This window comes from Citrus clementina, unplaced genomic scaffold, assembly GCF_000493195.1.
Source record: "Citrus clementina cultivar Clemenules unplaced genomic scaffold, Citrus_clementina_v1.0 scaffold_8, whole genome shotgun sequence".
Classification (NCBI taxonomy): domain Eukaryota; kingdom Viridiplantae; phylum Streptophyta; class Magnoliopsida; order Sapindales; family Rutaceae; genus Citrus; species Citrus x clementina.
This window is the reverse complement of record NW_006262022.1, coordinates 24,565,961-24,635,757: the sequence shown is the minus strand read 5'-3', so window position 1 is coordinate 24,635,757 and position 69,797 is coordinate 24,565,961. Positions and strand designations below refer to the sequence as shown.

General features: G+C 35.2%; 8 protein-coding genes, 3 non-coding genes and 1 pseudogene across 15 annotated transcripts; 2 read left to right on the top strand and 10 right to left on the bottom strand.

Moving 5' to 3' along the window:
* Positions 1 to 2,072: 2,072 nt before the first annotated feature.
* LOC18034275 (zinc transporter 6, chloroplastic) lies at positions 2,073 to 4,202 on the top strand. The gene is made up of 2 exons (XM_006425045.2): positions 2,073 to 2,946; positions 3,750 to 4,202. The coding sequence occupies exons 1-2, from the start codon at positions 2,209 to 2,211 to the stop codon at positions 4,062 to 4,064; spliced, it is 1,053 nt and encodes a 350-aa protein (XP_006425108.1). The 5' UTR covers positions 2,073 to 2,208; the 3' UTR covers positions 4,065 to 4,202.
* A 246-nt stretch (positions 4,203 to 4,448) lies between these two features.
* TRNAI-UAU lies at positions 4,449 to 4,522 on the top strand. The gene has a single exon. It is a non-coding gene; the product is annotated as a tRNA-Ile (tRNA).
* A 6,520-nt stretch (positions 4,523 to 11,042) lies between these two features.
* On the bottom strand, positions 11,043 to 11,903 carry LOC18034641 (RING-H2 finger protein ATL63). Its single transcript, XM_006425044.2, has one exon. It carries the CDS (start codon positions 11,832 to 11,834, stop codon positions 11,043 to 11,045), a length of 792 nt encoding a protein of 263 aa, XP_006425107.1. The 5' UTR covers positions 11,835 to 11,903.
* Positions 11,904 to 13,406: 1,503 nt separating this feature from the next.
* On the bottom strand, positions 13,407 to 23,130 carry LOC18034405 (6-phosphofructo-2-kinase/fructose-2,6-bisphosphatase). Of its 3 annotated transcripts, XM_006425043.2 has the most exons (23): positions 22,690 to 23,130; positions 22,539 to 22,602; positions 21,617 to 21,912; positions 21,030 to 21,236; positions 20,468 to 20,677; positions 20,275 to 20,370; positions 19,904 to 20,002; positions 19,777 to 19,806; positions 19,469 to 19,522; positions 18,628 to 18,681; positions 18,456 to 18,533; positions 17,806 to 17,897; positions 17,634 to 17,691; positions 17,445 to 17,519; positions 16,671 to 16,718; positions 15,885 to 15,982; positions 15,068 to 15,143; positions 14,623 to 14,685; positions 14,416 to 14,507; positions 14,208 to 14,276; positions 14,042 to 14,105; positions 13,888 to 13,953; positions 13,407 to 13,803 (listed from the first exon to the last, which is right to left on the bottom strand). In XM_006425043.2, the coding sequence occupies exons 1-23, from the start codon at positions 22,882 to 22,884 to the stop codon at positions 13,726 to 13,728; spliced, it is 2,262 nt and encodes a 753-aa protein (XP_006425106.1). In that variant the 5' UTR covers positions 22,885 to 23,130; the 3' UTR covers positions 13,407 to 13,725. The 3 variants fall into 3 exon arrangements, 2 of the variants coding, with proteins under 2 accessions (XP_006425106.1, XP_024034509.1); XR_002904217.1 differs by lacking the exon at positions 14,042 to 14,105 and having other exon boundaries at positions 13,770 to 13,803; XM_024178741.1 differs by lacking the exons at positions 13,407 to 13,803; positions 13,888 to 13,953; positions 14,042 to 14,105; positions 14,208 to 14,276; positions 14,416 to 14,507 and having other exon boundaries at positions 14,620 to 14,685; positions 15,068 to 15,181.
* Positions 23,131 to 23,918: 788 nt separating this feature from the next.
* LOC18034175 (protein CHUP1, chloroplastic) lies at positions 23,919 to 26,210 on the bottom strand. 3 transcript variants are annotated; one of them, XM_024179572.1, is made up of 6 exons: positions 26,002 to 26,210; positions 25,311 to 25,923; positions 24,903 to 25,219; positions 24,703 to 24,814; positions 24,414 to 24,545; positions 23,919 to 24,337 (listed from the first exon to the last, which is right to left on the bottom strand). In XM_024179572.1, the coding sequence occupies exons 1-6, from the start codon at positions 26,085 to 26,087 to the stop codon at positions 24,296 to 24,298; spliced, it is 1,302 nt and encodes a 433-aa protein (XP_024035340.1). In that variant the 5' UTR covers positions 26,088 to 26,210; the 3' UTR covers positions 23,919 to 24,295. The 3 variants fall into 3 exon arrangements, with proteins under 3 accessions (XP_024035340.1, XP_024035341.1, XP_006425104.2); XM_024179573.1 differs by having other exon boundaries at positions 23,923 to 24,344; positions 26,071 to 26,208; XM_006425041.2 differs by having other exon boundaries at positions 23,924 to 24,344; positions 26,002 to 26,208.
* Positions 26,211 to 27,892: 1,682 nt separating this feature from the next.
* Positions 27,893 to 31,233, bottom strand: LOC18033784 (annotated as a pseudogene).
* Positions 31,234 to 31,772: 539 nt separating this feature from the next.
* On the bottom strand, positions 31,773 to 36,612 carry LOC18034383 (potassium transporter 1). Its single transcript, XM_006425039.2, has 9 exons — positions 36,360 to 36,612; positions 35,490 to 35,733; positions 34,797 to 35,042; positions 34,400 to 34,450; positions 34,013 to 34,273; positions 33,877 to 33,929; positions 33,645 to 33,759; positions 33,309 to 33,563; positions 31,773 to 33,209 (listed from the first exon to the last, which is right to left on the bottom strand). Exons 1-9 carry the CDS (start codon positions 36,402 to 36,404, stop codon positions 32,218 to 32,220), a joined length of 2,262 nt encoding a protein of 753 aa, XP_006425102.1. The 5' UTR covers positions 36,405 to 36,612; the 3' UTR covers positions 31,773 to 32,217.
* A 6,014-nt stretch (positions 36,613 to 42,626) lies between these two features.
* Positions 42,627 to 45,353, bottom strand: LOC18033755 (ran-binding protein 1 homolog b). Its single transcript, XM_006425038.2, has 4 exons — positions 44,971 to 45,353; positions 44,722 to 44,873; positions 44,504 to 44,629; positions 42,627 to 43,344 (listed from the first exon to the last, which is right to left on the bottom strand). Exons 1-4 carry the CDS (start codon positions 45,117 to 45,119, stop codon positions 43,088 to 43,090), a joined length of 684 nt encoding a protein of 227 aa, XP_006425101.1. The 5' UTR covers positions 45,120 to 45,353; the 3' UTR covers positions 42,627 to 43,087.
* Positions 45,354 to 51,899: 6,546 nt separating this feature from the next.
* On the bottom strand, positions 51,900 to 53,784 carry LOC18033869 (mitogen-activated protein kinase kinase kinase 18). Its single transcript, XM_024179534.1, has one exon. The coding sequence runs from the start codon at positions 53,383 to 53,385 to the stop codon at positions 52,003 to 52,005; it is 1,383 nt and encodes a 460-aa protein (XP_024035302.1). The 5' UTR covers positions 53,386 to 53,784; the 3' UTR covers positions 51,900 to 52,002.
* Positions 53,785 to 58,298: 4,514 nt separating this feature from the next.
* LOC18034889 (probable protein phosphatase 2C 25) lies at positions 58,299 to 60,596 on the bottom strand. Its single transcript, XM_006425034.2, has 4 exons — positions 59,892 to 60,596; positions 59,182 to 59,523; positions 58,906 to 59,085; positions 58,299 to 58,792 (listed from the first exon to the last, which is right to left on the bottom strand). The coding sequence occupies exons 1-4, from the start codon at positions 60,405 to 60,407 to the stop codon at positions 58,631 to 58,633; spliced, it is 1,200 nt and encodes a 399-aa protein (XP_006425097.1). The 5' UTR covers positions 60,408 to 60,596; the 3' UTR covers positions 58,299 to 58,630.
* A 3,383-nt stretch (positions 60,597 to 63,979) lies between these two features.
* LOC112096597 lies at positions 63,980 to 64,132 on the bottom strand. The gene has a single exon (XR_002904498.1). It is a non-coding gene; the product is annotated as a small nucleolar RNA snoR136 (small nucleolar RNA).
* A 101-nt stretch (positions 64,133 to 64,233) lies between these two features.
* LOC112096610 lies at positions 64,234 to 64,317 on the bottom strand. Its single transcript, XR_002904508.1, has one exon. It is a non-coding gene; the product is annotated as a small nucleolar RNA SNORD25 (small nucleolar RNA).
* Positions 64,318 to 69,797: the final 5,480 nt, after the last annotated feature.

The window sequence follows — 69,797 nt, the reverse complement described above, 5'->3', positions numbered from 1 at the left end:
GACGAGTTTCAACATTTAGATTTAGCTAGTGGGTTCCGTTTACATGTTTGATAGAAGCTTTATTAAGATAAAGATCGGAGCTTTTAACACCCTTCTAAAATTCTTCTAACATTTTTTTCGAATTTTATGTTCTAAAATACCTTCAATCTAATTTATAATACAAACCCATCAAGTAAAAGCAACCATCTTGTTATAAAATTCGCTCTATAAAAAATGACTATTTCTTTCAAGTCTATATTTATAAAATGCATAAAATCTTTAAAATCTTAAATTATTTTCTTCGTTCCATAATTTCTATCTCCGTAACTCTAAAATTTTAAGTTTCTCAAACAAAAATAATCCCAATTAAAAGTTAAAATATGAATATAAATCGTGAAATAGAGGGCTTAAAGAATAATTTATTTAAATATTACACCGAATTTCCTTTCTAAAATCACAAATAAATTAATTTACTTTATCAATTTAAGTAATTTCAATTAAAAGGAAAGTTTGTGAGGAATTTAAATGGGTGTAAAAGGGCCAAATTACATTATGGCCCAAAACCCTCTAGCTACGTAATTGGGTGATTGGGTCCATTCACGAATCAATAGATTTGACCCAGTTAAGGTTTTCGGCTGAGCAATGAACAAGAATATTAAGACGAATAAAGAGGTTATTATTATCTGTTAAACGCTATAGAGACTTGCTGGTGGCATGAAGCATGCCTCGATTTTATATATCCACTGGGAATCTTTTTGCTAATTATAAACATTTAATCCCCTTGTTGTCATCTATTCACGAGAGGGATTTTGATTCTCCTAGTTCTGTAATTTATGTCCATATGATCGATCACAAAACAAAGAGTAGCTTGATTGTTACGATTTATACAACAATATAAATGTTTTTTTTTTTAATCTAAAAGCACATGGTTCTCATTAAAATTTATTCTTATTAATTTTGGATGAGAAACTACGTATATAGTAAATAATTCAACAATATTCTTTTAAATTAAGCTTCATGAGAGGCTCTGTCTTACATCACCTATTTTTAGACTTTCTGTATTGCAAATTCGAAATTTAAGCCAGCACATCATTGGAGGCACTTGAAAGGCATGAAACAGCACCAAATTATTTGAATGAAAGATTTTTTCATTGTTGGCGGCGATGGGGAAATGTAAAGATTGATTAAATATATATAAACAAAGCTTTTGAATGACTAAAATATTATTGATAGGTCTGAATTAATAAAATTAAGGTTTTAAATTTTTTTTACACTAATCGTAAATATTGTAAATTTATCAAAACAGACATACCCAAAATATTATTTATAATAAATTTTTTCTAGTCAAAATAAGGAAAATAAAACAAACAACACTCAAATATGATAATTTAAAAAAAAAGACAAAAATCTTGAAACTAATAAAAAAATAACAAAATATCTTGAAATTGTAAGATGGACACAAAAGAAATATAATTTCTAACTCAATCACGGAAAAAAATGGTGATAACGAAATTTGAAGTTAGTTCGTCTCGTTACAAGTTTTGAGACGATATATTATATGTTTCAATTAGAGTTACAATTTATTTAATAACCTTCTCAGTCGATGAAATCAGAGAATTATATTATATAACCATCTTACATTACTTTGTTCATACTATCATACACAAAATCTAATAGAAGTTACGATAAGAAGTGTAACAAAACTTTCCATATCAACTCTGTTATTCGAATCCAAAATGAAATTTAAACTCTACTATTATAAACGGGCTAAAGAAAGTGATCAATTATCGTGCTATTTGAGAGTTATAGAAAGTTTTTGAGTTACTAGTGAGCACGACTGATGGACCAATAGGGGTAAGGAGTCCACAAAACATGCAAAAGGCCGCCTATAGATTAACTTTCTCACGTCAAAATAAAAATGAAGTCACAAATGGAAATCCCACTCATAAAACCACTCTTTCTTTTTCTTTTTTCTTTTTTGATAAATAAAACCACTCCTTTTAACTAAAAAAGTTTCCAACAAATTGCAAAAAAAAATAAAAATGTCGACATCGTTAATGCAAATAGACCCCACTGGCCCAATCTCTAATAAATCATAGTGGCCACGACGTACACACAACGCATAAATTCAAAGACTCCTCCCTATCTAGCTCCTGCAACAAAAAGTCCAAATCCCAAATTCAGTTTCATCAATTTTCTTTTAAGGTTAATTATATATCCCTCGTCCCTATGGCTGCTGGTGCTGGGTGTGTCGTGGATACAAGGCGTGCCCTGGAGTGCAGAAACGGTGAAGCAGCTGCTCACTTGAAGTTTGTTTCAGTCTTTATAATCTTCTTTACAAGCGTAATAGGAGTATCTTTGCCTGTCGTGTTGGCTCGGTACTTACAAGGCAAGCCCAGTTATGATAAAGCAACCTTGATAATCAAGTGCTTCGCAGCTGGTGTGATTCTCTCAACTTCTCTTGTCCACGTGCTCCCTGATGCTTTTGATGCTCTCTCTGACTGCCAAGTGGCGTCCAAGCATCCTTGGAGAGACTTCCCCTTCGCAGGTTTGGTTACTTTGATTGGTGCTTTGCTGGCTTTGTTAGTTGACATAACTGCAAGTGCACACGTGGAGCATGGCCATGGCCATGGCCATAACAACAACGACAATAAAGAAAGTAAAAATTACGTGCTTGTTGGGACGCAAGAGGAAATTGAAGGAATCAAAAAGGGAAATTATGAATTGGGAAAATTGGAAACTGGCCACGGTGAAAGGACAAACAGAGAAACGGATCAAGAGGAATTGATAAAGCTAAAGCAGAAGCTGGTGTCACAAGTTTTGGAGATTGGGATAATTTTCCATTCTGTGATAATTGGTGTGACTATGGGCATGTCACAAAATCAGTGCACCATTAGGCCTCTTGTTGCTGCGCTTGCCTTTCATCAGATCTTTGAGGGCATGGGGCTTGGAGGCTGTATAGCTCAGGTAATTCTTTAAGTTTTGTATTTTTGATCATATGGCTTAACTTAATTTTGGCCTTAAAATGTTTGATGTTTTCGTCTGAAAGTTACACAAGACTACATGTAGCTGATTCTTAGGGGTGGCAGTGATTTAGAGTTAGTTGTCAATTCTTTGATATGTTCAATTGCGAAAATTGTACTGGCTAAGGTCCAAGAATTTGTTTAGGCAGCATCTTCCTTTGAAATTCTAGTGCAAAATGAAACAACTGAAACTTGGACGCCTGGCTATCACCAGTTTAATAACAAGAGAGATTTTTTTTTTCCCCTCCCCATGCCAAAATGTATTTTGCAGCATATTTACATGTCAATGGATATGCTAAAATGGGCATTGGTGCTCTGATTAAGATTAATTACAGACTAAATCTAAACTAGATTCTCCTCCCTTTCACAGCTGCTTGCAAGCAATTAAAATTTTAGTCCAAAACTTGAACCCGCATAGCAAATCATATAAAGTTAGTTTCCCATTACTTGTGGTACCAATGCTTCATCCAATTAAAAGTCCAAACAAAAGTATTTTAATATATTCCCCTTTGATATTTTCCCGATATGCAATGTTTGTTTCGGCTTGTCACGTGAACACAATAAAAGCAACTTACTAAAAGCGGCTTACTCTGTCTTTGTGAATTATAATTTAATTATTTTCGGGAGAATTTGAACACAAGATCTTAAGATCAAACTTACCGTGATACCATATATGTCGATTTATTGCTTGATTTAAAATTTGTTAAGGGTAAGCACTCAATATTGATTTTATTTTGAAAATTGCAGGCAGGATTCAACTTTGGTACAGTGGCATACATGTGCTTCATGTTTTCAGTGACAACACCGATGGGGATAGTTTTAGGGATGATAGTGTTTTCAGTGACGGGCTATGATGACAGTAACCCTAACGCTTTGATAATGGAAGGGCTACTGGGTGCTTTGTCTTCAGGGATTCTTATATACATGGGGCTTGTGGATCTCATAGCTGTTGATTTTTTCCACAACAAGCTGATGAGTTCTCGGAGTTGGTTGAAGAAAGCTTCATTCATTGCTCTAGCTCTTGGCTCTACATCAATGTCCATTCTTGCTCTTTGGGCTTGACATTAATTTAGTCTTGTGTTTGATTAGATTAATAAGCAGTAAAAAGAAGAAAAGAGATAAAAGGGAAAAATAATGTTATGTGTTTTGCATTTTGCACATATGATATGATGATATAGAAATAGAATGTGTATGATTGAGGTGGCAATAAATATTTGATAGAAAAGTTTAATTAATTATTGTCTTGTGTGTCTGGCATGCTAGTCAATAACTAAACCCATTATCAAACGGGCATGTACACTCGTGAAATATAATAATCAAAATATATGAAAATGATGGATTCTTAGTCAGCATGCAAGATGGTAGCCGGGGGCGGAGCTGGCTGCAACTTTTTTATTCATAGTCGACCAATGGTCAGATAATAGATAAAGGAATTACAAGCAATAAGGTCCCGTAGCTCAGTTGGTTAGAGCGTTGGTCTTATGAGCCGAAGGTCGCGGGTTCGAGCCCCGCCGGGACCAAGTTAAGTTATCATCTTATATGATATACGGTATTACTTCAGGTTAGGTGTTGTTCAAGTGTTTTGGGAATGGTCGGAGAAAGCAAAGGAACATATGAGATGGGGTGCGTTTGGGACCGAAAAGAGTGCGAATTTGGGCCAGCACCGATGAAGATGGATCCCCATGCAGTGTGGGGAGCAAAAGGAGAAGAATCAAGGTGTGAAGAATGATGTTCATGATAAAAAATATTATAATACTTTGAGGGTGTATCAATCGTCCACCCTAAATTGATAAAATGTATCAGCTGATCACTAAATTGTTAGTTGTCGTTTAAGTATGATGACGTCAGAAGGATAATTTGGTCTTTTCATATGATACAAGTGATAATTTAAGGGTATACAAGTGATAATTTTTAAGGGTAAAATCGTCAATTTACTGTAATTCCGTTAACTTTCAAACGGCAACTAACGGTTTAGTGGTCCGCTGATATATTTTGTCAACTAAGGGTGGACGATTGATACACCTTCAAAGCGTTGTAGTATTTTTTATAATATAATAAATATAGGGTATACGAATGATAATTTCCTTTAAAAAAAAAAAACTAGATGACAAAGATGAAAGAGGTCCAAGTCGCCAATCTTCAAGCACAAAAGGATGAAGAAAACGTCTTGCCATTTTATCAATTTAGGAGTACAATGCCTCATTAAACGACCGCGGGAAATGAATAAAGAGATGGAAGAAGAAACTAATGAGGATGATGATTTGAGAGCTAAAAGTTTGGTATTTTACTTAGGGTAATTTTTACTTTCCTCCCCTGAGCTTTGGGTTTTTTGCACTTAAATGGCCAAGATCCATTTATTAGTAAAGACCCCCTTACCGTCAGTTAATTTTGTAGTTGACTGTTAATTGAATTCAAAAAGACTGAAATACCCCAAATTGTATATTATGGTAAAATGAGTTTGACTTTGGTACCGACCAAAGAAATAATTGAAGATGCAAATTGGTTAGTTTGACATGCATGGCTATTCGCAAAGTGAAATGTTTAACCCGTGTTTTTGGCCACGACTTTTTTTTTTTTTTTCCGCAGCTCACTCACGTGATCACCATAATTTTGATGACTACTCAAATGCGTTTCCGCAATAACTAATGAATAAGCAAAAGATACTGATGACCATAATCATGTAATTGAATACAAGGCTTTACAATAGATTATACCACCAATCTGTGCCTTTTGAATACATCTGCTTTAACAATACATGAGTGAATTGAGACATATCTTTCTTTCACAATGTAAACTTGCCAAAATACATGTAGTTTGCTGGTGAAATAATTTTATAAAACAAAGGCTTCACTTGATGTGTATATATATTATAGATATTAGAAATTTTTATTTTCTACATATCATTATATATGTAAATATACACGAAACAACTAATGATTCAAACATATCATTATATATCCAAATCATCATTCGGGTCCTCATCTGAATCTGGCATCTCATCATCTGAATCACGAAAATATATTATCTGACCTTTGCCACTGTCCTCATCAGGTTGCAATTTGCCAGTTGAGACAAGTGCTTCCTCTTTGTTCTCACCGAGAGATCTTCGACCATAATAAATTTTTATAGGTTTACCATTTCCTGAAGCATTAATATTGTAGAAAATAAAAATTTCTAATATACTATTTGATAGGTTGAAGTACGTTGAGCAAGAACTGGCCAAGAAAAGGGGAAAGAATATTGATGTGAATGATCAAGTTGAGAATGATTTAAAGCACGCTGAAGATGAATTATACAAGATCCCAGAGCATCTTAAGGTGACTGGGATTTTTTTGTGCACACATCTATCTATGATTTCAAAGCGCTTTAGTGATGCCTACTAGTGTGTTTTATTTAGTCATTTAAAAAAAAAGGTGTCCTCGTAAAATTCTAATTTTCTTGTTCTTTGCATTCTTTATGAGTGGTTGTGTTGGTAGTTCTACACTATTCTGTTTCAGTTCTACATGCAAGAATATTATTCTTGTGCCTTAAATTTCATACTTCTTGTTTTTATCAGGTAAAGAAAAGAAACTCAGAAGAAAGCTCTACGCAGTGGACTACATGGATAGCTGAGGTTCAGCTCTCGACTGAGTATGTTGCGCTCGCTCTCTCTCTCTCTCTCTCTCTCTCTCTCTCTCTCTCTCTCTCTCTCTCTCTCTCTCTCTCTCTCTCTCTCTCTCTCTTAGAGAATTTGTATTTTGCAACTGTATTTGAAAGTTGTAAATTTCCTTCAACTGAGGAACATTTGGCCTCAAGGCTGTGTTTTGACTGGCTAACTTTGAGTCACTCCCATGGTGATAGGACATTATGCTTTGAATCTCATTGCCGGATAAAATGACGTAGGGACCTGAGACTTCATTAAATAAATGTCTGGACTTACAGTCAATGGTTTAGAAAAGAGAAAAAGTTTTAAGCTTTGATTTTTTTTACAATTTTTTATTTATATGAATGATCACAAAGCACGATTTTTTCACAATGATTTGACAATTCATTGGGCTCATGTAAACCAAAATGTGTAAAAGTTATGCTTGTCAAATTAAATTATTAAATTGCCCATAACTAACCATATGCGATCTTCCGTAAGGGGATTTTTACTAATAAATGAATCTTAACCATCTAAGTGCAAAAAACCCAAAGCTCAAGGGAGGAAAGTAAAAATTACCCATTTTACTTATGCGGACTCATCCCCGGTGAAAGAAGGAGCTGTTTAGCACTTTGATGGCAGTGACTCGTCGTGAAATGCAATTCTCAAACCTCAAAGACAGCGAGGTTTTGAGCGCATGACAATTCGCTTGGGGAATACCAAAATAGCAGAGCATGTGATAAGACACTGCTTCAAACAATCTAACAGTTAGTTTAATTATCCTAAATGCATGTACCATGCTGATGTTTTGATTTTTACTCTGTTAACTTGCTTAGGGTCTTTAGGCACTCAAACAATTAAGTTTTGCCGCTGATGATCGTGAAATGATAGTAACTGCAATCGTTTTGGGGTTGGATTTTTAGTTTTTCATTTATTTTATTTTTAATCATAGTTAAATTTTAATAAGAAATAAAAAGGAAAAATGATCTTTTGTTGAGAATCATGATGATTCTAGGATCTCGAGATGACTTTAGGCTGTTGTTCTTTTGAAAAACAACAGTGGAGACGCACTTTAAATAATTGAAATGAAAATTTTCTTCTCGAAAAAAAAGAAAAGACAATAATTACGATGATCAATCAATAAAAACAAATAACAAGTATATTGGATATACTTGGAAATACATCAAACTTTTAAAGACTTTTAAGTCATTTTACATATGACTAGTTGTCATGGACAATAATTTATTATAATTAAGAATATTTTTATACTTTAATAAGTCAATAACAGTCGACCATTAAAATTAAATTCATTTAAGCGGTAAATTTAGGTTATTCTCTTCTTTAGTTTGGGTTGCTATTTTGGTTTGCATCACCAATTCAGTTTGGGTTGTCAAAATTAACCTCCACAAAAAGCATCATGGTTAGAAATGAAGAAACAAATTAAACCAATGTGCGAAATAGAAATAATTGAGTTTGTTAGGAGATGATACCAGCGTAATTTAAAAATAAATTTTTATTATTATCTAACAAAGCTCACCACTCAAGAGGGTTACAAAGGGATACAGAGTTTCACCACCCAATGATATCCTACAATAGATACAGGACTTCTCAACTCACCACTCGAAGAAGAAACTCTAAAAAGAGAACTCCTCTAGGCTATATTCTCAAATCACTCACTACTCTTTAAAAGTTACAACCTAATATATTTATATAGATAACTTGGAACACCCCTCCAAACTTAGGATAAAATTTCTATTATCTATAATTCAAATCAAACCTGAGTTAAAAGTCTTAGCCGTCATGAGGTGGAAGAGAATAAAGCAAATCTCAATTTGACTATTAGGTCGATTTGATCAGCAAATGTGAGCAGTCAGTACTCATTTAATCATATCTTGATGTAGAAAACTCCAAATCTAAAATTTATTAAACTCCTGACTTAAAGAGCTTTCTAGAGATATGAAGCTTGTTGGATAGAACTTGATGCATTGAAGTCAATAAATTCAGAACTCGCGATGTTGTGCAGAATTCTGACAGCTGTGACATTTGCTGACTAAATCTTGAATTTCTTTAAGAAGAGAAAACCAAATTTGATTCCGTAAAATTCCTTAGAAACTAGACAAAATTATGTTTTCAACCATGTATTACACATAATTTATCTATTTCTAGAACGGCACAGTTAATTCGAACAAGTGGGCTGTTAATTTTGACCATTGCTTCCCACTTTGACTATCCTTTCCAAATGTCCACATTCATCTTCCTTGTGAACCTCCAAACATGATAGGTCCCTGAACACTCCTGTGTCAGGAGATACACAACCAAACAGCATAAATATGAATAATCAAAATGGGCTATAGACATTTGATTTTATTATTATTATTAAAACATAAGAGAAGAAGATGCATGAATTATATGTATTTATAATGTGGAGAAATTGACATTTAAAGCATGCTAGTTCAAGATTTTGTTATTCAAAGTCATTCATCATTATCATTTGTTCAATTGTTGGTATCGTTCATGATTGTCAAAATTGAAAACGAAAGTTAAAATATAGAAGGCTTATTAACCATCTCCAGCATCTTCTTGTCTTCAATTTCAAAAATCATCATCGCCTTCCAAACCCTCAGTCAACTTTCCCAAATCCTCTTATAATTACTCTACACTCGTATGTACTTCGATTCACACCATTTGAAGAAAGTGGAGCGTTTATAGTATAACTTCTTAGAATTTGTAGTATACTCTGACATGTATATAATTGCATGTTTACCATAGTAGCAACATGATCGGTTTTTGAACTTGATCACCTTCATATTTCTTCTCATCTTCATCTTCATCTTCATCTTCGAAATCAAACTAGCTACCTCTTAAAGTATTGATGTTTTGTTATGGGATTATGATTTTACTAATTATAAAGCTTGTTGGGACCTATATTTTATGAACAAATTTAATGGTGAGTTTAAATTTTGAATTGATTTGTTATAGTCATGGAGAAAGAATGTTGATTTTTGAAATTTCAAATTAAGTCGTTGAAATTACAATACAAATGAGTAAAAAAATTTTATTTGGTGGCATGCCTTGTAATTTTTTTCAAATCTAAATCCTAAATAAAGAATTAATTTAATATTTTTTGACCAAACAAGTAAATACATATTTTGAATATTAAAATCCTAACACTTTTAATTTAATTTTTAATATTTTATTGTAGTTACTCTTTTGTTTTCCACATGTTTTGGCAGATTTGTCAAAAAGACACACACAACGTTAGATAAAATATTCTATTACTGACAAAGATAATTCATACTTCATTAATTGAACGTCAATCAACTACTAAATTTTACGACATTTAGAAGATAAATTGATGTTTACATGTTGATAAGTTATATCCCTTTGAAGAAAATCACTTTAAGAGGGGATAATTTGAACATTACCCTAAAATTTATGCCGAATGAGATTGCCTATCCGGCAGATCCAAGCGCTGTGGGGAGGTTCTCACTTCTCAATTAATGTTAAAGCGCTGAATACCCACCAGAGAGGGCAGGGGTGCCACTACTGTAGTACCTCTTTGACCGACTATTCAGTCATTTTGTCTAATTTGTTCTTCAAATAATTGACACACCATATTCATGTTGCTTAGCTAATGCCCATAAACATTGACCATAAAACATGGAAGTCTGTACCACCAACCTTTGTCTTTTGTTTCCTCTTATAAGTCATCTTACCGTTTAGGTTTTACCACTTAGACTTTTCGGACCTACTTTCTTCTGGGGTTAACGTCAATCCAAATTGTAATGTTTTAGAATTACTGATGCAATTTAATTTTTTAATGCATGTCGTACAAATATTAATGGGTCTGGTGCAATAAAATTACTCTAAAATCTCTCATTTTCTCATCATCACATCTTTATTATCTTCTCATATGGGGGGAAAAAAGAAAATAAATCCTTTGAATATCAGGAGCACCTTGGCGCTCTCATTGAAGAACTGACTTTTGGCTATCCCCGCATCAATTTTCTCTCTCGAACTTGGACTTGTTGCTCATGGGAAGCTCTTATTCAAAAGATATTTATTTTAGTCACGAGATTTAATTAAAGTGACATCATAGACAATTAACGTTTTATGTTCAAACTCCACATCTTGTTCATTTTGTCTCAGTCAATTTACATCACAGTCACTGGATTCACACGAGATAGGGAAAATCGGATCATCAAAAAATAATTAAGGATTTAGATTACTGTTTACTTATCTCAAAGAAGTGCAGCATAAATTTTAATCTCACCCACATGCCTTAAAAACAGTCAAGATAAGATCAAGAATGCATGCAAACGAATTAACTATCATCAGAGACTTAAAGAAAGATGATACAATACACACAATTTTACTACAAATCTGTACAAAGTTTCCCTTTAATTAACTTTCACTGTTCAGTCTTCGGTTTCGTTGACATTAATGGTAGTCGATGATGGAAAAATCTTGCACTCAGATCTGTTCCTACTCAACATTCTTTTCAAAGAACACCCCAATGAAGAAGAAGCAGAAGCTGATATAGAGTCGGTTATTCCCACTACTTCATGATCACAATTTGATGCATCACTCACTCTCTCCAGTCTTGGCTCCCCTTCAACAACAACCTGCAACAATTCTGAATTTGCTACGGCTTCAATGGAATTGCCCTCATTATTCTCCGTCGAATCAAGATTTTCAACTTTCTTTTCACCCGCAACAGGGGCTCTGCAAACGGGGCAATTCAAGTGGGAATGCAACCACATATCAATACACTCAACATGAAAGCCATGTCCACATTTTGGTAAGCTCCTGCCGACATCACTCTCTTCAAAAGCACTCAAACAAATGACACATTCCAAGCCTTGCTTGTACTCACTTGAAGTGTAAACAAACAATGGAATTGAAGCAATCAACGAAGCGTCAAGACCCTTTGAAGAAGAGCTCGATATAGTGGTATTATTAATGTTGTTATTGGCATTGTTGTCGACGTCGAATGTGAATGAATGGAAATGGTGAAAGCGAGCAGGGAGCAGGACATGGGACACAGACATGGAGCTTCTTGATCTTCTTTGCCGGGCTTGTGCTAAGAACCATTTTGCATAGATGTGGAGAAGCAAAACGAAGAGGATTACTAGGAGTAGTGATACAATTGCTGCAAGCAGAACGTTGCCGTCGTATGAGGAAACGTTTTCTAAGAAGTGATTCAGCATTGTTGTTGCGTTGATGAAAAAGTTTGTTTTTGTTTCGTAGAGAGGCTGGAGAGAGTGTTGTGATGCGAATGTGAGGTGGGTTTTTATTGCATTGAAGGCAATAAACATAGGAGAGAAAAGGTGCCCAATAATTAACTAATGGGGGAAAGAACCGAAGAAGAGAAAGTTCTTGGGAAATTGACAGAAATGACCTGAAATTAAGGTCAATTCATAACAAAATAATATTTTCTTACTTTGTACACAAAAGTGAGCATTGTCAAGAATAAATACTCTTAAAAGTAAGATGACAAGCTAATAGCACCTTCTATCACGGTAGGAAGGATTTTAATTATAGTAGATAAATTTTCAGCTATGGATATTATCTAATTTAGGTGCATTTTGTTTGAAAGCTCTTTTTAACAATTAAAGTTAGAAAAATTATTGAATGAGTAATTTTTTTTTTTATCCATATAATGACCCTAATTTTGGACTATTTCTATAGATTTACCGAGGGTTATTCTTGCGTGAAGAGAAAGTTATTGATTGAAGGATTAATTAAGATTTGGAGTGTGGCAGCAGCAATAGAATGCATTGTTCTTAGATACACAATACGATGTGCTTGGTGAGGTCAAAGGGGAATCCCACAAACCAAGGAAGGGATAAGTAATAATAGTTGGTGCATAGGAATGTAAAGGTTGAAATGAAGGTCTCGTGAAGGCGACGGCAGCTAGGGATGGAGGTAATGGATTCGTGTGAGTTGTGGCATTGTTTTGGGAGAAAGGGTAGCTAGGGATCCCAAGACCAAATGCATGTGTAGATCTCTCTTTTTAGCCCTCAGCTCTTCTCACTTAAAGTTTCACTTCTTTTTGTGTCATTTTGATGTTTCTCTTTACTGAAAAAAAAAAAGTTCACTTAACTGTTCCAAAAGTGAATGATTTTGATGTGTAGTAAACGAGAAAATACGAAGAATATCAAATGAATTGAAAAAATAAATATTGCTAATTAGTTTAAGATAAAATGTCAGAAGTTCGAATCCTAGCTCTCACTGATAGAAGCAGATTACGCGGTTCAAGCGAGTGGTTGAAGACATCCTTCTATGTATCTCTGGTGGCACCTTCTTCTTCATATGTATTTTTTGAGCTTTATGAATTTTCCCATATATTATCATCACTGTACTTAGAAAATAATGACCGAGACTAAACTTACTTGTTTCTTCGCATTTTGAGTAAAACATATCTTTCTTCAATGTTAAAGTGAGGATAGATCTGATTATAAATATAAGTAGAATTCTGATGATAATGTATAGTATAATTAAAAAAAAAAAAAAGCCGTATTATATTTTTCCCCATGATAATAATAAAAAAGAAAAGAAAATCCTTAGCCGGTAGCGTAGATAATTGGTAGGCTGAACCGACGGGTCGCCTTCTTTTCTTTAGGTCAGATCAGGGGGCCCATGTGAATCCAACCAGACTATCTTTTTTGACTCGACAATCATCGGTCTTCTGACAAGATTCAGGACCACTCCTTAACATTTATTACTTGCAAGCAAGTAATTAATCAAACTTAACAGTCCCTCCTCTCGTGACCCTACACTACACAAACACAGATTCCTATTTCTTTATTCATTTCTTCCATATTTTAATACATACACATATTAAATTTGGGACCCTCTAGATTCAATACTGTCCCAGACGTGCCCAACAGTAGCGGAAAAAAAGGACCGCGAAATGTGATTAATTAGTCAGAGGAGCACTTGGCTTTTGCCCCACAACTTCATAAAATTTTGGTTATTAGCATTAACATTGGAAACAATGAATGACACAGTTGAGTAATGAATTGCGATTCAATCCATCCAAATGTTGAGTCGCATCGAGTTATAAAGCGACGAACTTCAGAATCCGTTGAAGCATTTTTAGTCCATGAGTTTGTATCTTTTCTCTTGGACACCTGTGACGCCCATCTGTATTTCGATTATTGTATGGAGTGGCGTCTGAAAATCACAACAACATTTGGTGTCAAAAGATTAATTATCGAAGAAATTGTCAATTTATGATTAAAGCTATTCAGCGATCACCTCAATGTGGGGAATTTCTTTGAGAGGCCTATCAGCAAAATAAGCATATAAAGCTCTCAACACCGCCTGCAACATTGGAGTGAAGCAAATTTCAGACTCGCAACTAATATCTCAGAAATTAAAGAGAGGATGAGCTTGATACACTGAGTGTAACCTGGTGAGATATCACTACAACTGGTGCTCGTTGTCTTTCAAGTTCAATTATTACAGGTTCTAGCCTGCATTAATGTGGGAAGAAAATGCATTGAACTTGAACACAGCAAACAAAATATTCTCAGCTTTGGCGAAGGCACCATATGCTACAAGGACAAGCTGCAAACCTTTGGATAACATCAAGATAAGATTCTCCACGTGGATACCGATACCTCAGTTTGTCCTTTTTACGAGCCCTGAAATTCATCATTACAATTTCAGTTTAACACTATCTCACACAGAACACCACGCATTGAATTAGAGGACTTTGGAGATAGAGAACAAGACTAATTCAATGGTCTCAAGCACAGAAGAAGCAGAATAACCAAAACTTACTCATACTCCTCAGGCATATTTTTCTTAATCTCTTCATACGTCATTCCATCACACACTCCAGCATTTATCTCATCAAGTGCACGCCATTGAATCTGCCCAAAGATAATAAGATTAGTTACGTAAATTTGAAAATAAATCTATCACCCACCAAAACTGAATGACAAACTTAAGACTGAATAAGCTAGTGACATCTGGATTCACACTAACCTTTGGAAATCCGGCAATTGGACTCGCTGTCAAAATTGTTCTCTGCAGGGTGCTAGTCCATATCTAGACCACAGCAACATATAAAATAATTAATTCATTTGGAACAACAATGTTTAAATATTATCCCATAAGCCAAATTCGTAGGAGAGACTTTGCTCTTGAAGTACTTATCAATCAAGAAAGATAAGCAATTGTCACTTTCCAAAAGTCCTTAGTTTAGAGAAGCAACCAACAGACACATGCCCACTGCTGAAGAGTCCATTAAAATGGGACATATGTAGAATGCAGGCAGTTTCATTTACCAGTAAATGAACATAAGATTCTAGACATGCCTTTTAACTCTTTTAAGAAAAGTCAAGTTACAATAACTCCGCGCATTAAAAAGGATATTAAATAAAAATGTACATTCAAAATTTAGTCTAGAATATTTATGAATGAAACTTACAGAGGCAGCTCTTTCAGACTTCAATCGCTTCTCGACAAAGTTAGCAAGTTTCTTAGCATAAATTTCTCCAGCATCACTGTCATAACATGTTGAAGCAACCTTTCGTAAGTATTGCTAAGATAAAACAGTGTACAAGAAACACATCAGTGTTAAAAAGAGAATTTCAGTAAAACATGTGACATCTTAGTGGAGCTCAGAAATTATGTAAAAAGGAAAGTTGAATTAAGCCTAAGGGAATTCGAATTCAATCACAGTACAGTTGCATACACAATGCAATTTCCAAGTTCTGCAGAAACTACTGAAGTCTGAAGAGCATTAGTTTCCTCCAAAGAATGTTTTCAATAATGGATACATCTTGGCATAACTGTTTCTATGATCTACACAGACCACTTGGATGCATCCACCCTAGAACCAGCAAGACAGTGCCCTTCACTTTGCAGTTTCAGTTTCATATACACTTCCCGTAAATGATAAATAAGAATAAATTTTACTAACTCCACAGTAGTGCGGAGATCTATTTCCTTAGGGTTTGGATTCAGGTCCACCAGGCAATCCCATGGGAAACACTAGAAGCAGACTGGAACAAGGAAAATAGGGGCTTGGAATGAACACAGTAAAACATAATATTTTGGTAATTACATTATCCCTCAACTAACTAATCTTGACTCATCTGTATCACAGCAGATAGATAGAAAATTACCAAGGCAAACAATTAATTTCCAAGATAAGAAATGAGAGAATTCAGTCACAAAAGTCCAAATTCACTGAAAATGAACCAAGCAGGTAGTACAACATCAATTAATCAAAAAGGATATACCTCAATATGGTGTCACCACCTATTCTACCTCTAACATTGTCCCGACTCTCTCCATGCCTAGTAAGTAATATTGGGCGGGGTGTGAGATGTGTATTTACCTGCAACGTATACGGAATAACATAAATATTAATATTGAGGTCAAATGTGAGACAAGACGTCAGTGTGAGTGATATGTGAGACAGGACCTCAGTGTGAGTAATATGTAGAATGGTCCCTAAGATTCAATGTCTGCTAAGAGCCATGCATCTATCATCCACATGTTTTCAGGGATTCTTTCCACATTTTACAACTTTGCCTAATGCTAATCAACAAAGATGAATGTTATAGTTTCACTTGCTATTTTTTCAATCCCTCTATTAAATAAAATAATAAATAAACTATATAAAGTAAGCTAAAGTAATAGCCAAGACTAAAGTTGATGAGGAAATTCTTTCAAGCTTTATTATTTTAATTTTTTTCTTTTCCTTTTTTTAGAGGATTATTGGATTTCACCCCCATTCCCCCCTAATGAGACTCCAACCTAGGACCTTGGCCCTAGGGACGCCATGCTTTTATCACTTGAGCTAGGCCCTCGCCTCTCTAGCTTTATTATTTTAATTTAAAACAAAACATTTATATACTGTGCCAGGCCATCCTACGTATAGATTTGTGTTCTACAGACTACAACAGGAACCAAAACTCGTAGTTTTCCACACTTCTCAAACATCAATATAAATGACATCAATTAACTTTAGTTTTCCAAACTAAAGGTACAACTGTTAACAACTTCAATTTGGAACAACTTACCAAGAAAAAGACAATTCGTCCAGGCAGATAGCCACTGATATTGTTAACCTGAATCAAAAGGTTATTCTTCTACATTAATACCATTTCAAACATTTAAGACAGACCGATTAGTCAGTTAGATAATACGTGCATTCAGAAGTTAAAAAGACCCATAGCCATCTACCAATGGTTTTAGGAGGGCGAGCATTATATGGAAAATCACATTTACGAGTAACCCACCAACAAAAAGGTTATCATGCATTCCTCCCCCCCCACCCCACCCCAAAAAAAAAAATTGCATGCAGCTGCTATATCTACTGCCCAGTTGCATAAGTAAGAACAGATAATTGTACTGCATAATTAATAGTAACCGTATCTGCATATAAATTCATACAAACATGTAGTGGGAACAGAAAAGTTGAACAAATTAGATCAGGGTAAAAGAGGCCCTACAATTTCCTGTTAGCTGAGCCTTTCTAAACAATTTTCACTGACCATGAATGAGAACATATATCCTGCCAAACATTTCTCCAAGAAATGATTGTCATCAGATGTAAGTTTCTGAAACGTACACTACTAATTATAGCCCAGAGCAAGAACTTCAGGAAATGTTCATTTTGACACATTAGAACAAATACCATGCATATCAAGTCTATGATCGACTCAAATCAGATGATCCAAACATGCCGTTTTGTAGACAAGCAAACAGTTCTTCAAATCCTGACCGCATATAGACTTAATTTACTAAGACATGGGAAAAACAACCAGATAGGTAAAATAAGAAAAGAAACATACTTGTATTTGTCCTCCATGTCCACTGACCATATCAATCATTTTGATGTAAGACCCTTCATCTACTGGCTCATATACCTAAGAAAAAAAGGCATAGCAAAAATCCTAATATGTTATTTATCATTCATGAAGAGAAGATACTACCAAGACCTTTTATCAGAAGTGAATGTCATTTGGGGGGGGGGAGGAGACCTTTTCATAATTGGCTAGTCGATTTTTAAAGTCTTGTAATCCAGCTTCAAAATCAGGCCTGCAGGACAACAGTTTCTTTAGCTGTACATAAGCAACTGCTGCGCCATATTAAGTGATAAATAAATATAATTATAATAAGTGAGACATTGGCAGCTCTAGAAAGTAGCCATACTCTTCAGCATAGTCGGGGCTTTGCTGAATTTTAAGACGTATATTTCTTTCAATTATGTCTCTGTCATTGCAAATTGTTTCCAGAAATATAATCTGCCACAATAATTGAAGATATATGAGAAGTGTTTTCCAGAACATCCTTTGAAGACAATTCAAAAGTACATCTAAGTTGGCTAAAGATTGCATATGGTAAAAGGCACATGCAGGACTGGATTGTGCAATGTTGTGAGCTCCACCAATGTCACGACCACTATGATTCATAAGCTCACCCAAAGATCATAACTTACAAATATATAACTTGAAAACTGTTCTTAAACCGATAGAAAAAGATATTATTACTACAACACATCACATCAACACTTCAAGCAGAAGATTCCATTAGAAAATCTCAACATGGTTCTACAATGTAGCATGTATACTTCCCTAACAAGCATACTCTTGTCTCTTTGGGAAATTCTTAGCTCTCTGCTCATGATCATGTAAACTGATAGAAAAAGATATTATTACTACGACACATCGCATCAACACTTCAAGCAGAAGATTCCATTAGAAAATCTCAACAAGGTTTTACAATGTAGCATGTATACTTCCCTAACAAGCATACTCTTGTCTCTTTGGGAAATTCTTAGCTCTCTGCACTTGAACATGTACCTTGCAATTTCCTTCAGCCATTTTCATCAGCATATTCCTTCGTTTCCTAGAACTGTTAGTAGCATCAAATATTCCAACCTGCAATGGAATTAGAATTAGAGAGGAAAAACTGAGTGAGAAGGGTGGAGAAAACAATCTAACACTGGGGGAAAAAAATATAAAATAAACTTACCTGGCCACCTTCATGCATCCAGGATATCATATCCTCCATTGCCAGGGCTGCTACCTAGTAGCATGTGATATATTAAAACTATGTACAAAGAAAAAGGTTAATAAGGTGTTAACATTTATCCATTACCCAGGAAAAATAAATTAAGTTGCAATAGCATTTATCAGGGACAAGTGAGACCCAGAGGGATTATATACCCAACTTTGAAAAGCTATACATAATTAACAGAAAACTTGTTATGATTTATCACATAATTAATCCATATCAAAAAACTGCTTGGAATGCATTGGACAAAATATTGAACTGCTTTTGTTATTGCTCTTCTATCTGCTCTTCAATCTTCGGCTGTAGTGGTTGATTGTTTGTTTTAAAAAGAATTATACAATGGATCCTTTTAATATTGGTCTAATGGCGACCTAACTCCTTCCCCACCCATGTGAGTGGGATTCGAACCCCAAACCTCTAGTACCACCTAAGAGGCTTTAACAATTAAGCTACCTACCACACACAATTATAAAATGGGCTTTAAAACCATAAATATAAAGATTTAAGGGAAAAAAAAAAACACAGCAAGGACTCTCCACACAAGCAATTAGTACCGAAAAATATTCTGTGGTTCGCACATTCAAGAACCATGCATCATAGCATCTACAATTCAATTTAAGAAACAGAAATCAATAAATGCAACCAAAGAAACTGATTCACTCAATCAGAGAGATTTCGAAAATAATTAAATTATTTGAAAAGTAACGATGACAAAAGACCATATTACGCACCAGTAGCAAAACAAACATAGTGTAATATCATCTACTTCAGAAATGGTCAAATGCCCACAGAAACTCACCTCATTTCGTGCCTCCATTCCTTCAGGATTGTCAGCCCGGAAAAAATCAGCAGACTGCATCAAAGAATATCTCATCTTCCAAGATCATCCATGATAACACCACAAAATTAATGCAATACTATAGATTCAACCTTTTTAAAAAAAAAAAAATATCACCAACATTTTTCATTTTAATATCATTCAGGATTGCCAATTCATTTAACCGGTAGAGTACCGGCTTCAGCACAAAATCACTGTAGAGTATAGTCCATTGCCTAGCATTTACAGATGAATTGATAAAACTCCATCCACAAACAATTTAAGTGTACCTGATTAACTCCATGCTTAAGGCGCCGATACTGCTAGAATAAAAAGAAGGAAAGCACAAGTTAGTTGTCATCACTATTAGTTCCCTCATTGATTGACATTCTAAGTAGTGGTTATAATAGAATTGACCTTCCCAACATTGAAGTGTTTGGTATCATGACCCAACCAGCGAAGATATCTTGTAAGTTTAGCTGCAGTAAACGTCTTGCCTCGAGCTGGCAAACCCACCTAATATCCATGAACGTGTTAGGAAAACCTGTTTTCAGTAAAAATCATAGTTTGTGTTTATGAAACAATTAATAGAATGCAGAGATATATATGATGCTTCCAAAATATGACTTTCAGCTAGATAAAAAAGGGAAAGTCAGCAACTGAACTGCACTAAGGTCAGCATCTGAACTTCATTATAATGTGCTAATGCTTAAACTGAGAAAACGCAGGAGACGAAACTCTCACTAATTATTTATTAAAGAACTCTCTCTAATTATGTAAGAAAATACCAGGACAATTGCCAAATGCCGATGTTCCTTTGGCCCAAGCATCTGGTCAGCTACAGCTGCAGCAGCAACAGCTCCAGCAGCTGCTGGCATCGAATTCTAACAACCAACAGATAAAAGGCACAAAATTCAAAATAACCACTGCTAACAGCATATATTATAATTCGTATAACATCAACTAACTGGTGATACAAACCTTAGTTTCTGTATCCAGTTTGAGATCAATATTGAAAGTACTTGCACTAGCTGATTTGACTAGCCTAGGGGATCCAACACCCCTATCCACAAAGAGTCCCCTATGACTATCCTGCTTTTGCAAAGGAGAAAATGTCCCCACTGACTTTGATTCAACCATCCCCGAACTTGAATATACCTTTGATGGGTCTGGGACACTGACCTCCATGTCCTGTGCAAAAATCATTAGATATGGAATATTATAGTATTAGGGCAATTTTGAAAGCATTTGCACAAACACAAACCCACTTATCCAGGGTATAAAAGTCCTATTCAAGATTTAGGAAATGAATTTATAGCCCAATCAAATAGCAAATTTGAAATGAATGGCAGATATAGGATTAAAGTTCATATCCAATGAAAGATCTGACAGACTGCAAATAGAGTATGTTTTGAAGGTGTGGTATTGAAATCAGAAGGAAGGACCCATGTTAATATTTTTGCAGTGTCATGGCATAAATGCTTTTCAAGGTCTCCTAAAGAAACTAGTTTCCAAATTCACAAGATCAGTTATCAAGATGAACCTTTATAAGTGCAGGTCGATCAACAGAAATACCACTATGTGAAACACTGCCTGAGCTATCAGCATTAGAAAGAACACCGGCCCGGGATAATGACCTTGGAGTCTCTGTCATGTTAGCTGCATAAACCAGACCAGAGTTTGCAGAAGTTGATGGTGCAGGGACAACATAATGTTCTATATCAAGCTCCAAACTAGCCGAAGAGCCATTCTGCAGAGGGAAAAAACAAAAATTTTTCAGTTAATTTATAGAAACTAACAACTCAACAGTATCCTTGGGTTGTTATTCTAGATAAAACAAAGGTTTATCAGCCTGCCCATCTTCCTCATTTTCTTTTTAATGCCATTCCCTCATTATTTAGCCACATATAAGAAAATAAGCAAATTACATAATGAGTCAGGCTAGTTAGAAATATATAATGTCAGGATACTTTCAAGGACCAAGACTAGTCGAATGCATCAATTGAAACCCTTTTAAAAATATTTTGTTTACACGAGAGTTTGCTGTTTAAGAAATTATCAATTGCTTCGTTATGCTTCTACCTATCCAATAAGTAAACCAATGAACAGCATTTTAATATTAAGTTATACCTCAGCACCCGTCTGCTGCACTGAATTAATGCTAACATCAGGAATTCCACGAACTGTGGAAGGCTCGAGGTTCTCCTGATAAGCTCTCCAACTAGCTGCCAGATCAAAGGGTGAAACCCTATCTGCTTTGATAAACACTCGATACTCAAGAACCTCATCACTATCTAACCAAAACAGTGCTGACCTTGAATCTCCTTGTAAGGCGCCCCCCGTAAGAAGCCGGTTTGGACCCTCCTCCACGATACAAGGCCCATTGCCGTACTTTGGCTTCAAAAGGAACTTGAAATCCAAAGTTTCTGCATCCAACACAAAATGTTTTAAATACAGAAAAAGAAAAGAAAAGAAATGATCCCAAAAGCCAATATAATGCACATGTTTTACCTGGTGCCAAATTCTACTGAATTTATATATGTTACATCTTTTTTTTTCCTTTTTTCCTCCTACTAAAGACTGTAGAGACAGAAACCTTTGCTTAACAGAAGATCATTGCGACTAGTTTTAGAGGAGTGAGTGATTGTGACAAACATCCACATTCTGAAAATAGAAATAAACATTATACATATTTTCCAATTTTTTTAATTAAAAAAAAAAATTCTACCCTAGACTAAGCTTCATTGTTTACTTCCATTTTCAACTATTAAAGAAGTGATTCAAAAAATATAAAAACAAGCTACCACTTAACTGAAAACTGATAATTATACTTTCCAAAGCAGTTACAATAGTTCCCAACTGACGTGAATCTGACGTGCAATTAATACCTTACAGGTGAAACATGAAAAAGTAGATACAAACTGTGTATTTTCAACTCTGTGAGTGCAGTATTATTGTTTCCTTCCACAATACTAAACCAACCAATGCCTTGAACATTTTATAATCATTATCCTCATGCCGGCTTTAGTAAAAATTAAATAAAATAGCATACCGTGGTTAGGAGGCACAACGAAGCTCAACTCCCACATTGACGCTGATTCGCGCCCCATTGCAAGCTATTCAAATTCAAAAGAAAAAAAAAATTAAAAAAAGTTATAAAATTGACAAAACAGAAACGACGAAGGTAGGTGGAGTGAAGTTACGGCTTTAGAAGAGTCCCAAGAGCCAACGAGCGGGACGGAGCCATAAACATGAGGAATAAGATCGCCTTTGAGCTTAATATTCTCCATTTTCAACGAGACGTAGAACTGACCGCCGGCATGGTCAAGGATCCCCTCTTTCCCGTCGTCGCCGTTGGAGCCATCGCCGTCGGTATTTCTCGACGCGCCTGTTCCCATTTCTTTAATTTATTATTTTAATTATAAAATTTCTTGTTTCATTATGATTTTTAAAAAAATATAGTTTCAGCTTTTAATTTAAGCACAGGAGCCGAGCGATACAGTGGACAATAGTAATAAGTATATTCTGGTTTTCTTTTGTTCCTGTGGATAGATAGAATAGAATCGAATAGATAGATGTGAGAGAAAGAGAGATTTAATTCGAAAGATGGAGATGATGAGTGAGAACCGAGCAGCAAGGAACGATTTTCCCTTCTGCGTTTCGTGTGTTTTCGTGTTGCGTTTTCGATAAGCACGTGAGTCGGGTCTGGGCCCGGGCCAGCTTGGGTTGTTAGCGTGGCCCACAAGTTGTGGATGATATTGCCACGTGTCAATATGCTGTGGCGAGTTTGCTTTGTGGTAGTTTGGTTTGGTTTACTTGTGCGGGGGCGTTATCGGATAAAACACAACGATTTTTGCCCTTTTTTTTTTTGGGTCTATTATGCAGAGTGCAAATGAAAAGATCGAAAGATATATCTACGAGCTTCATTAAGTTGTCGAGTCTTAAGCAATTGTGTTAATAATAAACAATGGTAACAAATTTGTGTAGATTCATCTCTTAATGACGAAATTTAGGAGTATAAGATTGTTAGTATGTGGTTCAAAGAAACAATGCGTTGTCCCTCATTTTATACTTAATGAACAAAATGGAAGCTAATTCCTTGTGTTTGAATGGCTAGTAAAATGATTTGAATGGAATGTAATTTTAATGTAATATGTAGATCATAATATTGTAGACGACAAATTGTACTTTACTTTGCAAGAATTTGGGTGTTCGTAATTTATGCTTATAGCAATACCATAATCAAAATCAAACATTGTTCAACTCAATTTTCAATTTTTATTTTTGATTAATAGGCCTAACAAATTACAAACAACTCATCTTTAGTGAATGAGAGAAACGCATTGTTTGATTATTAATGGACCAAGCAGTGAGGCAATAAACGCCTAGTCATCCCTTTTATTTAATCTAAAGAAGGACAAGTCGGTGTGGCAGCGTGAGATGTGAGCTGGGATTGGGATTTGCCTTGAACTTGATGATAAGTTGGTTATATATGATATTCTTGTTAAGAGAATGCACTTATGTTTGTTTCTTTTTATCATTCGATGATTCTATTGCGCAGCCAAAGAACGTGATGATCACATTTGTCCTTGAGGGTGGTGCGGGTGCATAGATTGTGTCGTTAAATATTTCATTCTTTTATGAACGAATGAAGGTCTGCTGTAAATAAACTAAACTAATTCTTGCATATACATAGATGTCTGCAAATGTATACCAAAAAGTTTCCTTAAACTAGATGTACTTGCCAGTGCCATTGCAAGTGTTTTAACACATTATATTATTACTTGTGACTAGACAAGCCAACCTTCTTCAGCTCTTCAAACGCTTGTATGGTCTCAGCATCAAACCCGCCTGCAAACTGAATGTTCTAATTGTTGGTAAAGAGATATGAAATGGCAAGGTTAAATGCATTGAGTTTTCTAGTTACCTGATGTACTCTATAAGCAAATCGAACTCCTTGAAGCATAAGATTGTCTTCTCGCCAGCATTCGTTGGACTGCAGCTCTTTGCTTACTCTTTTCATGTATTCTTTTGCCAGCCTCAAGGAACTTACTTTCATCTGCTAACAATAAACAGTAGTGGGATGTCAAGATATTGTTATATCAAAGAGTTTCAATTTTGGTATTAATAAAACATTTTCATGGTTGGTAAAGGATTTATATGGGTTAAATTATCACTGTTAATTATGTGGTAAGTGTTAGCTATGTGTTACCTACCTGACCAATGAGCCCTGAGTCCATCATCCAATCACAAGGGATCTGAAAATCTCTGTACTTTTTGCCAGTGCTCTCTCTCATTCTTTCCATGCCATTAACCCTTTGCTCCAACCTGTAATTTTAAAATTTACTCACGCAATTAATTTATACTATCGAATGAAAGTACCAAGTCACATGTAATTCAGCTTATACATGCTCGCCTGTCTTGCAATGCTTGCATTTTTCGTGTAGCCTGTGGCAATGACTCTTTTTGGTTGTCCTCAAAGGATGAAACCTCTTGCTCCAGATTCTTCAGGTCTCTGTAGTTGCAAGCAGCCTCACGCAAGGTATCTGCCTTTCGCTCTGGCCATTGTGGAAAGTGCTTCAACACTGCCCTTTCATCGACCAAGGATGATAATTCCCCATCAAGCCACTTCACAAATGCCTCCACTTCGGATATCTGATCAAAGACAGCAGACTCCACCTCTTTGATCAAGAAATTGATGAACTCTTTTTGCTTCTTTACATCAGTTTTTATCTGTGTATCAATGCGGTTATCTTCAGCAGATGAAACATGCATTTGATAATTATGTTTTAAGTTAAAAGCAACAGTTTGCTATTAAACTTACAGCTGAAAGATAAGTAGAGCGGTTCTCAATTTCTCCAATCATGTTCCTAGTGAAAGCAATCACAGGAGCAGCTGTAGTATTGCTTCTGTTCTCCATGTGGGCATCTTTTCTTGTAAGTGAACGATACAACTCCACAACTTCTGGCACGCGCCGCACTGTCTTTGATCCAGCTAAAAATTTGGATGGCAAGGGGGGCGGTGGTGGTGCTGGAAATGCTACTGGCGTCTGAACTTTATTTTCAGATGTATGCCTTGGAGGCGGTTTTGGCACTTTCATTGATCTTTCTTTCCCTGCTTCCAATTCCTGAAAACCTGGCCTTGGACGGAAAGTTTCTCCATCAAGATTCTGAAATTCTTGAGTTTTGACAAAATCTGTCTGCTTCTGCGGAGATGTATCCGTATTGGGGTTCTGTAACTTCTTCCACAGCATTGATTTCCTTTCATTGTCATGTGCTTTCAGAGAACTTATCTGTGCTTTTAGCCGCAATACTTCTTGTCTCAGCTCAAAATTTTCTTTCTCCAGCAATGCAATCCTCGCATCGCGCTCTTTCTGGAAACTGTCGATCCGTGAATCATCATCTTCCGGTGCCATTTTTCCTCTCCTATTCTGCTTCCTGAACAAGAACAACAAGCGGAGAGTGAGTCACAATGAACAGCTGGATCTAAATCTTGCACTTTATATATGGTCTTACTTTTGAAGCAAAGAATGTAAACCAAGCCTGAAAAGTGATGATTTTAGAAACTGCCCCTTTAATACGCACATAATGTAGGTGAGCATGCAAGATACAGTATCCCAGACGGGGATGTTTCCGACATTTTCTAAGCTTTGTTCTGTAAGATGCTGGAATTTATTACACTGCCCTTTTTTATAATTTGTAATGTAGGCGAAAGATTTCTTTGCCTTGCTGGCTTGTAAAGATTTCCTCCGTGTTGTGATTGTCCACTTGTCCTTTAGAAACCATGTTAGGTACACCATTAAATTCTTTGGTCAAATTTCTGATTTAACTTACATTTTCCGGGTAAATTTGAAACAAGATTAGCTCATGAAATCATCAATTCATCATACATTACATTGTCTGTATTCAGAATCAGCTGCTAGATTCAGGGCATGTTTCTTTTTCCCATGTTGTACACGTAGTCTAATGAGAGCACGGCCCAAAACACAAGGTGATTGCAAAATTTCAACTGCCTTGGCTGTCCACGTGTTAGCCTTGGGATGGCATGTTGGCAACATTATTTCAATCTTTTCTCCCACTTCTCATTGAGAAAAGCCTTAAATTTCTATACTTTTTTGTTGCTGTCCCCAAGTTTCTGTTTATGACCCCCAAAATATTATATGTTAGATACAATACCATAAAATTTAGAGCGTCAGCCATAGAGAGTAATTAGTGTAACGAAAAAATAGAAATTTTCAATGAAAAAGGGATGCAATTAGAGTACTTTGTTGCATTAGATTTGCATTGCCATTCTTTATTTGCGCAACAATGTGAAAATGGAAAGAGAGAGTAACGAAGGACGGTGAAGGATGCTGACAGTTTAAAATTAAAGTAAAAGAAAAAAGAAAACTCCATGAGAATTACGGGCTACCAGAATAAGATCTACTGATTTTTACTTTACATTTTTGTTCTATTTTATTTATTTACTTTGATAAAAAGAAATGGCAATTGTGAGGCTTTATTCTCGTAGACTATACACTTTTTCATCATGGGCCTTGGAGATTATGCATAATCGAAAGAATGTTGAATGGAGAGATTTGTTTTCTGGGGTGGGTAAAAAGAGGAAATGGCGTTCTATAATATCATAATTGTGGTGAAGAAAGTAAAGGCAAATTAGCTTGGAGGTTCCCCAATGCCCTTCAAATCTTTTTCAGAATTTGAAAGACCAAATGCTTTGATAGAGGGGAAGCACCTAAATCTGAGGTGCATTCACTAGAGTCTAGAGAAGTAGACCCTGTGTATAAGATAAAATCCTGTAGGTTACTTTCTTGATTCTTCCCTTCTTTTTACTTTATTCTCGAGAAGCTTAAGCAAAAGCAAGTGTCCAGGTTAAGGGTTGAGAGTAAAATTGCTCTCTCTAAAAATTTAAGATATTAATATAGTAAATGTAAATCTAATGTGATTTAGATTCAAATAAAGAAAGATTTAGACCCATACCAACGTGGGAGTTACAAAGGGTAATGAGCTCAAGTTTAGGGATCATACTCTAAAATTAAGATATTAGGCAAGCGACCAACATTAGTGCGATGGATGAATTCAACGGAGGGGCAGCTGCCTTTACTCTCTGGAGGGGCCATGGCCATCTTAAGCACTTAAATTGAATTCCTTGCCGTCAAGGGAAAAGGGGGGCTCATGCCTTGATGGATTAACAACTCTGAAGATGATTTGAAAAGAATTAAATTTAGTATGAGCAAATAAATGCTCCGTTGGGACACATTTTACTTTGATTTTGAACGGGTGGCTTCATTATATATATGTGCCCTGCGACAAAGGGAAACTATTGATCTTATTAGTTGGCAGATTTCCCTCGATCAATGTGTTGTATGATTGAGATAATTCCATGTATGATTTCCAAATTAAACAGCAAGTAATGCAACATTTCAAGAAAGGTAACCAAAAAAAAAAAAAAAACTTAATAGTTCATATAAACCCACTCAAAAAAATAATGACTAAAGCGGTTGACGGCTTAAAGAACTTTTATGAGGAAAATACAATGATTTCGAAGTTGGTTTGAAGAAGCATCCTCAATATTGTTACTTATTGAGGATTTGGTAGGCGGTTGTTGGCAGCTGAGACCCTGGATCCTCATTTAAGCAGTTCTTTGCCTGTATCGTCCTTGTGAACAATCGCTTCAATAAAGCACAAAAAATCTTTCTTCTCTACTGCTGCCGTCTCAATTGCTTCAACGAGCTCCTGTTCGCAACCAACCCGTGACAGAAGAATGACAAAACGTTTCCCACGAGACACGTGAATCTCCATGTTGAGTATTGGGCTACATTAAATGACTCACCTCTATTGTTCAGCATTTTCCGTCACCATTTTGAAACGCTTCCACTAAGCCGGTGTAATTCCAGTTCTCGATTACATTATAAGGTCCATCATGTATTTCAACTTCAATGGTGTAGTTACCATTGTTTATTAGGAAGATGATGTTCTTTTGCTCACATCGCAGCATTGTTGACACATCTTTCGCGCGCGGTCACCTGTATGTTACAAATCAGTAGCTAAGCGACATTCCTATATATAATCATCAATTACTGTAAATGGGCTATTAAGTATTATATAACCTGGAAGCTCCCATCGCCAATGCAAGCAGTCACGCGCTTTTAAGGTACTAGTGTTGCCCCAACAGACCATCCAATGGAACGATATTGCATTTCGAATTCATACCTGCAATACCAACTTTAATTTTTCTGCTTTTATGATTATAAAAATATGCAACCAAACGCAAAATATCCAAGTGCTAGGCTCTGTTTCTTACCCACATCCTTCTGGCAATTGAACCAAGAATCCCCAGTTTCAGCAATCACAGCTGTGTTACCTGAAAGCATCTTTTGTATATGTTGAAAGAGAATATTAACACTAAAGGCTCGTGAGCATTAGATTTGAGAGGAATCCCATGTGGAACATAGATTCTATGGTAGCTTTCATAGGCACTAGTGTTGCGGTTAGGCTCCATAGCCAGCGTACTAAGAAAATCCTCCATTAGCACTGTTAAGTAAATACAAGCACCAGGTCGGTCATGCTATTATTTCCACCCCGGCGTGGATCACCTCAGCCTATGGTACGAGCCGAACACAGGGACAAGCATAAACCGACCAGAGGGGAACCCCTGCTAGGGGAATGTACCGACCAGAGGTATACACCGAGCCGATACCTGTCCCCCAGAAAGCGGGAACACGATCCCACAGAACCGCGGCCGTTACGCTGTTCCCAGAACACAGAATCGCGGCCGTTATGCTTTTCACAGAACACAGAATTGCGGCCGTTACGCTTTTCCCAGAACCGTTGAAGGACACGTAAGTCCCCACGTTTGCGACAATGCAACGGTTAGAGTCCCGTGAGGGGCTGCCACTACCCGAAAAAGGGGGGGATGAAGGGCAAACGGAAAGGTGGGGACAGGGGCTATAAAAGAAAAGGAACTCAACGGAGAAAGGGACAGAAAAACTGAGAGAGGAAAAACGCTGCCAAATTGCAACCATACCATTTTCCTACGAATTTCAGATAAACTTCTTGAACCCAAATCACATTGTTTTCCCGTAAACACCTTGAGCTAACTTAGGCATCGGAGGGTTTACGCCGGCAAAACCACCGGCGTCTCTGATCCGTTTTTAGTGAGCGCAGGTCTATTGAGAGGAAGGGGGACGATTCCAGTTCCAGTGAACGAGCAACAACAGATAACACAAACGTTGGTGAAAGAATCTGGTCGGTCAAAGGGCGAGCAGATTTCAGCATCAACAAGCACACAACCAAAAGCAGGCCATTAGCAACTACTATGCGATCAGGCTGCACTAAAATTGCCTTCTTATTTAAGAGAAGGGAGTAGCCAACAGAGCTGTAGTCATTAAAGATTGATTCAACAAACATGTATGCATCAGCAAATTCAACAATCTCAGAGCAGAAAGCACTGCTTATAGCTCTCCAATACGTTCCAATGAAATGGAATTCTGTTCAGGCACCATGCCTTTTGCAGATGGCATTACAGCAAAGGCACAGCCACAAGCATCAGCTAATTCAACAAAGGCAATGGTGGCTTTTGACACACTTAATTTTGGCCCTCCTATCATCGCTGGCTTCACTGCCTTAAGCAAGGCGGTTATTGTTGCCTCGGCAGCAGCTTCTAGTCCCATTTTATTACTCAATCTGCAAAATCAAGTTCCCACCAAATTATAATAACCAATTAATCATGTAACGGATCAGCAAGGAGCAAAGTGATTATTTTTACCTAGGAGACAGGGCAAATGGAATGGGCTCTCTGCTAAAAGTTGAATGAGGGACAGCAGCCAAATTACAACTAATGCTTATATACACACAGGCTTGCTTTCTTTGAGTGCAGTCGAAATTGCTCTATCTATTTGTACATGCGCTTCTGCCAAGTTATCACCACAGCGTATAACAACACAGAGCAAGAATATAATCACTAGCATTTCCAAAAGAGCAAGATAATATGTCAGTTCATCCCATGGAATCAAGAAACATGCTGATCAGAACACTATAAGTTTTCCAATTCAAACGTTCTGCTATGACCTGCTTAATTCCCTAGAACGTAATCCGAGTTCTCTTTGCAATTGTTAGGATCAAGCACTACAGTCAAGCTAAAAACCATAGATATGGTAACTAAAAGCTATAGATAGCATGGCAGCGCAATGCCCCACATCTCTAGACCGTGCACACTTGATGCCACGTATATTGGCTCTCGGCACATGTTGTCAGCATAATCCATTAAAGTTCTGTGTACTACATTTATTTTGAAAACTGATAAGCAAGTTGGTAATTACAGTAAATGACTCACTGCATATAGATCAATAAGTGTGCTTCAGACACTAAAATGAATCAAATTTTTAATACCTGATAGCATGTAACAGTCTGGAAGCAGCGTAGCTCTTGGCTAAAATCCGGTAACCTAATCGTGTGATGCAGAATCCTATTAGTCCCATAATAATTAGTATTTGGTCATCCAACGATACAAATGACAGCTGGAAAATTCTCACTATAAGCACCAGCAATAGCATTGATGATGCTAAGTCGACCAACAATGAACGTAACAACATATGCACCAACAGCACGAGCCCTAGCAGAGCCATCAGCAGCATACCCAGCATTAAGCTCATTGCAGCAACCAACGTCCCTCGAACCAGGCTCGGCAATTAGGTGGTCAAGTAGGCTACTTGAATCAGCCGGTGAGCTAGATGGCGGCCTTGGTTGCATCAGAGGAGACACCACGGCCCCCAAGTGGAAAAGGCTGGATTGAAGTAGTGCGGTTTGGTGGAGTGCAGGCTACGTTGTTGTTCGAGGGTTTGCATGTCTCTAAAGAGCATAGCATGGTGCATTTGTGAATGATCAAAAAAGTTATTAAAAATGGAATTTTGAAGCAACATTTTACGTGGGTTTTTCTTTTCTTTTTATGAAAAATCTGAAAAGAATGAATTGGATCTGAAGTGAAACATGTTTCTGCAATTATGATTATTTATAAAGTAGTTGCCATTATTTAGGGTTCAGCTTACTTGGGGAAGACTTTTTCATGCATGTAAGTGTATATTTAAGGAAACTAAGTTCACTCCAGTGGTAAAGGAAAAAAAAAAAGTCTTTTGTGATTAAAATTAATGTCGGTATAAGTTTAATTCTTATAGGAATATACAACATACATTTTTAAATTTTTTTTCCTTTTTTCTATTTTGTGGTGGTGGGGTGGGGGGAGCGGGGGTGTTGTTTGCGTGTATATGAGCCACAATATACACTCGGCAACAGATCTTCAAAAGCATTATGTGCGTGCTGGCATTGAGTTAAAAGGAGTGCCAAAAAACAGACACCGCCCTGGTGCATTCCCATTCTGTTGAATAATGAACACGAGAAAGCAGTTTACAATTAGTAGCTTCCTTTTGCATCCATGTCCTAAATGAACCAGAACTTTAGGTAATTAGAAAATAATATTTACAGGAAATGTTAGTTCTGCGATATAGTCAATGCTAGTAACATATGAACATTCTCCATTGCAGATACAAACTGTGGCATGCAAACTTGAAGGTTAGCAACCAAAAACTAATTGACCGACGAACAACTAATATTTTTCATTCTTCTAATGTCACCCCAATTCTGTACCACTCAACACACATCCATGTAACTGATAAGGCCAGCAAATTTCCCTGGCTCTATTATGTTCAGGGACAAAGCGTCTTTTTCATTCTGTATAAGTTAGACATAGTAAATCATGCCGACTTCCAGCAAAGAAGCATGAGGCACATTCAGTCCTACCTCAGGCTCTCTAAAATTCTTGCTCAGGAAAGCATACACAACATTTATGGCAAATTTCTTGAGAATAGTAGACGATTTCTTTGCCTTTGCATAAGAATGCCCTATTATATAAGCAACCCCAGATTCTTTGGCCTTCAGTATCTCAAGAGACTGGTCTTTAAGCATGAAGTTTTCAGGATGCCTGATACCTGATTTTGTCACTTGGGTACCATACGAAGATTGCTTCAATTTCTCATTGCAATTTGAGTTTTGGACTGGGTGCTCTGGAGCATGCAAGACCTCTATATCCATGTCCCCAGCCTCTCTAGATGATTCATCTTCTCCTTCTGTTTCTACAAATTGGACTATTGCAGACACCAATGTGTTCTCAAAATCATAGTTTTCCTGTTGCAGATCCTTGTAGCCATATCTCACAATGCATCGGAACATGCCATATTCCTTTAGGCCCACCCTACTTATGAGCAGCCGTTCATTTTCACTTACATGGGGTACTTGAACAGATTTGATGCAGACAAAAACTAGAACCTGATGGAATGCAGGCAAGTTTGTCACAAAGTGTCCAAATATGGCTGGTACCCCAGTTGCTAGATTAGTGTAAACTAGACCAATTCCAGGGACCCTGACCATCCCAAGGCTTGGCCCTAAAGCCACTATTCTATCCATCGAAACCTTGTTCTCCATGTCGAAATCATGTTTCTTCATTGTTCCATAGTTCCAAATGTACATAACTGCCATAAAAATGAAAGACAGAACAAGAGGGATCCAACCCCCTTCAGGAATCTTGTAAATGCATGCTGAGATGTAAAGAAGTTCCACTGATCCAAAAAACAAGAAGAATGCAACTACAATAAATATCCTTTGTTTCCACACGGTTATCATAACCTGTCCCATCAAGCAAGTTGTGACAAGCATAACCGTTGTGACTGCTAGTCCTACAAACCCAAGGAAACATTTGAAGTTCATTATTAACATCTGTGAATGATCTAAGGACAAATTGACAGTTGTGTTTAATCAATAGTTTGAATATGTACCATATGCATGACCGATCATGTTGGTATCTCTCAATCCGATTGTCACAGCTAAACAAAGGCACATGAGCATCCAATTGACCTCAGGAATATATATCTGCCCATATATTTTACTTGAAGTGTGAATGATTTTGACACTAGGAAAGCAATTGAGTGCACAACACTGACTTATGATGGAAAATGTAGCTGATATCACAGCTTGACTTCCTACTATAGCTGCAAAAGTGGCGACAATGAACACTGGCCAAAACACAGCTTCTGCATGAAAGATTAACAATATCAACACAAGAGATGAGAAAAGAATAATGTTATTTATTTGATGCTTGAATATAATCTTGCCTGGTATGGCCTTGTAGAAGCTTCTCTGAATATCTTCATGATGCTTAGTAAGGAAAGCAGCCTCACCCATGTATGCGAGAATCAGACAGGGATACACTAGAAATGTAAAGGCCACCTAGAATTTTAATACCAAGTATTAAAATTTCAAGATTTAGAGAAGGAAGAACAATTGGACCATACTCAGCTTTCATACACAAAGGCATTACTGCCAGTCATGTAAACGCAGAGTTACCTTTATCGAGAGAGAAGAGAAATGACCCAAATCAGCAAACATTGTCTCCACACCTGCAACAGCATTTTGTACAAAACTTGTTTCAATTAGCAGCAAGTAATTCAATAAGACTATAGTGGAAGTTTAAAAAGGATACCTGTGATGGAAAGAACCACTCCTCCGAGAGATATCCATCCATCAATGCCTGTACTTCTAAAGAACTTCAACATGTAAACCGGAGATAGTGCATTAAATATATGTGGATTCCATTGGAATATGTTATATATTCCAATGCTGCTAATACATAGAAGCCATGTTGTGACAATTGGAGCAAATATGAAAGCAACTCTGTGTGTTCCATGATGCTGAAGTGAGAAAAGCCCCACCAGGATCACGCATGAGATTAACACAACATAATCTGGATGAAAAGAATTAAACATAAGCATTTAATAGATGATGCTTGTTTTTGAATGGTTAGACAACTGAAGCTAGTAATCAATGACGTTACAAAATTCAGACTACCAACCAACAAAGTTACACTTACTTTCATGGAGTTCTCTAATCTTAACTTGAACCCCTGAAACCGCTGAAAGAACTGAAAGGGGAATTATATGGAAACTTAAGTTACAAATCAAGCTAATCAGGAACTCAGGAAGATTAAAATGGAAAGAGACAAAATCTGAAGACCAGCAAAAGTAATTTTTACTTTCAATGCATAAATTCTTAAAAGATTGAATATATTCATGGAAGTAATTTAAAGGACTACCCTAGCACATACTCAACTCAGTTGTATAGCAGTATTAACCATGCTAATTTATAGCAGAAACGTGACTTGAGGACTTATGTAAGGCAGGGTTAGTAGAAACTCAGGTGACTGAGCATATTGAGCTTATGAAGCAAACAGCACTAGAGAGGTTCGAGGCTACACCATGTGCAGCTACCTGATATTGTAGGAGTAAGTACTCCATCACCAATCGCCATACTGGTCCCTAGAAGAACAAATATCAACAGCATATTGCGAAACCTTTGCTGCTTCTCAAATAAGGCCTTCAGACCAGAACTCTGCCATGTGTCTGCTGATCCATCTGTTGCATATGAAGACAACTTCTCATCAGTGGCTTGCTGGTTTGGTAGAGTGCTCAACCTTGCATGTCTGCAAAGAAGGGAGTACAATGCAAAGGTACCACCTGCACCATAAGCAAAAAGTTGACATCGATAAGCTGTCTTTCTGCCTTGTCCAATCTGCAGTCATAGAGCTCCAATTAAATTCTCTTTTGGGAATATTACTGCTTTTCCAGCGAAGCATTATGAACGATCGGGAAAAATCCACCAAAAGAGTAGGGTATCATTTGCTTAACTGGTAAACAGGACACAAAAGCTGTTTCATTTTTATGGTAAATACCTTCATAGTCATAAGAAAAGAAAATTCCTCCTAAAAGATGGAATCAACGACATCGGGAGTGCAAAATAAATACTACTCAACAAGATATCATCATATTTTGGACATGATCCGAGAGGCGAGTTTAGAAAGCAATCTGAAGGTTAGTTGAACAGGTGTAACTCTTGTAATTCACATGTCCAAAGATGACATTTAATAAATTTGCAAGTAATTGAAGGAAATGATAGAACTTTACCTTCACCATTGTCATCAGCTGACATGACAACGAAAACATATTTCAAGAGAGCTATGAGAGTGAATGTCCAGAAGATGAAAGAAAGCACTCCATAAATTTCCTCATCATTTTCATGGAGAGACAGCTTCCCTGAAAAGGCGGTTTTGTATACATAGAGAGGAGAGGTACTAAGGTCTCCATAAACAACTCCAAGACTTTGATAAGCCAATGAAACCACAGTTGTACAGGATACCCGCTTGAAGTTCTGATACAGTGGATCAACGTTATCAGTATGTTAATCATAAATCAAATGATTAGACAGCAGGACATTTCAAGGCTATCTATAATTGCACAACATAATGGACCATTGGTAAACATATAAAAACATGTTGTGTTTTGGGGGGGGGGGGGGAGGGGTTCAACTTTCTCATCATCACTTCCAGCTTCATAACACACGCACAAAAAAAAAAAAAAAAAACTTTGAGAAGATTCCAATTGATTACAGAAATGAAATAAACAATGGAAGCTTCGCGTTTATCAGATTAGTCTGTTTAGGCATGTCAGTCAGGATATCAAAAGGCCATTACAAAATGAAGGAACAATATTACCCAAAAACAGATTTAAAAATGAGAATTTGTGACTCCATGAAATTTCCTATGCACCTTCGGCATTCATAGTACACTTTCTCAACGCCCCTTTAGTCCAAATGAAAACTGACAAAGAGGACACACAAACTTGACACTTTCACCATCCCCAAAACCACAACTCCAAAAGTTACACCACGAGACACCAACATAACGACTGCATAACATAAAAATTCTTTGAAGGAGATAAAACTAAGAACAAGTAATGGTACAGCAGCAAGATTTACGAAGCATGCAAGGAGAGTACCTGCTGAGATATTCCCTGCTCCAAAAATTCTTCTGACGGTTTCATGGCCTTTTCTTCATGAAGTTTGGGAATGAGTAAGAGAGAAAGAGAGAGTGTTCTGAATGGAAGAAAACAGAAGCTGTAAATGAGAGTATAAAGAGGAAGAATGAAAGAATGTAGGAAGTAGCTCAAGTAGCAGCAGCAGCCGAGGCAACAGGCAAGTGTTGTTTGTGTCCAAAGAAGTTGCAAACTGCAATAAATGCTCTTTATCTCTCTTTCAATGTTTATGCTATAATTTAGCTTAGCCTTAGAAAATTGTACATAAATAAATAAATAAGCAAACTACATAATCTTGAAGAAAATAAAATACCCCAAGGATTCTTTCTCTTCCTGCATCTATTACATAATGTGCTTCTTCTGGTTGTACCTTGTGCTTCAATTTGTCCTATTATATTATTTAAAAGGCACCTTTGGCCAATGTAGAATAATCTATATCTAGAAAATTTCAGAAAATTTTTATTCTTTGTTGTTTTACATTAAAAAAAATCTAGGCTTGCACTGTTTACTAATTTCACTTCCCATTTAAGATTATGGATTAGCATTGCCTGAGTTAATCAGCTTGTTCAATGCAAGCATTACAGATAACATTTTCTAATAATTAATTAATGTCGATTACAAGCAAGAAGTGAATTTAAAATTTCCAAGAGCCTTTCTGATGTGGTATTTGTGTGGATACTTTATGGCACATGCTCTTTTAGCATCCTCCTCCAGTTCATAAAGTTTCTTTATACCTATAGTTTGCATTGGTGGCATCACACATTTTATAGTAGTACTCATAATATAAAAGGTGAATGACAAGAATGAAAAAAATTTAAGGGTTAGTGACGAAAAACATTGATTGCTTAAGACTTATCAACAAAAAGCGAGAGTAAGAGCAATGAACTGGACTCATTCTCATTTTTAAAAGCTGTTCAATTTAGAAATCTTATCTTAACTTTGACTGACCAACCTGGATTAAGCAGAATTAGAAAAGCACTTGTGTACTTACCATTCCTAACCTGCACCTCAACTATACCTACTTAGTTACATGTCATGCTAATCATATGAATCAGAAGTAGCATTGGCTTCCAGTTCACCAAGAATGGTGGTCCTTGGCGCCATTACCTACCATTTTCAGTTTAAGAATTGGTTAAGGGCATAAAAAGAGTGGCCATTTGGAGTCGAGATGAACCAAAAGTTACCATATATAATCATTTCACCCGCGAAGTTCAAATAATAATAAGAGATAGCTATAGCCAATAGCCTCTCTGTCACTCAGTTTTCTAGTTCATTTCATTTTTTTAATCCCCTTTTCGGTAATCAAAGATTGCCCTGAAAAGGATTGCGAATAACACAGATATCAACACACGTGCAAATGTTACTTAATTGTCTTAATCCAAAAGACATTCTGTAAGCGTAATTTTAAGATACATCCCCTGCTGTTTGAGGTATTTACAATTATATGGTGAGTTTTCCCGTATTATTAGAGACCTCCCCTGCTGTTTGTAGTCAGTTTCGTATATCGTCAATATACGAGGGTAAAGTCGTAAAGTTGCAACCGAGATCAGAAAAGAGCAAAAAAAAAACAAAAAACAAAAGCAAAGCTGATACGTTGGATTTAACTTTCACTTTCGTCAATGGAACCAACACATAAGCCATACCCAAAATTGAAATGCTGTAAGCCTCGCCAAAAGTAATCTATGAAGCAATCTAATCACCGAAAACAAACACAAAATCTTCTTTTTAAGCTTGAAGCCTTGCCAAATAAAGCTCAAATCTGAAAAAGTCCAAATTTAAAAAAATAAAGATGAACGATAAAACTGACGGCATAGGTAATATGGAGCGGTTGAGTGAGTATCGCCGACAGCCGGCGACTGAAGCGACAATAACCGAATGCACATGGGTCGTCGGGTCTGAGATTATTGAAACTGAGCATTTTAGACAGAATTTGTGAAATGGGTTTGCATATCATTTTAGGAAATGAATTGGGGTGTGGTGACGGGTCGAGGAAGCAACTAATTCAACAAAAAGAAAGAATTTTGTCAATGGGTTGTGGTCTTTCCCAGTTTTTGTTTTCTAGAAAATTATTTGTTAGGGTGCTTGGTTGGATATGACAGAGGTGAATATTTTGCAAGGAAATTGGGGTATTTTGGTCTTTTTTGGAACGGTCTGGAAATTCTAAAGGACAGGGAAGTCTCTAATAATACGGATAAACTTACCATCTAAGTGTAAATACGTTAAAAATCAGGGGAGGTATCTAAAACATACTCCATTCTGTACTTGGCAACATCATCGGTTGTTGATAAGAATCTGTCAGCTGATGTGGACTTGGACTTGTAGTACTTCTTATTTTCACTCGAATACTGGCTACTAAATATTAAAAAACAAATGGGTTCATTTAACAACATTTATTTATTATAAAATTTTCCGCATTAATATTTTCGTATAAATCATGAAGTGTAGTGGTAATAATGGAATTAAATTAAGAAAAAAAATTAAATTTAGATGAAAAGTCCAAAATTTTAGTAGTGAATATAAAAGAAAAATTATAAAAATTCTTAAACTAAATAGTATTAAATTTGATTATGTAATTCTATTTGTATTCAATTTATATTTTTATGTACCTATCAATTTCAATTTGGTTTAATTTGTTTCAAGGCAGAACCGAACCCAACCGAACTAATTATAGGATCCTGTAAGTATTTCTATCCTTTTCCCCTCTTCAAAAGTGTCCTCCCACTAGTCCCTTTAGTTTTAGAGAATATATCTTTAATACAATCTTATTGTCCATGCAATGGATACACTTCCCATTTTTATTTTTTAAATGTTTATATTGCAATTTTACTGAGAGACTAAATTCACATAATTATGGTATGGTTTTCCTCGGATATCCGCAAAACCATGTCTAATATCGGTTCCACCCTCTAAACGCATGCTATTAACTCGAGATCTATTTTACAACTACAAATAATTACCTATCATAGTAGAGAATGAGTCTCATGATAGTACATGTGATACTCAAATAACTCAAAATCGTTTTCCTTGTAATGGGAGAAAGATCTAAGTGGTCTTTGCTTTCCTTTTTAATTTTCATCTCTTTATTTTACGAATTTTTACTATTTACATATTCTTGGTAGGAAGAAACAATTTTAGATTTTTTTTTTTATTTAGTTAATCAATGTAATGTTAATAATCATGGCCGACCTCCAATTTTGGTGGGTTCAATAATGAAGCCAACTTTCGAGATTCAAGTTGTGACATATTGCCTACCAACTAGTATAAGATGCTAAGATTTGATGTGAACTTATCCTTGAACTCTCTCTTTATGTGGACATTGGTCAAGGTTCCAATGCTATGAGAATGAGATGTTACACTATGGGCAAAACATGGTTCTTAATTTATAATAGCATATGAATGCATTATTTTAAACATATAAGATATCGTATCTATTATCTATATATCTATCATAACAACCAGATCCGACGTTGTTTTTTTCTATATCAAATCATTGGCTTCAAAACTTACAATTACCACAAAACATGTGGAGCTTTAAACTAGAAGATGCATAATTAAAAACTAAAGATATCTATCGAGTTTTATTTGCTTAGTGGCCATTTCTATTTCTCTGTTTCTTCTCTTCTCGCACAAGTATTATTGGGTCCACCCGTACAAAGAGCATAATTTGTTAGTACAAGGCATGGAGAGATGAAAAGAAAATTACAAATATTGAAAGAAACTCGGGAAAATTATGAATAATTTTGCGAAAATTAGATTTAGGGTCAATTCAAGAAAATGGCCCTCTCATCATTGTTTTCTTATTTTAGCATCTAAAAATAGGTATTTTAGATAAAAATATTCCTAAGTAATGTGTTGCACTTCATATACAATTTACGAAAGATTAACAAGTATTCGATGTCCAACATATAACCGACTGATAGAAAATTGACGGACTATATATATGTCAATCATTTGTCTAGCACCATAGATTACTAAGGGATGTTTACATTTGAAATGCTCCCAAAAAAAAAAAATTGTTTAGGGTGCTACTTTTGTAAACTGACCATTATTTTGGGGGTATTTCTATAAATTACCGGAGAAACTGAAGAGAGGAAAGAGGTACAAGGATGTGTCAGGTGTGCTTTCTTTATCAAAGAGTTAATGGCTCTCGTGTGTGTGTCCCCATTGATTCAGTGTTCTTAACATTTGAGAGTTATTAGGTTGCTTGCAGCATTCACTCAAGTAAGCTCTAGTTTGAATGTTCAATTAAGAGGAAGAAACCGGATTGTATGATGATCAACCTCTACACTGTGTTCATGGCTCTTCATGGACCAAAAAGTTGGGCACATGATACACAAGTGAAGTGCTTACCTTCCAAAGGATTCCTGTGGTGATGTTATTACATGCACATATAACGGGCTTGGCTCAAACGATTAAGATGGTGAAGTTGGCAGATACTTTCTTCACAGATATTCCATAGTCCATACACATACAATTAGCAAGGGAAGCCACGAAGGTGCCATACACACATGTCAGTCTCGTTAATGCAAAGCAACACGCTCTCTCATCAACTCCAGATATGCAGCAATTTCTGAAAACACCAATAAAAAGCTCAAGGTCCCCTTCCATTAAAAACTGGGACCACGTTGTGATCATACAATGCAAGTCTTATATGGAGGACCACGTCGTGATCATGCAATGCAAGTCTTAAATGGACTCCCGTCTCTAGCATAATCAGCTCGTAATCGCGCTTTCAGAGAAACTAGTCCATTTTCACATAACATCGCCTGTGCTTCCCCTCAAAATCAAATCCTCCCGAGTACCTACATCTACATCACAAGTTATAAATTAATTACAAACTTCTTGTGATGAACGGTCCCAATTTACACCTTTAACTAGGAGACGTACGATTTGTTACGAGAAATTTAAAAATAATAACGAAATTTTCAAGTGAAACTTGCGATCATTGCAGGGCACAATGGTTGTAGTAAAGTTTAGGTTTACTTCCTCTCAATTTGTGGATTCGGCATCCAAAAAGCAAGATCAAAGACTGCAAAAGGCCTGCTTATAATTCCAATTTGGTTGATTGAAAAAGAAAATATAGGCAAATTGGGAGTGTTGCTGGAGGCTTAAGGAGATAATTAATACAGCACAGCCACCACAGGGACCAAATTTTCTAACAGCCCCAAACAAAATTTCATTTCTATTTGAGTAGTGGACCACATTTGCACACACGGCAACGTTCTTTCCTTACAAGGTTCTTGCATCTTAATTCTTTTTGGGCAAATTAAACATATAAAATGCACGTCAATTTCGATTTTCGTGTCACTTCTATCGAGAAATAATCAACCCAACTTCAATATTTGCAGTTGAGAACTAAGATGAAATGTTAGATGAAGAACTGGAACCACTAATATTATTATGTGAACACACATGTACATTAGTCGTAAAACTAGTTAGAAGCAAAGGAATATTGATTTGATTGAAGTTCAAACCCAGGTAGGTCGCCTTGACTGGTTGATGGGCTCATTGTGGAACCCATGTCTAAGCTTAAATGATCTCCTTGTGTCAATTTTAACAAAGATGAACAATATCAGTTGGATGGGGGGGACGACCCATCTTAACGACAAGGTTGGGCAGCCATCCCCTCTAGTCATGGCGTCTTGCCATGCTAGTAGACACATGGCTATCGCCATTTGCTGACCCTTTTTCCCAGAAAGCTATCTACGAGCTTCCATATGATTTGTGCATCTATATATCAATTGGGAGTGATATCACTGTTGTGTTTAAGTTGTGATAAAAAATTGTCTTTTAAAGATTATTTTTAAAAAAAATTCAAAAATTCACAAAAAGACAAATGATTTTGTCATATTTTTATCCACTTACCATTTTCTGTTGATGTAATTATATTTATCGGATTCAAAAACACAGCATGTATAAGTTAGAGATATTCTCTCCCGCGCGACATTCGTAAAAGAAAATTTTCAAATACATTATAATAACATATTTAATCTTCAAAAACAATTTAAATTATCAATTTCCATGCGTATGCAGCAAATACAATGTCCAAGTGTCCAACTCATTAAGATTATGACTAAATGATTGATGAAAAACAAAGTATATTATAATGTAACTTACTATTAAATTGTAATTAGTGACCTAAAAGTAGAATCAACTAAACTACTTTTTAGGTCACTAAATACACCTATTGGGTTAATGTAAGTTACATTATCAGGTAACTCAACAACACCCTAAGAAAAAGCAGTCAGAATTGACATTCAAAAGAACAGTCAACAGCACTCAATTTCTGATCATATAACATTAAAATAATAAATCCAAACTCTTGAATTGCAGAAAAAGTATATCTCAACAAAGACCCTGTGAAAGTAATTTTTTTTGTTTTTTTCAAGAAAACCTTAAGCAATATATGATCAGGGACTTGCACCAATAAACAGTAATATATTTTGGAAAAGCCCTAACTTAACTCTCTGAGAATACCAACTACAAAAACACAACCCCCAACATGCAAACATGACCTGAGCTTGACCACTTGTCGACAGACTCAAACTGGACACAGACCCAAACCACTACAGCCCATAAATTGGTTCAAAATTTCCACCAGATTTATACGCCAAGACATGGATGAGAACCAAGGTCGACTAACAAACCTCTTCACATTGCCAAGCATATGGTGATAAAACAAACCCAGTCCTCTATGTTGAGGAAGCAGGCTCCTCAGGTTTCTTCTCTGCTTCTTCACTCTTGGATTCCTTCTTCTCCTCTTTGGGCACCTCCTCCTCCTTCTCCTCTTTGGGCACCTCCTCCTCTGCCCTAGATTTGTCTTCAGTTTTACTTTCTTCAACACTCAATTTCTCAAGAAGACCAGCAGTTGCAGATGCATCTTTGTTCTCCTCTTTCTTTTTTTGGGATTCAGCAACTTCATGAACCATTTCCATAAAGCTTTTGCAATCTGAATCAAAAAGCACATTATGTAACAGATAATTAAAAAAACAGAAAATGACAATTGAGGTGAAACAACTATTATTATAAAATATACCATCCAACTATACTGTGACGGAACTTCACCACAGATGAGAACAAAATATAACCAACCTAATGCTGTCTAGAGTGTGGAGAACATTTTCACATGTGCACTAAAAATATATATCTTACTAAAATATATATATCTTTCTTCCAGAAATAAATTCTGCAAAATTTATCAGAAGTATATTCAAAAATTGCTACCAATTGCTTTCTCAAGCAATAAAGATCAATAAGATTGACACAAGAAAGACCGCAGAGAGAAAGAGAAAGGCAAAAAATAAGATAATAAGTAAAACCTCCCACTGAAATTCTGATTATCAAACTAGAGAAATAAATCCAACATTCCCAAAATTTTAATAACGCCATCAAGAAAATTGATTCAGTTCAGAGACATGGTGTAATGATCAACAGTAATCAAAATTCCAATTCACACAAAACCTAACCAAAGCATCCCAATTGAAATGATAAAAAGTAGTCCCACCGAATGACAGAATAAATATTAAACTATAAAAATGTCGACAGACATGTAAGAACACATGTTTAAGTTATCTTTAATTTGGATACAAGAAAGATAATAGTGGCAAACTGCAATATCTATGAGCCACAGAACCATACAAGGCACCTCAACCTCAGACCCAGACGCTAAGCAATCTTAAAAAGGCTTTCTGGATTACAGATTTCCCAGTAGGACTCATACATTTAACAATCTCAATTGCGATCCGGACTTTAGATATAGTATTCCTTTTAACCACAACCATAAAGATGATAATAATAATAATAACAGTGGGAGTAGTCTAACAGAGAAAACAAAACATTAGTTGATGACCTAAACGAATGAAAACATTCGGTAACTTTATAAATCCCAACAGCATTTTGTTGATTAGCTATCCCATAAACTCTTTGCAGTAAAAATAGTTCAAACACAATACACAATTGGTTTCAAGCGTGCAAGTCACAATGATTTAACTGAAAGAATTGAACTAATTACTAATCTAAAAAAAGCCAGAGGTATTCAGTAATTAATCTCAAAACACTAGTTACATGATTTAATTTACTTGAATCAATAAAGGAAAAGAAATACTCACTCTCAACGGATCCAAATCTGATGCAGAAAAGCTCATCCTTCAATTCACCATCAGCATAGTCAGCAGCATGCCACACGCACGACTTATCATTTCCAGCATGCTCTTGCACGGACATCATCGGCAATACTGTTCAGCAAAAAAAAGTTTCATTTATTTATATTATTATTCAACAAATAGAATACAAATTTAACAGAAATAATTAAAAATAAATAACGAACCGAGATGATTGGCGCAGATCTTGAGAGTCTTAGATTGCCTCATAACGAGGCGAACTTTGCCGGTCACTTTATGTTTCAACAACTTAACAGTACCGGCGCCTCTCTCTTTCCACTGATTCCCGTCCTTATCAAAACGGTACAGCTTTGCCTTCCTACAAAAGGAGGAAAAATTACAAATTAAAAAAAAAACCCTAAAAGCAGCAAACAACAATCGGATCTAGCCAATAATATACAAAAACAAGTACTTACAGATCTAGTATGGCATCTTCGTCCTCTTCGCCAGTGGTGACGGCGACTTCCTCAAGTTTCACGATGGGGGCAACCTGAGCTCCGGTGTCCTCGTCCTCATTGTGTGGGACCTCCTCCTCTCTGTGATCACCCTCGGTGGTGCTTGCCATTGCTTCTGATTTCTTTCCTGTGCCGGGAGATTCGTTTGCGTGCGACCGATCGGTGACTGTGACTATGGGGGCTGACAGCGCGAGGGTAACTGAATCTGAAATGAATTTCGAAAAATACGAGCAGGTAAAAACCCTAGAAAAGATCTTATTAACCAAAACGAAGGAAAGCAAGCAGCCCAAAACCCTAACTGGAAAAGAAATAGGCCACGGAGACGGAGATGAGGCAAGAGTCGAAAGGTTAGATATAAAAAGGGTAGAGGATCGGACGGTCGATATTGAACGGCTGAGATTAAATGATATTTTATTTCACTTTTGTTCCGTAAGGAATGGAAGTACAAGTTTAGCCTCGTATAATTTAGTAGCTACCTCCAAACAGAACTAATTAGTAATTATATATTAATATATTTAATAAAATTTATATAAAATATTCCCACATATATAATTTATCAATATTATAAAATATAGATATCTATCAAAATATTATAGATGTACAATATTAAAATTTTAATTATATATGTAAATAATATTATATATTGACAGTATAAAATATATATGTCAACTAATATTTTATATATTTACATTATTAAAGTTATAAATCTATTTAAAATTTTATAAATGAAGCACCACATATATGTTCATTCTTCAACAAAAAAAAAAAAGAATAATGTCTAATATTTAATTTTTGATGACAAAAACCTACAAATTAATTTATATTAGAAAATATAATTGTATCATTGATCAAGATAAATAAGTGGAGATCTTTAACCTTAACTTAACTTGAAAAAAAAATCGTGTCAACCCATATTCAATCTATTTAATAATCGTGTCAAATTTAACAATTCATACTCATTTATTCATATCATATTTATATTGAACTATTAAGATGTGTCAAATTTTAATGGCTCTAGTTGTACATTTTTATTTGTGATAATATAATACGCATTAATCAACGAACGATAATAATAAATGATGCAATTATGGCCAGTTTGCATTTTTGGACTCCAGGCCCATTTATTAAACACACTAGCATCTTGTACCTCTTGGGCTTCATGATACGACACCTTCCCCCCAAAACAAGTCCAATTTATGATGCCAAAGTTCTAATGTAGAATGTTTTTTAACGACAGATTTAACTTGGTTTAGGCTCCGTTTTTAATGTTATCCTCCTCACCTTTTTTCGAAAAGGTGTTATGCTATAATTTCATTGAGTGTGCCAAATTTAATTAACAAAACCGGTATTTAACCCGAAATTTTGTTTATGAAAACTACTTAAATTGATGTGTTTTGGTTAAAATATTATAATTGTTATTATTTAAGTAGAGAAAAAATGTAATTAAAATAATGTTGGGGGTTGGGTCTAAGATTTTTAAGTATTCAGTCCAAAAGACTAGCCTATTGAATAGAGTGAACTACCCTTCTTATAAACACAAGTATCTCCCATTTATAACTTTACTAGCTAATGTGAGACACAACTCAACAATTCTGCTCTCGGACGAAACCACCGCGGGATCCCGGTCCTTTTGTCTGACACACCTGAATTGTTCAATCACTACATTCTGGCTACTAAGGTCTAGTTCTAATATCAATTGTTGGGGGGTTAGACTTAGATTTTCTTAATATCTAACCCAAAAGACTAGGCTATTGGGTGGAGTGACATATTATCCTTATAAACCCAAGTATCTTTCATTTATTAGCTAGACACAATTCAACAAATAATATAAATTTATTTTTATTTAAAGAATTCTTTAGGAGAAAACTAACTTTTACATACTTTTATTTGTCACGTAAGAAAACAAATTGAAGAGAAAAATTAGAAAAATTTGTTAATAAAGCTCTTATATATATTCTTAGTTGCATCAAAAGTTGTCATTGGGGCTCAACTTGAAATTTATTCAAATAAAAAAGAAAATTACTGTAAAAAAAAAAAATCTTACTTCCGCAACATATTAAAATCCGGTGAGTAATGAGGGACCGGAATGAGAAATAAAATGTAGACTATGTTGATATTGCAATGGTTCAGAAAGTAGAGACCCAGTGGTTATTTTCTAAAAGGAAATCAGGAAATATTTGAACGGCGTGGTTACGTATTCCCTGGATAAAGAAAACAGCTTTCCACCTCTTAGTGAGCCCGTTTGGATGATGGAACGGTGGATTCCCTTGATAAGAATAGCTTATTTCCAATTACCGTCTGTTTGGTTTAGCATAAGAAATAAGATTTTCAAATTTCGGATATAAGCTAAATAATAAAATTAGGTTTAAAGATTGTTAGTGTAAAAATAATTTAAAGATTATTCCCAAAAAAATTAAGACATAATTGAATTTATAAGTTACTAAAATACTAGAATTTTTTTTTACAAAGTCTATCCACATTACTTGAACCAACGATACCCGATTAATTTAAATTAGATATAACCGCTATACTTAAAAAATAATGTTGGTTTTAATTATGAGATAGGCCTGAGGCCCAAAATATTTTAGGTTCAAGTTTAGGAATTTTATTAGCCCCCAAACCTAAAAACAAAATTTTTTAAATTTACTACATTTAAGAAAAATAAAATTATTATGGTGATAATTTTAAAAAATTACTAAAAGGAAACTCTAATTTACAATTTTTGGTTCTCTCAAGTTGATAAACTGAAGGCTAGAGCTCCACCAAAGCTTCCTAATTCTAATTTGAACACTAGAGTCTAGCACACTTAGTATATGAAAAACATATAAATATAAAAGAACTCGTAAACATTGGAAGAATCAAGCTCTACATTTGGAAGTATCAAGTTAATGGTTTCAAGAGTGCAGTTCCGAAATATGCAGGGATTAGCCAGATTGAATATTTGCGTGTTTCATATGAGATTACAAGATCTTGACCTACTACGAGTAACAATTTGTTCATAAAAGTTCAACACACACAAACTAGAGGGCAAACAAGAATCACGGAAACTATAGCGATATAGTTGTTCAATTTTATCTATTTAGTTATTGAGAATACTAATGAAAAGAGCAAGTAATGATAAAATTATCATATTTTTTAAAAATAATAATAATTGGGGATCGATACCTCATTTTAACCCTAGTCTCATTTAGGGATTATCAAGAATATCCCCGAATTATCTCCAAGTAAAAATTATTGGGTATGGAGGTAGATTTGGAGATTGTTTCGAGTTGAAGGATGAAGATAGAGACCATAATCCTCACCACAAACTCACCCTATTGCCATCCATATGCATGGACCACAGAATATATGGAAGCAGGCTTCCTAGTTCTGCACTTATAGTCTAGAAAGAAATAATGTACCAAATATTTTTGGCTAGTTCCCGTGCCTAACAATCATGTAACCGCTTATATCAAGCATGCCAACTTAGTAACTTTGGCTAATAAGAGAGAAAACACAGTATGATGAGTAGTGGTAATGCAGTTCCATGATTAGTGACATTAAAAAGCAGCCACAAAGATACCGCTCAATGTGAAGAAAACTTTGCTTTTGCTGCCTCAGAATGTTATTACTATCAAAATAAAACTTGTGGGAAGATGATTGAAAACTTCAATGAAAGTATCAAATAAAAAAAAATTCATAGAAACTGAGTAAAAATTGCCATTGTCCATGTAATAGAAGAGTAGTTGTGCTAAGTATTGAAATTAATCAATAAAGCAAACACTAGACTAAGCTATAGGTGGGACAAATTTGCTACTGTTTCAAAGAAATTCTATCACTACCTCCAACTACAAAATGATCTGCCCTGTAACGCCTTCTTGGCACCACAGCTAGTCTTTAACAACAGGAGAAAAATTGTTTCTTTGAACCAAAAAAAAATTCCAATGACGCCCTGTAGTTAGTGCAAAAGATTAAATGTTAACACAATCCCTTTATTTTTGCAGACCATTCGATAGATGGAAATCACTTTGAAAAATAAAGAGAGGAACCTTCAGATAATTTAACCTCTTCAAGTAGAAGTAAGGTTTATGCATGACCTAGAAACCCAGAGATCAGTAAGAGTTCTTTGGAGGGGCATGCCAAATGGAAGCATCGAAAGCATCCTCATCCCTCTCATTGCTGGTGGTGGCTGTGGCCAACCAAAACCTCCACCACCTATTCCCGGCATTTGTGGTGTGGGCAAAGTAAGAGGAAGCAACTGGGCATACATATTCCGGAACAACCAAAAAATGATCAGTCAGCTAAGCATTAATTAAGAGCTTTCAAGTAACAGTGATCCTTAACGTGAAGATGAGAGAATTCGGGGAGTAAAATTGGCATTAAACAAGAGTAAGAACATGTTTATTGTGCTTCTGACAGCACTATAATTTGTGGTGTATTCTCGAATAAACTTCGATTTAAGTAAAGAAAAGAAAAGATTTGAGGTTAGGAAAATATGAACAACAATCCAAGTTTACAAAGCAATATAATTTCACACGCCATTGGAAATGAACACAAGAAAAAGATCATCACATGTGCACAAAGCAAATACTTCTCGCAGCAAAGTTATAAGTGAAGAACCACTAATTAAAAAGCAATAATATCCAGATATCAGAGGTGTAGCTTCAAACAACCGGTCTTAATTAAAACTTCATATAAATATGAAAGTTTTAAGCTGTCTTCAATAATTTGCAGAAATCAAATAAATAAATAAAACAGAAGATTAAGTTATATTCACCCTAAGTTAAAAGATATCTCAGTCTAAAAACACAAACCTGCTCAATGAAGTAAACAAGCAAGTCCAAGTCATTCTTTAACAAAGCAATCGACTGGATGACTTGTCGTTTGACGTCTTATCAATAAACGCCATTTCATTCGTGTAGTTATCCAATAGACAACTTGTGTCATCCATTTGCTTTGCCTTTCCGACGAGAAACAGAATTATGAAGCCCCGTAATTAATAATTAGGTTCTTCAAACAACTTCCAACAACCTTAAAAGTGGCCATAGTTTATCTAGAACAAAGTCTCTAACATCCCTCCGCCTTGCATTTGTGATTTTCATTAGATAGATTCTCAACCTAAGTGTTTTATGCGTAACTGTCCACTTATTGATACATTATACGTTGATAGCTTCTAAATTATAGTAATCGTTGTTGGTTTGTTAATCTTTTTTTTTAATACTACTATACAGGACTGTTACTGATATTACATTAGATATTATAATTAATATTTACATATTACAAACAAATTATACATATTTACAAACGGATTATACAACAACTGAGACCTTTTTCGTGTCATGTACTCCAATAAAACGCTGCTCAGATTCTTTAAACATTTTCTAATATTCAAAAAATGTCCACTCCACTTACATTTTGTGAGGGATAGACTGACTCCACTAAATTATTTGATAATCGAAGGAAGACTGAAATTAACCTCATAATATTTTTATAGAGACTCAAATTCTTATACTTAACATTGTAAGTGCAAGGATTCTCTCAAATTAAAACGCCCACGTGATCCCAAATCTTTTTGATCTACCGACATTAATTAACGTCATGCCTTATGTACTAGTACAATGTTGAGTGTCCTTAAAGAGCCATTGAATTGAACCTAGAGATCAAGGCCCGTCAACAGTTAGGCTTCACATTTATGTGCTCGAGTCTATCCGCATGAGAAGGCCCGTCGGACTTTGACAATTAAAAAGATGCGTGTATACATATTTTTCAGCCGCAATCTTTTCTTATTATTATTTGTTCAAACGAAGATGAAAAATGGTCCGCGCACGCTAATTAATCTTTGGCGTGATTAATGATTAACCCGCGATAACAACACGGATAAGTTTCAACCGACAGGCGACCGCGTAGGTTCCTTGATCCTTCCAATTCTTGTTTTGTTAGACTAAATTTGATGGAATATTTATAGTTAAGCATCTTAATTCCGCACGTGTTGAACGATAACAGGTGCAGATAAAAATGAAGCTGAATCTTCCGTGGAGTTGCAGCACGACAGCTAATGTCCTGTTTGGTTGGTACCCGAACGTTTGGATCTTCAGAGAAAGTCCTGGAACGAGTAGAGTTAAAAAATTGAGTAATGATGCCATAATAAGTGATGCTGATCATAGGGAGACAAAGCATATTATTAGTGGGGGAGCTTCAATGCTTCGCCTAACTTCACTCAATTAGCTGGCAAATGTAGCTGCGCTGCAGATTTGCACGCCGTTAATTTGTTAACAAAACAATGTGACACATATGATAATATCAATTTGCATTATTAGTTTTGTATGTGGTTCAGAAATCACATGACAATTATTGATATATTAACAGTTTGATTTTGGGTATTGTTAATATTATATTTTGGTTAATTTCAAGCTCAATGGTTATGCATGCCGGTTGGAATACTGAGAGATTGATTGCATGTAATGTGCAAATCAAGTGGCAGATTGAGCTGATGATGATATTTTAGCCTTTTGGGCCAACTAGCCGCCTTCAATATAGAACATCATTCATCTTAATTTATTTCCTCTATTGATTAACAACAGCTGATGATATTTTAGCGAAATTAATTAATCATATGATTTGACTCTTCATATTTATCCACTTTCATAAGAAATTAAATGAAATGGCTATGATCGATCGGTCATCATGCAAAACTGGCTTATAAACAAACGACGTCCAAATGATGCCATCAAGTGTGAGAACAATACTCAGAATCACAGTAGAAAGCAGCGGCACAGTAACGATCCTGGAATATCTTGAATTGGACGCATACCAAAAGACTCTTATCCGGAATCTGTCGTCCTAATGAATCTACTTTCAGATATTTAACGTTATTAGCGCACTCGTGTTTTAAGAGTGACCTACCGTCGGCAAATTTGCGAGTCTACGGCACGTAAAGCGCTGCCTGAACACGAGATACATTAATTTTAATCGGTGGTTCCCCTCGCATTGTCCATATATTGAGTTTGAGATTAATCAATAAATAAAATAAAATAAAAAGGGGAAAAGAATATAACAGCAAATGCCACACGCCACCAATAAAATATATCTGAATATTCTCGTACGACAAAATGGTAAAGATAAAAATAATGATTTACGCATTCTCATTCTGCAAATGCCCGTTTCTTTCATCTCCACCGCCAATTCCACCTCTGGCGACCCATCACGACAGCTCAGACACCCACCAACATTATCGAGTCCCCAATTTACCCTTGTCTCAATTTCCTCTTTTACCCCTACTGATTCCGGATTTACCGACCGCCCGCCTTCGGTGCTTGCGCTGCTGCTAACCGAATTTAAATATTCCCTCCGCGTCCCTCCTTCCACCACTTCATCATCTCCTCCTCTTACGGCCACCCAACCATTCGGTTCCCAAATTGCCCCCGATGAACCTGCCAATTTACCCATCCTCTCTCTCGCCGAAGCCTCTAATTTCTCATCATCACTTGTTCCTTCTTCCTCGAATTCTGAGTTGACCCAGTCGAGCACGCACCGCGGGGACGACTCAGCGACTGTATTCGCATCGCTCGGCGACACCGATTGTAAAAATGGATGCTTTAGCAGCTGATCACAGCTCCACCGCTCACCCGGTTCCCTTCTCAAACACTTGTCAAGAAAATCACGACCGAGTTCCGACAACTGAGTCGGAAACCGCGGCAACTCATCGGAGAATCCGATTCGACTCAGCGTGTTGGCACCGAAATCTTCCCATGCGGGCTTTCCGGTGACCATCTCGATAATCGTACATCCCAAAGACCAGACATCACTCTCCGGTCCCTGAGACTCCCCTCGTACAACCTCCGGCGCCATCCATAGGGGACTTCCACGCGGCAGAATCTTGACACCCCGTGTGTCAGAAACCGTCGCCTCCCCCGCTGCGCCGAAATCGGCGAGTTTAACGAAACTCCAATTGGGACCCACTAGTACGTTCTTGCCTTTGACGTCGCAGTGTACGATGTTCCTAGAATGCAAGTACTTCAACGCAGAGACAATACAGTACGTGTGTGAACGCAAGGTGTTCTCGTCCGCGTAAGCATTAAGAGTTGTTGCCAGGTCGGAGACGGTGCCGCCTGGCAAGTACTCTAGGTGGAGGTTCCGGCACGAGGACGACGTCGTGGGGGCCTCGTATGACACGTCGTCGCCGAGGTACTTGACAATGTAAGGGGAGGAGAGTGAGCGGAGAATTCTGATTTCGTTTTCTAAACACTCGGCTTGAATTGCTGGCATATGGTGACACAACGCGGCGTTTCGATCAACTGATTTCACCGCAAAAACGTCGCCGTTGAATCTGTCGACGGCCACGTTGACGGTTCCAAAGGAGCCTCTGCCTATGCACTTGCCTCTCACCCAAGAAACCATTTTTTTTTTAATAAAAGCTTTTTTTTTTTTTTTTTTTGCTTGCTTGTGTTGTTAAAACCTGAGAGTTGCCGCGTTTGAAAATTTGTGAAGAGAGAGTGTTGTGTTGTATGATGGCTTTCTTGGTAGCTTTCTGAGGGCCCAAAAGAACGATCTCTGTATATATATATATATGGAATTTTAGAATATTTTAATGATGACTTGGAGTTTAGAAATGGATAATTTGTGTTGTGAGGAACTGTTTTGGCGACGTCAAAATTATTTCTGGGGCTAGAACTGATTTGTCAGGCCAGGAGTTGACGTAGTGGGGTGCGGGCGGGGGTAAAAAGAGAGGATACTGGGTTTTATCCTTATCCGGAGGAGCATGTGGGGAAGATCTGAGCCGTTAATCGGGTGGGGGGTGAGAGTGAGATCGTTGCTATTTAAACGTGCAAGGTTAGTCCTTGTCTGTGATTGGTTGGTTGGTATTTTAACATGTGGTTTGTAATGGAAATAGATTTGCAAATTCTTCGTGCGGTGACCAAATTTTATTGCGTCGTAAGTGACGTGGCCCTGTGGCTGTGGGTGAGAGAACTAGTCGTGCTAGATAGAGAAGTAGTGCAACAATCTAATTCCAATGTATGCATGCTAAATGTGCTTCAATCATCTCCTCTTCTATCTAACACTACTTTTAATTGTTATAAATTGACTTATTATATAGAAAAACTTCTAATGATTGAAAGTATATGATATTGATAATAAAATTTATATCGATGATGGGAATTGAAAAAGAGTTAAATAATAACTCTTATCGTCGATCTAAATTTTAATATCAACACGTGAATTTAATAATTAAAAAATTGTGTATAAAATATGATGTCTTAAAACTTGACTCATGCTCATATAGCAACTATATATTGTCATGTTTTCTTTTTATTCATTCTTGTTATTGAAATTATAAAAAAAAATTAATTAATTTCGACGTGCGTGACGTTAATCTCGAGTAATCATGGGCTAATGAGTCCTCGAGTGGCAAGCATGTAATAAAATCAACGAGGACGGACGGACGTGCATGGTATTACAAGTGGACGTGCAATCTCCGAAATGGAGAGAGATGGAGAGAGCACGAAACATAAAAGAATGAAGAATAAATAAATGAGGAGGTGCCGAGTTTGTTGGCAAAGTGGCAGAGTCCACCGCCACATGTTGCCAGAGACAGTTCGGTGGAGACCGGTAATTTGAGCTAATTACAGGGCCCAAGAGTGCGCTGATTTGGCGAAAAACTGCAGGTCCACGTATCGGCAGCCGAGAACAAAGAGATGTCCCAATTGGCAGGATATATGCCTGCGTCTGGCTTTTGGAGTTAGAGTTTGAGTCGATCATGTCTGTTGACGTGCACCACCAGCCTCCATCACATAAAATATTTATTTTTTATATTATTTTATTTATTATCTTAATTATAAAAATATAATGAAAACAAGAAACTATATTAAATTAAGATTAAAAAAAAACAAAAAAAAAAAACTGGCATTGAATTTGCCTGACAACTCCATCTGTAAAGCATTTCATATTATATATCCTATCGTATCTTTTAAAAGATCTGGATTGAAGCTGGATACCCTTTCGTGAACTCATGGTTCCAATTTTTGTATAAGTCACAATTTTTATTTATTTATTTATTTATGATTATTATTATGATGTAAATTTTATTTTAACCGCCACCGTCTTTGAACTAGCTTACCAAATTAATAACGACTTTCTTATTAAAATTTTTATGCTATTGAAATCGTTTGACTCAAAAAATTTGGCTTCATTTGATGTTGTATTGTTGTGATCTAAGCCACAATTGCTGTGGATTGGAACAAATCACACATTGATTTATTAAGTAAAAAGTTTAAGTTACTATTAAATATTAGTCTTAACGGCCCTGTTGTGAAATGAATTCAACTTTAAGATTATGTACGTAGAGTCCACAAAAATGAAATAAAAACACCAAATGTAAGAATTGAATAATAATATTTAAGACGAGTGTTTATATTTCAAGTCTATTAATGTGAACCCAACAGTAAGGTCAAAAGCATTTCAATATTAAAACAACATGGAGGTGGGGATTAAAATAACACCATATTTTAACTGTGTTTAATCAGAACGAAGCTGTGCGAGATGCTCAAATTTCATTGTAATTGCTTGTGAAATATCCAACTAAATGGGTATAATTTGGGGTGGTATCTTCTGATTCTATTGCTTATAACATGTCGCATTCATTTGTGGGTAGTACAATAATAATAATAATAATAATAATAATAATAATAATAAAGATGCCGACATGCCACGTGCAATATATATGTGGATGCTTAGACGGTTATCACATATAGGATTATACGCAAGAAACTGGATATTGGATAAGCTGGAACAAATTTCTTACCCAAGAAGAAAATGAAAAGTGGGAAGAAATTGTCCACATTAAAACTGTTGTGTTTAATTTGTCCCTAGAAAAGAAAAAGGAAAGGGAAAAAGGAACCCTTTGAAATTGGGAGCATCCATTTGGAAATTAAATAATAAGCCACTGGGCAGCAGACAAATATCAAGTGCCGACTGATCTTTTGTAAAGCGGTTGTCGTGTGTTCTTACAAAATCTCTTTCCTTGTGTCTATCAAATTCTGGCCAACTCTATTATGATTCATGTATAATTGATCTGGTTACCACTTTTTTTTTCCTAATAAATTAATTTTGCATGACAAGGTTCAAGAACTAAATAGCAAAAAATAAATAAAATAAAGGTATGCATGGGTTGTTTCTATACTTCCTCAATAGCGGTGTATAGATACTAACTTTTTTTTTTTTTACAAGTTTTATAGAGCTAATTAAATACGTTATATTAGCAAATTAATGATTTTAAAATGCAATGAAATCCACATTTTTTTGAAATACAAATGTACCAATTTATAACATTGTATAAGTCAAATTTGTATTTTGGAATAAATAAATATTTGTGCCTTCTAAAATACGGACTGAACTCATAGTCATACATCGATGTTTTCTTTTCATTTTATATCTGTGAATAAGTCATATATATATATATATATATATATATATATATATATATGTGTGTGTGTGTGTTAAATAGGCCAAATTCGTAGCCTAAATGCAGAAATGTTTGCACTCTTCAATTTCTAATTCGTAGGGAACAGTATACTTAATTAAAGCTATTAGGTTTAAGTTGTTGGAAACGCATGCAAGAGATAAATCATAAATGTGGAGGGGGTTATGTTTTTGTCTAATAAAAACTAAACTAAGCAGACAGGAAAGCAAAACATTGATAGGACGCCGACAATCTAACGTGCATGAACGGCAGCGTTCCATTTTCAGCGATGGACATGCAAACCTTGCATTATTTTTTCGGCTTATTTTCGTAAAGATTCATATGCATGCGTAACAAAATTCGCCAGTTGTAATGGAACCAAAAGTAATGTCACGTTGTTTTGTTGTGGCTTGACTCGGTCCGGCCTAATTAATTCCTTTCCGCACTTTGTGTGATCGTGATAAGAGATCGCTCGCCTGTGAATGAATTGACAAGATCCAAACTACTCCACGTTCACATTTCCAAAACAATTTCCTCCTATTTGAAGTTTGGATCCAATGTTGATGTATCCTATATGCTAATATTTTAATAATCTCTTACCACGCATACATTTGTAGTAATACACGGTTAAGAAATATATCATTTAACATATGGTAACATATGCAACAATGCTAGTTGAAATATATATACTTTGTAAGCAAGTTTTTATGTTTTTAAAATTATGTATGTCCTCAGTAAACTCTACTAAAATACCCTTTTGATAATTAAGTTATCCTTTCGTTGGAACTTTTGGAAATTCAATATTAAAAGAGTGATGAATGAGAGACTATTCTGTTGAATATATGTAATTTGTCATTCAATTGACTTGCACGTTGCATGTATCGGTCCCAGCCCATGAAAACCAGCTAGCAAATTAAGCAAGAGCCATGGACACCAAGCAGATCACCGCAAAGCCAGCCGTCAAACGAACCCAAGTTGCCGCGTACGCCCCTTGGAGGAAAGAAACCACTCCGCCAGCATTATTATTATTGAAACTTGAAAGAACGTGTGATGTGGGATCAAAAGCTTTTATATCTTATGGCCTTTTTAGTTTACTCCGTTAAATCTCAAATCCTCTTTTCTGGACAGCTGCTCATGTTGCAGTATGTTTCTCTGTTTTCTTCTTTTTAAGTTGTACAAAATCTCATTCCCTTTAAAATTTTATGATCATGCTCCGCCCATGTTCCTTGGTAGCAGCTTAAGTGGGGGCAGTTGGTCGGCAGCCGCATACACTCACACTTATTTTGTTCCTCATGTTGAATTATTTTGGTTTCTTGAGCTAAGATTTGGTTTCCTCAATTGGCGTACGGGTTCATTTATTGTTGGGGAAATTATTAGGTCCGATATGGGTTTTGGTGGAAGTTTTTTCCATCCATTATCATCAATGTATAATGAGATTCTAAAAGATGATACAAGATAATGTTTATGAAAATAGGTTTAATGATACAAATTCATAGTACAAGATATTCTCTGCATCGCCATTCCTAATTTGTAATCCTTTTGAGTGCGTTCTTATAATTATTACGGAGTGGACTGGGACAATGTTAGAAACGTAGACTTCCAACGTGAATGAGTTAATTTGAAATATGCGTATGCTCTCACATCAAAACAGATAAAATTCTAGAAAGTGCGAAATGACCATTCAATTTTGACCCCCCCATAAAAGCATAGAAATGGAACAAGTAGTTTGGGCTGGATGCAGATTGCAGGACATTGAAGTTTCTCAAATTTGTGACATCCGATTTTCAAAAGAAGCCACGCCACACATGACATAACATCGGTTACATAAGCGAAGAGAATTAACGTGTACACAGGCGTTTGAACAGGATCACCACTTCTAGATGTCCCACGAAAATTGAATCCTTTTATTTGTATTTGCTTTGAACTTGTACACTAAGTTTATGCTTAATTATTATAATAGCTGATAAGTAATGTTACACAAAGAATGAACTTATTTACAAATCAAAGAACAAAAAATTATCTATGACTGGTATCAATTCTCTTCTTCAATTGTAGGTGGAAATGTCCTCCCTAGATGATTGATTAAAAGCTACTTGGAATAATTCACCTAATGGTAACTAAGCAAGAGAAATTTTATTCGGCCTCGGCGTTAGTTCAATTTTCTACTGTATGTTGTTTTGGGATGATTCAAAGATAGCGCCCCAGTTGAATCAGCATCACACTAACATCATCAACTGAGCCCCGTGAAACAGAGAGATCTACAAGCTTCTTACACGCTAACATTGGTTCTGGTGCATCAATGCTTTGGCAAAAAGGGCGAGCAATGTCAATTGCTTCTTGATTACTGACCTGAAACCAAAGGAAGAAATATTTTGTTTAGATTGATCTGGAAACTATTCGATTATAAGGATAAGAAGCATGCAAAATAATTCACTGATAAAAATGGCTTCCAAGACAAATACCTTATCCCAGAGGCCATCAGATGCTAAGATTAGGAACTCGTATTCGGGTTTGATTCGAATGATTTTAGTCTCTGGCTCGGCTATGATCCATTGCTTAAGGTGCCGATCCCCAAGGGCTCTAGACACAGCTAGAGACCCCTGAACTCTCCATGTACCGTGACATAAATCAACATAGCCGCCCTACATAACAAAATTTTAACATAACCTATTAGCTGCAACTCACATAAGATTTAAGCACAAAGAGAGATTGATGCAATCGAGCAGCCAGATGCTTACCATCGTCTCAATTCTGCTCTTTTCATCTTCCCTAGAGGGCCGGTGGTCTGAAGTGAGTGCCTCGGCAAGGCCTCCTCTGCTCATAACAGCGCGACAATCGCCAGCATTGGAGACCACAAGAGTTCCGTTTTGTATCAAAGCTGTCACACAGCATGAACCCCCGTAGACATCTTCTTTAAGAAACTCAGAATCCGTGTTTAAATAGCCACGTTTAACTGCATCCTCAATCTGGTCTTCAATATCCCTTCTCAGGACTTCCTCCAAAATGTTCTTATCTAAATTCTCTGCCGCAAACTCAGCAGCTTTGGCACCTCCATGTCCATCAAAAATACCAAAAACTGCCTGCAAATGACACACATCAGACCCCATTAATCATAGTTTCTATAGCCAACAATTATACAAATTCTTCACAGATTAATAATCTTATCTCACCGAAACATAATCTTTAATGCTAAAATTTCTTTCAATCTTCACTACTTTCTACCAGTTTGTCCTATTCCATCAACAATTTTAAAACTAATTCAAAAATATTTTTCCCCCTCTACATGTAACAAATTACAATCCGTGAACTACCAATTTACCAAAGCTAAGTACTTTAACAAATCCAAACCAATGGGGGAAAAAAAAAGAAAGGGAAACTCAGCTATAGGATGAAACCCAAATAATCAATTTTGTCGATGCAAAATCTTCAAAAACAAATATAAAAATACCTGTTTGGAATCTCCTTGAAAATCAACAAGAGCAGAGAAACGATCCTCCATCGCTTCTCTTCTTCCTCGTTTACAATAAACCGAATAAAAGCCATCTCTCTCATCTTCGACCTCGTCTCTTTTCACCTCTCTTGGAGTCACCAGCCCTCCAAAACTCATCGAAGCGACCGGAATATCCAGCTTCGCCGGCCTCTTTCTCTTCAATATCGTCTGCTGCTGAGATGCTGTCCCCGAGCCGGTCGCCAAGGCTGAGGGTGACGAGGAGGAGGACGAAGAACAAGCAGCAGAGGAAGAAGAGGAGAGCCCAGTTGGTGGCTTTTGAAGGCGAAAACGAAGCGGAGAAGAAGGCGAAGGCGAAGTGGGTGATAATGATGAAGAAGGCGAAAACTTTACATGGGTTAATGGCAAATTCAGGGTTTTTTCTGGAGACTGAGAGATTACGGACGTTTTGTTGCAAAACAGAGACGATGATGGCGAAAATACAGGAGAGTTTGAAACTGCTACCGAACAAGACATCTTTTTTTTTTTTTTTTTCCAAAACTTCCTTCTGCTTCTGCTTTCTTTGCTTTATTTGTTGCAGTTGTTTTTGTTCTTGTGTTTTTGCTGTTGTGATGATAATAATAATACAACGTTCGAATTTTGTGTTGAATGAGTTAATGAGAAGATATTTAAAAGGAGCTGGAGACGGAGATGAAGAGACAGTCTATGTCCGTTCTTCTTATACACCTTCTTTCCTCCGTGTTTTTTTGGACCAAAAAAGAGAGGATATTTTGCTGTTTCTGTAGCTGTCTTTGACCAGTTTTCCAACTTAAATGTCACTTTTACCCTTTACGTTTTCTCATTTTATTTTATGATTTACTTTCCAATAATATCAAATACACTATTAGGTTACATAATCATTATAAAATAATACACTATTAGATACATAATCATAATTTCATTATTAATAATAAAATCTCTGAAAATATAGTGTCCGTCACTTATTCATATCAGCAAGCAAGGAGTATTAAGATTTGTAGCTCGTGTTCAAATATAGATTGAATCTGTAGAAAGGAGAGGTGGATGTAAGTGAATCGGAGAGAAATTTTAAACTTAAGTCTTGAAAATTAAAATAAATAAAATTTTGTATTATTCAAAATTAAGGTTTTTTCAAAAAAGAAAATCCGGAAGAAAGTTAGAAAAGATTGCGCGACGGGCAATAATGTCATTTAGGGACAAGAGTAGGGTCCCACAGCAGGGGAGGTTCTATTTCTATTTCTATAGTGTTGTGAAAGGTCAAACACGTTACTTGATAACAAGGCTGCTTAATGAGAACACGAGAAACACTGTGTGAAGTGCGTGTTTGAGGTTTGACTCCTTACACTGATGAGGCCATGAGGGGGACTGATTGGTAATAATAATGCAAATGTCTGTCTTATTTTTATAATTTAATTTTCATGATGGATGCAGAAATTGGCACGCTGAGATCGGCGCCTTCCCCGAAGTTACCGTTAGATAGGGTTGCAGTCATAGAGAGAGACAGAGAGGCGTACACGTGTTTAAGTGACCGTTATCGGAGCGTGTTTGTGCGCTGAACCTCGACTCTTTTTTCCGATAATTATTTACTTTTTCTTTTTTTAATTTTATAATTTCTTTTTTCTTAAAAAAATGGAGAAACAAGAAAAAAAAATATACACACACACACACATATATATATATATATATATATATATATATATTAGACAATTGCAAGTTTCTTAATTAAATGTTAGGTATATTTGTCATATATAAATACCATTCATAGGATAAGGATTTAGTGTTGAACTGAATTTTTACTGAGCACTTAGGTAATAGAAATAAAAAATTTAAAATTCAAAATAAATTTTGATAATTGATTCAAAAAAAAAAAAAACTCAACATTGAATTCTAATCCTCATTCATAAAGTGGACAAGATGAATTGACGGTATTGGTGGTTGTTACAATATTTAATATTTCTCAATCCACCTTCAGTTAACAGTAAAGTTGATAATCTAGTCTGTAAGATATGTTTAGTAACTAGGCTTAGTATTTTCTTCGAACCTACAAACTCGTTTGTGATACAATTACTTATTTGATTAATTATGTCATCTCGATCCACATTTAGGGCCAGTTTGGGATTGCGGAGGCTGATGAAGTAAGTTGCTTATGCTGTGAAGATAAAATAAGCTATTGATTAAAAAAGTAGATCAGTGTTGGGTAAATTGTGCTGTTACGGTTGCTGTGAGTTTGAAAAGTTGAGTACATGCGTTTGGTAAATCTTATTACTAAAGTGTTGTTGTATTATATAATGACCAAAATATATATACATTTTAATTGCTTTTATTTTATGTTTAATAAATTGTTTAGACATATTTTTTTCTTAAATATGTAAAATTACATTAAAAAAACTCAATTAAGAAAATTTTGAAGAACTTCATAATCTGTTGCAAAAAATATGATAAAAATTTATACTTATAATAATCTAAATAACATTCACAATAATTTTTTTGCAATAAAATTCCTCAAATTTTTCATTTCTTGAGACCAGAGCCATTAATATTGTGATACTCTTCTTGAGTGTTATTGTCTCTTTCTATTTCTTCATCAAAGATTGAAATAGGGTAATTTTCAATGTTATCACAATGAAGATCATGTTGGGCATGTCTCCTTATATAATTGTGCAATCCCATGGTTGCAATGACTATTTTCACTTGTTTGGCAAATGGATAGCTTGGCATATTTCTCAAAATCTTCTATCTTTTCTTCCATACTCGAAATGTGCGTTCAATAACACTTCTAAGCGATGATTGAGCATGATTAAATAATTCTTGATAACCTATGGGTTTACCAAATTTTGCACAAATAAAAAGAATACAACAGATTTTTCTTTTAAAAATAGATTGAACTTTAAAAGCATAGTTATGAAATTAGAAGATGAAATTATTGGATCAAAATTTGAGAGAACGTACGTGGTTATGACGGTAATTAAATTGTGGCGGTAATATAAAATCTAATGATTTATATATGAGGGTAAGTAAGATATAATTGTCTTTTTATTAAAATACTAGGGTTATAATATAATTGTCAGCAACCCTCTACTTGCTTTGACAAGTTGCTGACGAAATAGAGAAAATTATGAAATAAGTTGTTTTTATAAAATTTACCAAACACTATTTTTATCAAAAATTATAAAATAAATAGTTTATTGAGTTTCAACCTTAATTTCAAACGAGACTTTAATAGGGGAAACCTGCGGTGCAACTGTGGTATTGTGCCACAGTTGCATCCAGCCGTTGGATGCCAGTAGACCCCACCAATTCAAGTGCATCCAACGGCTGGATGTAACTGTGGCACAGTACTACAGTTGCACCGTGACTTGATCAGTAACTTGATCCGCCTTAATAACCTCATTTTAACAGTCAATTTAAAAAGAGTTATCATTCCCATCATCGATCTCAAATAACTTTATATAATTTGCTAGTTGAGTTCAATCAATTCATGAAAGAATTAAGTATCCTTATCTTTTAACAAAATAATTTAAAAAATTAAAAAGAAAATATTTTGTTCCATCCATTAGTTAACATATATTTGAAAATTGAATTTTACAAATTGAGATAATTTTATCCTGATTTTGTTGTCAATCATAATCCATCAAGTTTATATAATCAGGCTAACCCTGTTGCTTTAAACGGGTATTTTTCAATTTGGGCCAAACCTTGGGCTTGGCTAAATCTCTCTTTCCAAGAACCTACCGACAACGAGAAACGGTAGCACATCAAGGCAGAATGTAAGCCCATTTTTTTTTTTTTCTGTATAGTTATAGAATAACAACTTAACTCATCGCGTTAATTAAAGTTTGTTATGGATCGCCATGAAACAGGCCCTTGAAAATGGTTCAGTCCAAAATCTAACACCGCTCACGCCTAGGGTTAGCCCCTCTTGAATCAATCCTCCGTAATCATATAGCGAAGAACTTATTTTACATCAGGATCAGGATCAGGATCACGATCTGATTCATCAAAGCTTTTTTCTTCAAACAAAGAAGAGAAAATGTAATTTTGGCAAGAAAATTGCAGTTTACATTTTGAAACAATGTAGTTCCCCGACGTCCAAGTACAGCACAAATACAAATACCGCCCTGGATAGCGAGGGGAACAAATTTTTGGGCTCCATTGAGTGATGATATTGCCTCACAAATAGTAAGCAAGAAACAATAACGAAAATCAAAATTATTTGAAGCCCTTTGAACTGATGAAATAATCTCCATACACAAACAAAACTAACAGACATAAACTAAGCAAAAGCTCGCTGTAATTAATTAAAATGGGAGTAATATGAAGTAATAAAAACTCAGTCCCTTAGATGTTCAAAAAGAGTTGCGATCATTTTCGCAAATCATTACAGGTCTGTAGACTCATCACCGTTATTCAACATACTCCCAATTGCCAATACAAACAAATATATTACAATTTTTTCTTTTAAAAAAAAAATAAAATTGTTAAATAAATATAGTTGCCAAGTGTTCTCCCAAAGCAAATTAAAAAAAAGGGCTCAGGGAGAGATTAATTACAATAAAAACAACACGATTAATATTGCTTCAAGGGAACGAGTCATGTGGGAACTGAAAATATCCGCACTGACCAGATAGTGAAGCCATGAAGATATTTCGATAAATTTTGCACGCAACCCAGATGAAACATTATCCAAAAAGCTGTATTTCTGCTATTAGAGCAAAGAACTGAATCTAAAATGAGTTTTGACGATTACGAGCAGACAAAAAGCCCTAGAAGAGATCTTATTAACCAAAACCCTAACTGGAAAAGACAGAGGCCAAGGAGGCGGAGTTGAGGCAAGAGTCGAAAGGTTAGATATAAAGAGAAGGGTAGAGGATCGGACGGTCCATATTGAGCGGCTGAGATTACATGCTATTTTATTTCGCTTATGTTCCGTAAGGAATGGAAGTATAAGTTTAGCCTCGCACGTTTCGGTAGCTACTTACAAACCGAACTAATTAGTAATTATATATTCATATATTTAATAAAATTATATCAAATATTTGTACATATATAATTTACTAATATTATAAAATATAGATATCTATAAAAATATTACACATTTATAATATTAAAGTGTTAATTATATATGTAAATAATATTATATATCGATAGTATAAAATATATCTGTTAACTAATATTTTATATATTTACACTATTAAAGTTATAAATTTATTTAAAATTTTATAAATGAAGCACCACGTATATGTTCATTCTTCCCAAAAAAAAAAAAGAATAATGTCCAATATTTAAGTTTTGATGGTAAGAACCTACAGATTAATTTATATTAGAAAATATAATTGTATCATTAATCATGGTAAATAGAACAAGATCTTTAACCTTAACCTGACTTGGAAAAAAAATGTGTCAAAATGAATTAGATTTATTTAATAATTGTGTCAAATTTAACGATTTATTCGTATCATATTTATATTGGATAATTAAAATGTGTCAAATTTTAGTTGTACATTTTTATTTGTGATAATATAATACGCATTAATCAACGAACAATAATAATAAATGATGCAATTGTGGTCACTTTGCATTTTTGGACTCCAGGCCCGTTTATTAAACACCCTAGCATTCTTGTACCCTCTTGGGCTTCATGATACGACACCTTCGCCCCAAAATAAGTCCAATTTATGATGTCATAGACTCATAGTTCTAATGTAAAATGTTTTTTAACGAGAGAACTAACAAGTTTCACTTGGTTTTTAATGTTATCCTCTTCACCGTTTTTTAATTGCTCTCTTTTTTGGTAGTAGATATGAGGCCAAATTAGATAATAACAATGGAGTGAGTAATTTATATATAGCTTTTCATCTAATTTTATGTGAGTGGAGCTCAAAATCAAATCTATCACCCCATATAGTTCTGCCGTTTGCGGTTGACATCATGCTCCTTTTTATTGCTACTTGCTAGTTTAAAATTTGCTTTGCAACAACTTGTTGCTAGTTTCATCCGCTCAGCAAACGGACGGTGGAGAATTCCTATAAGACAATATTTTTTTAAGGACAATACTATTAGCCATAGATGTCATACATGATGTAAATGTAATACCAAAATTACAAGAAAAGTCGACGACATTATATTACTATATTATTATTATTATTTTGTTATTATTAAATGGTGCTTTCAAAAACATTGAAATAAACTAAGAGTACCGTCCATCCTTAACTCATTCTTTTGGCATTCATTTGATCATACGTAATAAACAGACACTAAAATATACCAAGACGATAAATTGAAGGTCACATATTTTTTTAGAGGCATTTCATTAATTATCTTTAAAAAATTTGAGTTATGATGTGTCAAGATTACTTTTGTTAAATCGGGTTTTAGTATTACAACAAATTAATCACTAGTTATATAAGATGAATGAAGTAGAATGTTATCAAGATTGTTATCCCCTTACTTTCTCCCAAGTCTCACCAGACAACAATTGCCTTGCCTCCAATAAGTGAATTTATAATTTTAGGGTGCGTTTGGAACATGATATTATTTTGCATTAGATATATTTGCAATACGATGTATTACACTAAGGTGTAGTAAACTGTCATATAATATAATGTTTGGTGCAATATGTACTATAGCATATGTCATATTATTTTATATTATTATTTATATTACTATTAATTTTAAATTAATGCTATTCAACTTTATTTATATTTACGTATTTACTATTAGTTATTTTAAATTATTAAACAGTAATCCATTTTTATATATTAATTATTAGAATATAATTAAATAATAAAGCTTCCTCTAAACAATTAATCATTTAATTAAATAAAGATTGGTCATTTTTCAGTAATGACTTTTGAAACTTTGATCAGTCCCTCTAGACCGTGAAATCCCAAGTGGGTTTTCAATTTAAACTGTCGTGCATTTTTATTTATCTTCTAACATAAAAGTCAAAAAACAAGAAAATTAAATATTTAAACGTGATTCTCATTATATTTCAATATCACTTATTGCGGGGTTCCTCCTAATTAAGTTAAAGTGATTATATGATCAATTTCAACGATTGTGATGTTCAATTAAGTTAAATGGTGTGATCGTTGACGAATTAATTTGAATAAATCAACACCCGTGTGGTTTACATAAATTCACCAAAGATCATGAGACTAGGGTTCGTATCCAATTTGTAAGTAGGATGAGAAGGGACAGAAAACAAAATAGTTGCATCAATTATTATTATGCTGCAACAATTTTTTTTTTTCTTTTTGAAAAGTATTATGCTGGAACAATTATATATGTCCCTCCAATTGTATGGCTCCAATTTGTCTCAATTATCATTGGAGCTTGCCAACCCAACACAACCGAGCAGAAATGTTAAATGAATTATTCTTGGAAGTTCTGGTCCAAAACGATAAGCAACCGTCGGTTTTACCATCAATCAATTTTGACAAAAAGTGTTATTATATTTATGGTTTCGTTTTCAAGAAAATAAAAGTCTACTATAGCAATTTCCAGACGCCACATAACTGACGTGTATGATTTAATTTTCCACTTAAATTAATCGACCCATTATAAAATAATATTATCGGGATTAATAAAAAAAATATTATTTTATTGAAATTATTTATTTATTAATAAATGAATAAATAATTTATCAATTTACCTTACTATTTATTAATTTATGAAGAATTTTATATCTTAATTACTCACGCCATCTTAATACTTATAATATTTTTTCTACCGAGATTCATATATAAATTTAACAGGTTATCATGTATATGGACAAACTTATGGTACCACAGTTGTATGGTACCACAGCTGAATCCAACAATTGGATCTAATCCACAATTGTCACCGAAACTAAATTCAATGGCTGGATCCAGTTGTGGTACCATAACTGGAACCCCATGTATATACAAAAACAGTTAATAAATGTTATGAACATGTTTATAGAATCCCAAAATTTAATGTCAGTGCATTGAACCTAGACATAAATTTGATGTCCGTATTTTTTGAATTTAATACCCTAAAAGATGAAATGTTTCACATGTATAAAGCACACATAACATGAATTCAGTAAATGCATTGGTCTTTAGTTTTACTTTTAGTCTTCAATAATTATATTTATATTTTGAAAAAGAATGGAAATTAAGAAAATTAAAATTGTCAAGAAAAAAAAACTCCTTAATATATGAATTCTATTTGAATTTATAATTATTAATTTATATTTTATTGGGCTCTAGAAGATTCAAAAAAAAAAAATTATCTTATACATTTAACGAGCTCGTTAAATTACTATATCGATGTAAGTTGGAACTGTGAGATTTTATTGTTTAATTAAGATTATTAATTTATCGAATATTTATTTATTGAAATTTACTGTACATTATACTTTTCTGGTGGGGTGACATTACCTATGTAGTTACTTTTACGAACTATTATTTTTGCTTCTTTATAATTATTTTTAAGAATTAATGTTGTCAATTATAATTATGACATTGATTTGATGACACATAAGACAGATCAAAATATTCAATCTAGCGAGAGTATACTTGGCCTCATTCGATCGATTGGTTATGAAGCAGTAGCTATATACTTTAAATTAGAATTACCTGAAATAATTTGTTTTCAAAAAATAGTTTGCAATAATGTTGTATTATGTGAATTGTAATATTGAAAAGATATGTATTATTGATTTGGGAATACGACAGAGACTTGAGAGGAGACATACATTTTCATTGAAATTAAATCAATTCAAACTTCTTTCGTACTCCCATAACTATACGCAATTTAAAAAACGTAGGTATGAAATGGACTTACTAAATTATTAAAGGTGATGGCAATGATTCGAATCTCCTATCATTCTAGACATCTTTCTCACTTTTGTTATGTGGAGTAAATATTATTTGGATAATAAGTGATTAGAATTTTGGCCATGCCATAATAGATTTGATACACAATAATCCTATTAATTCTGTGATTATCAATATTAGTAGCATCTTCATTGTAATGTACATATGAGTGTTAAAAAAAAAAATTAGAATATTAAAAATTCAAACACATCAACTCGTCACCAAATAATCAACAAATCTCGAAATTTAAATTCAAAGTTTTTCTAAATTTAAGTGAGTGGTGATTAATTCAACCGATAAAAATTTATTGACTTATTGTGTGGTAGCAATAAGAGGTATGTCCGTATGTGATGCGAAAAAAAAAAGAAAAAAAAAAAGAAAAAAGAGGTATGAAGTTCAAAATTTGAATTGATAAAAATAAATAAAAGAAAAAATATCTAAACAAATTAATATTTAATTATTTTCAAGCTTACTACCAACAAGTATGACCGGATAAGCATTGCAAAAATTGCTGACAAAGAAGCATTAATTAGTCTTGGCACGTTTGGGGATTTTGAACACATGGATGGTCATTGGTCCAGATTGATTACCATTTCTTTCTTTCTTCCTTCCTCCCCTTTTTAACTTTCATTTTCATCATCTTCATCTTTTAGGTAAAGCAAAGAATAATAACAATAATTCGAACTGTAATAGTTTGAATTGGATTGTTTGCCCATAATGTGTCGTGCTTAGCCAAATACAAGAAGATATGTGGTCTTCATAAATAATGCAACATGTGCTGTGTTTCACTTCATTTCATTTGCTCATAGTGTGACCTGTTTGTAAGGTAAAGCACAATCACCAACCAGACTTTAAATTTAAAAAAAAAAAATTCTCATCTAGAAGGTGGGATATGATATGATATGATTCTTTATTCCATTTATTTATTGGAGTACCTATTTTTGTGGTTCACGTTAGAGATTTTAGTAGTGTTTTTAATTTGGTAACATTGCATTATGTCATCCCGTAGGCTGTATTAATTTATGAATATGATTCCATTTCTAAC

Excerpts from the sequence above, each read along its gene's own strand:
- LOC18034383 (XM_006425039.2), bottom strand. The coding sequence starts at position 36,404 with ATGAAACCGTCAGAAGAATTTTTGGAGCAGGGAATATCTCAGCAG. Across the intron at positions 34,451-34,796 it reads ACTTACTCCTACAATATCAG|TTCTTTCAGCGGTTTCAGGG; the intron begins GTAGCTGCACAT and ends TTCCCCTTTCAG. Across the intron at positions 33,930-34,012 it reads AGTGGTTCTTTCCATCACAG|GTGTGGAGACAATGTTTGCT; the intron begins GTATCCTTTTTA and ends ATGCTGTTGCAG.
- LOC18033755 (XM_006425038.2), bottom strand. The coding sequence starts at position 45,119 with ATGGCAAGCACCACCGAGGGTGATCACAGAGAGGAGGAGGTCCCACAC. Across the intron at positions 44,630-44,721 it reads GATCTGCGCCAATCATCTCG|TATTGCCGATGATGTCCGTG; the intron begins GTTCGTTATTTA and ends TTTGCTGAACAG. Across the intron at positions 43,345-44,503 it reads CAGATTTGGATCCGTTGAGA|ATTGCAAAAGCTTTATGGAA; the intron begins GTGAGTATTTCT and ends TTTTTGATTCAG.
- LOC18034641 (XM_006425044.2), bottom strand. The coding sequence starts at position 11,834 with ATGCTGAATCACTTCTTAGAAAACGTTTCCTCATACGACGGCAACGTT.
- LOC18034275 (XM_006425045.2), top strand. The coding sequence starts at position 2,209 with ATGGCTGCTGGTGCTGGGTGTGTCGTGGATACAAGGCGTGCCCTGGAG. Across the intron at positions 2,947-3,749 it reads TTGGAGGCTGTATAGCTCAG|GCAGGATTCAACTTTGGTAC; the intron begins GTAATTCTTTAA and ends TGAAAATTGCAG.
- LOC18034175 (XM_006425041.2), bottom strand. The coding sequence starts at position 26,087 with ATGCTCACCTACATTATGTGCGTATTAAAGGGGCAGTTTCTAAAATCA. Across the intron at positions 24,815-24,902 it reads ATGCAAGCATTGCAAGACAG|GTTGGAGCAAAGGGTTAATG; the intron begins GCGAGCATGTAT and ends TTAAAATTACAG. Across the intron at positions 24,546-24,702 it reads ACTCAGGGCTCATTGGTCAG|ATGAAAGTAAGTTCCTTGAG; the intron begins GTAGGTAACACA and ends TATTGTTAGCAG.
- LOC18034405 (XM_006425043.2), bottom strand. The coding sequence starts at position 22,884 with ATGGGAACAGGCGCGTCGAGAAATACCGACGGCGATGGCTCCAACGGC. Across the intron at positions 21,913-22,538 it reads CGTTGTGCCTCCTAACCACG|AAACTTTGGATTTCAAGTTC; the intron begins GTATGCTATTTT and ends TGTTGGATGCAG. Across the intron at positions 13,804-13,887 it reads AAGAAATTCCCCACATTGAG|ACGCCACTCCATACAATAAT; the intron begins GTGATCGCTGAA and ends TGTGATTTTCAG.
- LOC18034889 (XM_006425034.2), bottom strand. The coding sequence starts at position 60,407 with ATGTCTTGTTCGGTAGCAGTTTCAAACTCTCCTGTATTTTCGCCATCA. Across the intron at positions 59,524-59,891 it reads TTCAAGGAGATTCCAAACAG|GCAGTTTTTGGTATTTTTGA; the intron begins GTATTTTTATAT and ends TGTCATTTGCAG. Across the intron at positions 59,086-59,181 it reads AGAGCAGAATTGAGACGATG|GGCGGCTATGTTGATTTATG; the intron begins GTAAGCATCTGG and ends TTTGTTATGTAG.
- LOC18033869 (XM_024179534.1), bottom strand. The coding sequence starts at position 53,385 with ATGGTTTCTTGGGTGAGAGGCAAGTGCATAGGCAGAGGCTCCTTTGGA.